The following is a 72,089-nucleotide window of genomic DNA, read 5'->3' on the forward strand; positions in this document are numbered from 1 at the left end:
GAGAGGGATTTTTCAAACATGGAGCAAAGACATTTTCAAGGATTTCCCCCTAAATAATAATCTCTCGCAATGGAAAATCTTCACTGAAAACATTTTGAGATTTGAAGAAAGAAATTTGCCATACTTCTGCGATTAAGGGAATCTCATTTTTCTTCTCCCAAGGAATGACAATAAAGCTGATGAAAGACCATGCGACGTTCAGATTTCTCCCCTTGGGTCTAGCAGTAGCCCAGGGCAATACTTTATTACAGTTCCATCCACAGAAGAATAAAAACCAACCCAAATAGTATTTAAAAAATGGTCTGTCCTTTGAATCAATAGCTTTCCAGAGACCGTATGGAGCATGACCTAGCCAAGCCAACCCCCTTTCACATAGTAGAGGTTCAATGCATTTTTGTTGAAAAGATTAAATTCAAAAATGTACTTTTACTTGCAGTTTGTTGTAGGCTATACAGAGTCGTTTCTAAAACCTATTATGCTCATCCCCCCCCATTCCTGTGCCACGGTTCCTACTTCCCCATCTTTTCCTATTTTGCGTTTGAAGAAAATACACATCACAGAAAATCATTGCACAGAAACATTTTGGGAAGGATCTCTCGTTTCTTACAGAAGACTCCTATAGCATGCCCTGTCTCTAATTTTATTAAAGTAATTCAGATATCATGTTAGTAGGGAGGCCTTTTGTGGCTGGAAAGGGCAAGTGATATTAGTAGGCAAAACACATACAAATTCCACAGCGCTGTGATTCACAGATGCATATTCTCTGATCCAACATGTCTAATACATTTAGTCATGCACAATAAAAACCAAACAAAAGAAGCAACCACCGGCCTTTCACTGCCCACTTCCCACCCCAAGCTTTAAGGAATTCCTCTAGTTATGCGTACCCACAACAAAATAATGTGTCTCCTACTTCCCCCCAAATATGTAGGAAAGCTGGGAGTCCATTCACTCGAGGCAGGAAGACAAAGGAAAGATCACTTGGTTTACCTTCTTGTGCTAAGTGCTGACAACACCCTATTCCGGAAGTGAGCTCGTGATATAAAGAGAATTCTGGTATGTACCAAGAGAGAAGTGTCAAGCTAACAATAGTAACAAAATTAAATTTCTATAGCTTCCCAAATGACTGAGATCCAGTCTATTGCCCATTTCAAGAGTCCACCCTCCGAGTTAAATTCAGCCTGATTACGATACTTTTTGGTAAAACGACACTGCCTGCCTTCCTTCTCAGTGTCTGCTTTTTACACACCGGCTTGTTCTTCATTCAGTTAAGAATGAGATCTGTTTATTAAGCAGAGGACAAAGACCAGATTTTTGATATTGACTTGTATTCTTCCAGGCCTCTCTCCTTCCTATAAACTTTCTCTTCTTCCTGCCCCACCAGAATGGCGTGGGGGATGCGGCCGGTGGGGAATTAAACTTACACCTGCTTTGTTTCTGGACCCTGGTTCTTTTTGATCCGGTCACAGAGACTCAAGTTTGTCTGTCTAATTCTATTCTCACACTTCTCTTCTGAAAGAGACATGGATGCAAGATAAAGCTATCAACTTTATAAGAGCTAAGAGAGAGAGAGAGAGAGAGAGAGAGTTTCTGTTTGGTAGGGGCGCAATGCAATCTTTGCTTTTCTTTGGGCAATTGCCATTTTAGTTTATTTTAGTTTACTTTACGTATGTATTTATTCGGGGCAATGTAGTTAAGAGCAAGCAAGAGCAACTTGTAGCTAATGCCTAGGAAGTCCAGGCAAGATCGGCAACTTGGTGGCAGAAGGGTAGGCATAGAATATCCAGCCTGGGAGGGGAATCATGCTGTTCTAGGTCAGTGGTTTTCAAATAGGGGAGATTTCGCTCACCCTAGGGAACATCTGGCAATGTCTAGAGATGTAAATTTTCACAACTAGAAGCCAGGGATGCTGCTATACATTCTATTGTGTGCAGGACAGACCCACAACAAAGAATTATCCTACCTGACATGTCAATAGTGCTGCAGTCGAGAAAGCCTGCTCTGGATCAAGTCTTACCTGGACTACTGTGTCTGATTCGGAGTCTAACATTTTAAATAAAGATCTGGCCCATTTGGAGCTTGTCCCACAAGGGTGGCCAGGAAGTGGGGGTACTGGAAATAGTATCAAATAAGATACCAGGAAAGAGACAAAAACTGTTTCATCCAGAGAAAAGGAGATTCAGGAGACACAGGAGTTTGTTCTGCTAATTCAGAGATTGAACTGAAAGTCACAGGGAGAGAGATTTCGGCTTAAGTAAGGAGGCCATTTTGTTTATTTAAGAATTTATTTATTTGAGAGAGAGAGAGAGAGAGCACGAGCAGAGAAAAAGCAGAGGGGGAGGGGCAGATAGAAGGGGAAAGAATCTCAAGCAGACTCCCTGCTGAGGGTGGAGTCCCATGCCAGGCTTGATCCCTTGATTCTGAGATCATGACCTGAGCTGAAACCAAGAGTCCAGCGCTTAATGGACTGAGCCACCCAGGGGCCCAAAGGAAGCCATTTCTAACAAAGTTACTGGGACTAGACTAGGCTTCCTTGTGAAGTAATGATTTCCCTGCTCCTGGTTAGGTTGAAGTTGATGCCATAAGAATGTAATTTCCCTGAGAGTAGCCAAAGTCTGCTTGTCTCCCCCACTGTATCCCCCCATGGACTGGCAGAAAACTCAAGATGTAGTTGGATACCTAGTGAATGGCTATTGCATGAACAGTATTTTGATTCTTTATCAAAGATTTCATGGAGGACATTTAAGATTAGAGAGACCCCAATTTTTACTATTGGTTTGACTTTATATTTCCTTAGGAACTATATTATCTGAATTTTAAGACAACAGTAAATAGAACTGAGAGATAGCAGAACTCAATGTAACAATTTGAAGCTTCACCTGGTGATTTCATTTTTGAAGAATCTGAATTCCTGTATAACCATGCATTGACACAAAAGGTGGGTCCCACTTTCAACCACTCCAATATTGTAGACACTCCATAAAATATGCATTTTAAATCTTATATTAAAGTATTACATGTGAATGGAGAAGTGTACCTGAGACATGTCTATAACCTGTTGAACTTATTTAATTTTATTTTTCCAGCTTTATTGAGATATAATAGATATAATGTGTAAATCTTTTTTTTTTTTAGTGTTTTGTTTAAAATAGGCTACATTTATTTTTTTTTTGACATTTTTTTATTGGTGTTCAATTTACTAACATACAGAATAACCCCCAGTGCCCGTCACCCATTCACTCCCACCCCCCGCCCTCCTCCCCTTCCAACACCCCTAGTTCGTTTCCCAGAGTTAGCAGTCTTTACGTTCTGTCTCCCTTTCTGATATTTCCCACACATTTCTTCCCCCTTCCCTTATATTCCCTTTCACTATTATTTATAATGTGTAAATCTAAGGTGAGGGTGATCCTTTGATACACATGGATATTACAAATTGATTGCCATTATAAGGTTAGTTAACAGGTCTTTTACCTCATATAATTACACATTTATTTTCTGTTGTAATAACATTTAAGATTTATTTTCAGGGCAGCCCGGGTGGCTTAGCAGTTTAGCTCTGCCTTCAGCCCAGGGCGTGACCCTGGAGACCCCAGATCAAGTCCCATGTCAGGCTCCCTGAATGGAGCCCGCTTCTCCCTCTCCCTGTGTCTCTGCCTCTCTCTCTCTTTCTGTTTCCCATGAATAAATAAATAAAATCTTTAAAAAAAAACACATTTAAGATTTATTTTCTAAGCAACTTTCAAGTATGTAATACAGTATTATTAACCATAGTCATCATACTGAGTATTAGATCTCAAACCTTATTCATCTTATAACTGGAGGTGTATGCCCTTTGACCATACAGTTTGTTGAGCTTTTATAGATTGAACATGCCCATGCCTCTGCTACCCACATTGAAAAACTGAACATTTCTTGCACCCTAAACTTCCATTTGTGTTTCCTTCTGGTCACCCAAAAGAAGCCACTATTCTGGTTTCTAACAGCATTGAATACTTGGACCTATTTTTGTACTTTATAGAAAAGCATCAGTGTATGTTCCCTTTGTTTCTGTCCTTTTTCATTCAACTCTAGGAGATGCATCCAAATTCTTATGTGTCCTTGTAGATTGTTCATTGTCATTACTGAATAATATTCTATTGTGTAAGTCTACTGTAAATTATTTACCTATTCATTGGTGATGGCCATTTGAGTACTTTCCAGTTTTGGACTATTATGAAGAGGGATGATATAAACATTCTAGAACAGGCTGCTATTACCATTCTAGTTACTATGTGTTGCTATGTACAAAGCCACAACAACAAACCAACAATGATGTGTTATTTCATATGATTTTGTGGGTTGGCTTGGCAGTTCCTCTGCAGGTTCGTTCTGGGCTCACCCTGCTACTGTATTCAGTTGCACTAGAAGGTTCAAGACAGCTTCCCTCTCATGTGGCAGCTGTTGTTGGCTACCAGCTGAGGCATCTTGCATCTCCTTCATATGATTCTCCACCTTGAGCAGGCTGGGCCAGCTTTTTCAAGTGACAATCTCAGAGTGATGTCCCAAGAGGGTGAAAGGAACAGCTGCATGACGTTTTGAGTTTGGAGCTATGGAACTGGCATACCGTCATGTCTACTGCATGGCCATTCCGAATTCAAGAGGTTGGGACATAGACACCACCTTTAGGAGAAGCTGCTGAATATTGTGGCCATGCTCCAAAATTGATCACAACATCTGGTGACTATGTTATACATTTCTCTTGTTGCTGAGTCATAGGTTGGTAGATGTCTTCAAAAACTTTTTTTAAGTTGCCCAATTTCTATTCCCACCAGCTTGCATGGGAGTTGAGTTTTCTTTACCTCTTTGCCAATACTTGGTGTTGTAGGAGCACATTTTATTTTATAAAGCTTCTTTTCTAATCGAGTCAATGTGAAAGAACATCTAAATTGTCGGCTACTCTCATATGCAAATTTAAACTTCATTTTCAAAATGTATTTTGGATGCAGCTAAAAATTTAAAAACCTCCCTGAAACCTTCCATCCTCTTCTGGTTAAAGCAAAGGACCCACATGTTTCTCTGTAACACTCTGTAGTGTTAAAAGACACAACCACTCACAATTTTTTTCCCCTTCTAATAATAAGCATTTTTGTCTCTTCAGTCCCTGGGAAGATTCTAGATACCTTGGGCCACTCTTTCAGCTTAGGTGTAATCTGTGAAACATTCCAAAGTCTCTATCTTTCAATCAATCAATCAATCAATCAATCAATCGGAAGGCAGGCAGGCAGGAAGGAAAAGGGCTTTCAGACTAAAGTACTTGTGGTTCATACCACCAGTCTTTGTGTGTAGCCAGGCATGAATATTAGTCCTCAACTCTGATGCATGGGAAATGTAAGGTTGTTTTTTTTTTTTTCATAATCAAACTTTTCTGCTTCTTGAACTTCTATTCTGAGAAGGAAGGTTGGTGGTGGTGGTGGGAGCTGATGGCACAGAATTTCCATCAATCCAGGGTTGGTTCTGCCTCTCCCTAAACATTTCTCGTGGAGCTGTCTGGTTTGTTGGGCCCCTACTCATGTTACAGCTCTTGTAGAGAAGGATATTGAGTCGTGGACCCTCAAAGCTCAAGTATTGGCTTCTGCTGAGATGGTCCCATCTAGCCTGAGTCATTGATCCAGGCTGCTGTGTTGCCTTTCACTTCTAGAAGCCCAGCATTTCCCGCTTTTATCTTCATGAGCTATTTCTGCAACCTATTTGGGAGCATGAACAACATTTGATTGCTCTCAGGTTCCTTTCTCCAAGGGCAACTTGCTGACTTTGTTCAAGGACTTCATGGGGTAGAAGCTTCTTTTATTCTCACATTTCTTTGTGCTGCAAGAAGCCCCACTTGGGATGCTTCTTTGTCACATAGGATACTTCTCTATTTGTTGACCACCTCTCTAGGCATCCATCTGTCCTTGAACTCACTGGATTCAGCTTTGGAAGTGGGGAAAAGCCAAGCTGAGTTTGAGGAATTACAATGGACTCTGTCTTTTCTTGCATCCTGAATTCCAAACACATTGAGAAGGATAAGCAGTTGGAGAACATCACTCATCCATTTATTCAAATAAATACTTCTTGAATGACTACTATATGCCAAGGAAAGCTGGTATTTGAGAACGTGACTTACGTCTGTGTGAACAGTGAGTTTATAACACAGTGATGGTCAGTTTTAGTATCCGCCCAGGTAGACTGTAGTACACAGTTATTCAGTCAAACACTAATCTAGGTGTTGCTGTGAAGGTGTTTTGCAGATGTGATCAACATTTACAATCAGTGGACTTTATAAAAAGGAGTTTAACCTAGGTAATCTGGGTGGGTCTGATCTGATCAATTGAAAGGACTTAAGAACAGAACTGAAGTTTCCCTGAAGAAGAAGCTATGAAGCCTGTGGACTGCAGCATCAGCTCCTGCCTGAGAGTTCCCAGGGTGACCAGCCTGCCCTATGAATGCTGGACTCTTCTAGTTAGCTCCCACAACTGCATAAGCCAATTCCTTGCAATAAATATCTGTCTGGTGGAACCCTGACTGATTCACACATGTACACTTTAGTCACAGGCAGTCCTAGCCGCTAGAGCAATGAAGAAAGATGTTTCCAGTAGGTGGCCAGCATACACAAAGGAGATAGGAAGAGTGGGAACTAGGGATTAACTACCTCTTCTTTTCCCACCTCTCCGTCCTCTGGGGCTGGTGACAGAGGGGCAGAGAGAGGCCAGGCTGTTACGCAAAGTAGATCCTTCATCTTAGAAGAAAGAGAGTCTTTTTTTTTTTTTTTTTTTTTGAAAGAGAGTCTTCTCTCAGTTTCTCAAACACTTGAGGAAAAACAAAGATGTCAGGGACTGTTAGAGAAAATTTAATTTTACATACCCAAATTATAAAAAGTTTGAATATTAGATCTGCCTTATTTTACTAGCTGAAGTACTTCTGATGAAATTATTGCCTTTGATCAAAATGCTCACTGAAAGAGCTCAAATTTCAGTCTTCTTTCCTCTGTAGCATTTTATGTAGAATGTTAGCCATAATATTACAATCTAATAAGATGCCAATTATAATCCAAACTTTCAAATAGTTGTTTAACTAAGTCCAAGACATCATACTATAAATACTTGTACAATGCATTTTAAATCAATCCAGTCAAGTCCTCATATAATGTGCTGACCAGAGGAAACTAGATTTTCAGGTCAAGAGTCACAACCATATATTTTTTTCCTTAAGTCTACTTTTTTCTTTCTTTCTTTCTTTCTTTCTTTCTTTCTTTCTTTCTTTCTTTCTTTCTTTCTTTCTTCTTTCTTCTTTCTCTTTCCTTCTTTTTCTTTCTATCTCCTTTCTTTTTTCTCCTTAAAGATTTTATTCGTTTATTTGAGAGAGAGAGAGAGAGCACAAGCAGGATGTAGGGGCAGAGGTAGAGGTAGAGGGAGAAGCAGACTCCCAGCTGAGCAAGGAGCCCAATGTAGGGATCAATTCCAGGACCATAGGATCATGACCTGAGTTGAAGGCAGACACTTAATGGACTGAGCCACCCAGGCATCCCAAGTCTACATTATTTCTGTGTGTTGCACATCTGGAGTCACACAGACCTGATTTTAAGTCCCAGTTATGTCTCCTATCAGTTCCGTGTCTTTGGGTAAATTAATCTGAGCTTTGGTTTGCATATCTTTTAAGTGGGGATGATGATTGTGTCTTACTTAAAACAGGGTTGTGAGGAGTAAGTGAATAATATATGCAAAGTGCTTAATGGGACATCTGAGTAAAGATGGTATTTGGAATTCATACATTTTACTTACCTATTTTCATTTTCTTCTTAATACCACTAAAATAATATAAAAAGTGTTTTGTTTTGAATGAATGAATGTGAGGGGAGACAGTGGCAAGAAATGTTTGGAAGCCATTAATGGAGAAATAGAATGTGGTAAGTCACTTACCATGACTTAGCATGCCTGAAAAAACAGAATCACAACCTTGTAATGTGGAAAGCTAAAAATTAACTTGATTCAAACCATAGACCCGAAGGCTTGAGATCAGGAACATAAGATGGGGTGAGGCAGAGGATCAGAATCCAGAAAGATTGATTGAAAGCCTGTATAAGAACTGTTCAAGCCTCAAATCCCCTTCCCAGTGGCATCCAGCCAGAACACTGTCCCTCTTTCATTTCAATAAAAGACCTGAAGTTTATTTTTTGGAGAGGTTAAAGCAGAAGGTCTCTGGATTGGTGGGTCTGTCATACCTGAAGATGGGGTTACCCTACTGAAAAAAACAGGGTTTAAGTGAATGAATGTATTCTGGTTGCTAAGACCCTCAACGCTCTCTTACCTCAGCTTCCATAAATGACATTCAGGCCTTTTTCCTTTCTAGGAGATGAAAGGAGTCTTTTGAAGGAAATGGACATGGTTTGTGGATGTTTTGCAAGGAAGCAGTCCAGCCAGATCACCTTAGTCTTGCTGAGAGCTAATCTGTTTTTTCTCCCCTCACTCTTTAATACAGCAGAAAACTGGACTACCAGACACAAGAGAAAACTTAAACATTGAAAGATAGCAATAAAAGTGAGCAACAACGCTAACAAAACCATCTGGTTAAAAAAATGGAAACCATGTAGGGAAAAGAAACCAAGAAAAGCATCCTTTTATTACTGTATACATAAATGAAGAACAGGATGCTTTAAAAAAGGAGCATTTAGAAAACAAAATGGAACCCTTGATAATTAAAAATGAGAGCAGAAAGAGAAAATCAATAGGAGAGCTTGAAGATGATGCTGAGGAAAATCCAAGAAAATCTCCTGGAAGGTAGAGTGAAAAGATGATAGAGAGTAAAAAAAATTTACAGAACCAGTCCAGGAAATATATATGAACAATGGGGTTCCAGGAAGAGAACATTGAGGGTTTGTTTAATTGAAGAACATTTCTTAGAAGTCAAGAGTGAATTCTCAGATAAGAGCCACTGAGTTATCAGCACAGTGGTTTGGAAATAGACCTACACCAGACCTGCCTGTCTTAGAACACCAGGGGAGAAAGAGAGAGAGAGAGACAGAGAAAGAGAGAGAGAGAGAGAGAACACATCAAGAATCAGAATGGTTTCAAGCTTCTTAGCAGTCATACTGGATGTTGGAAGACAATGGAAAAATGCCTTTAGAATTTGAAGAAACTTTGTTCCTACTTGGAATTTTACACATAGCCAATCTACTAACCAAGTATGAGAGTGGAATACAGATGTTTTTTGGTAAGCAATGTTTAAACAATTTTATCTCCCACATTTCCTTTCTCAGGAAGCTGCTGGAAGGTGTGCTCCCTGCAAAGGAGGGAATAAACCAGTAAGGAGGAAGACATGGGATTCAGGAAAGAGGTGGAAGTCCAACACACAAGAGAGGCAAAGGGAGTGCACAGGAGGATGTGGAAGGGGGATCCCAGGATAATAGCTGTGCACCAGGCCTAAAAGGAAACCAATTCTGGTGGGAACATATCAGAGGACTGCCACGAAAGATTCCTGCAAGAATGCAAATTGATAGAATATCAATCATCTAAATATTTTGAAAAGAGATTTAGACAAAAGACAGAGAGTTTGGAGTTGAATTAGTGGTAAGTTCACAGAAAAAAAAAACAAATAAGGAAACAAGACAGTTATCTGTAGGGAAACTAAAATTTGTACAGGAAAGAAACATAATTATTAGTTTGCTCATGACTCAGCTGTGAACAGCCTTTGCATAGTCGTAATGTCAACAGTGCATATTGATCTAGCAAAATTACAAAATAGTTCTATTGGGAAGTTGGGGGAATGGAAGTTGTACTGGGAAGTGTGTGGTATGGGGGGGGGGAAGTGAATAAAGGCTCAGCTGTCATCATCCAGAGGAGAAGGGAAATAGGTAATGTCAAAAACTGAAAAATAAAGATGTGATCCTGAGTATGTTGTTTAGAGATGTGAAGGTAAATCCCTAGATAATGTCTTCAGAGAGTTGAAAATGGTGGCCTCTGGGGAAGACAAGTGGGGCAAAAAATAGGGAGTTGTTGAGTTTTGCATAAACTTGTACAACTCTTGGCTCTTCCAATGTGTGCCTTTATATCTTTGATAAACATGAAATTTTAAGAAGTCTTAGCACAGTGCTGGTTGTGTAATGAGTCTTCAATAATTAGCTCTTATCATTAATTTTATTACCCCTAGTGTATCAACCCTGAGCAGATGTGAAAGGAAGCAAGGAGGAACTTCCTTGATGCAGAACAATTCAATCTCTGTGTGAGATCTCAGCAGTTTTCTTCATGCTGATCTCATTACTGAATTTCGGGGGAGCAGTGGAACCCTACGATACCTCCAAAAGTTAAAGGAAAGACATAAAACCACAGTCATTGAGTGTCAACTCTGTGCATGGGATTGTGGCCCTCATGTACATGATGTCATTTACCCTTAAGACCACCTGATAAGTATATCAAGTTATAAGTATCATCATGTCCATTTGACAGTCGAGGAAGATCAGTCCTGGAAGACTTAAGTAGAATTTGCTGCTCACCTCGTGGTTAAGATCGGAGCAGATCTGGGAGTTGAGTTGACTAAATCCATGCTGCTCCCTCATCATAGCCATTCATGGCCTCAAAAAGTATGTAGGCGAAATCTTGGGTGACAGTTTCATAAAAGATTCATGAGGGGAGTCCGGATGTTTGGAGGACAGGTGTAACTGGCAAGGTCTCACTACTTCAGCACTGTCTTGCCAAGAGCAGACCTCTAGGCGGGATGCCCTGGAAGCTGACCCAGCAGGCTGCCCTTCTGTTCTTGCAGTCTGCGGAGAGCCCAGTCCTGCCAACTCTAGACCCACAGAACCAGTCTGCTGTTTTCTTAATCTTTTACATTCCTCCTGATGGAACAACTTGGTCTCCTTCCCTCCTGAGTAGACAGGTGAAGGCTGAATGGAAACAGAGCCTTTCGTTCTCCTGTTCAGAATGTAGGTGCCATTGAAGCCAGTGGCTTGAGTTACAAGGGTGGCAGAGGGCTGACTACCTTCCAGGGGCACAGGACAGTGAAGTGAGACCCTGAACACAGGGTCCCATGTTGTCATTCCTCTGCTTGAACTACAGTCCAAGTGATCACTGCTGGTGGAATTGAAGTTTGGACTACTCAACTTAGAGTTGTACAGGGATAGATGCTTATCTTTGAAAGTACTGCATGAGTTAGAATACATGTGGGAGAGGTGGCACGCTTGCAGAGGCTCAGAGGGTGTGTTTGCTGCATGAACTTCTTACAAAAGTGTGGGCAGGATTAAGGAACCTCAACAAAGAATGTTGAAGCTCCTAGGCCGGTAACAGAAAGGAGTTTTGAAGGGGCTTTGGATGGGAGAATTCACTAGACCTAGAGAGCTATAGGTAGAGGAGACAGCTGTCCAACACATCTATGATTATAGATTGAGAGATATAATCACCTTCCAACCTGTACTGGAAAGGAGCAAGTCCTGGAAATAAATACTCCAATGTTACTCCTCCTACCCTCAGATTCCCTGCTGGTGCCTTCCCTTGATTGAATCCAATTAGAAGCCAGAGGGCAAGGAAAGGTGTTCACATGGTCCCTAAAAGTCCACCTCCTACAATCAAGCAAGGTGAAGAAGGGTGGAGAATGGGTTTGGAGGGCGCAGAAAGAGACAATCCAACAGAGGTATAAAAAATAAAACAAAGAGTCACCCATGATCCCTGCTTATATAACATCAGTGCTCGCCCTCTTAACTGTGTCTTGGTGATTGTTTTGGTTTTCCTCCCCCCTTTACGCGTCTTTGCCACACTGTAGATCCAGCGCGCCAAATGGTGCCAACTCTTCTCAAGGAGACGAGCACTCATAGCAAGTATATTTTTATTGTGAAGACATCTGCACCTTCTTGCCAGCCAAAAATAACATATGGAAACGTTTCCCACATTTTCACCAGGGGGCACTCACTCCTTTCCCATGGATGGCTAGAAATGTTTTTTTGGAAGTATTTGCTGGCCAAAATAGAATCCTTTTTGTAGCCACAGTGAATGTTGGAATCAGCTCTGTCCCGAAGTAATTTCTGGCCAAACAGTGTTTCTGTTTAAAATAATATGACTGGACTCAAAGTATGCCTTCTTGGTAAATGTTTAAAATCCAACTTGCATGTTCCATTTGGAAAATACTTTGGGTCTAAACACTGCCTTACTCTTCTGCCACTGAAATGAACAAAATGAAGAAGACTTTGGGAAGATAATCTACATGCTTCATTTGTAGGTATATTTTCAGAGCCAAAAGTTCAACCAATCAAAGCAGAAGAGCAAATTGTCTCTTTGGGGGCTGCCTTGTAACCCATCCCCATGATTCATTCTGATGGATAAATGGAGCTTCCTAGGGGAAACATGTTTTCTCAAGTATAAATTCTCCCGAACAGAAAGGCATTTGTTTGGTATCATATCAATCCTATTTAGCTATTAGGTATGAAAGTGACATACTCTGTCAAAGGAACCATGCAAACAGTTGAGTAATAAAGCAATGTATGGGGAGTGAGTGGGAGGCCTCAGATGCATATTTATAAGCCTCCTCTTAAAAGTATGGATTGTGTTTGAGATTTGAAAATAATTATAGATCTTTGATTCCTTTTACATGAGCATTATATTATAACTACAGGGAAATAGAAATACATATTAAAATATTCAAAACGCACAATGATGGGAAAAATTGGCTCCTATTACTCGATTGGAGTCTTGTTATAGAGACCAGTTGGTCTGCCAGTGAACTGATCAATCAAAGGGACAGATTCAAATTGGTTCGTCTCAATAAAAAACCTTATCCTGGAGTCTGGAGACTACATGGTGTAATGAATAAGAGCAAAAGTTTTGGCATAAGATCAATCTGGATTCGAATCCCAGCTCCATCATTTCTTATCTTTGTAACCTTGGGAACATCATTCAACACTTTGAGCCTTAGTATTCTGGCATATAAAATGGGGGAAGTTATAGCATCTACCTAAATAAAGATTGATGTCAAGATTGAGACCACCACCCAAGTGTCTGGCAAATAAAAACACTTAACACTTAATGAATATTGTCATTATTTTTATAATAAAACAATTGCATCAAAATTTATAGATAATACATTATAAAAAATCATCACATGCATTGAAATAATTCATTGCTGTTTTTTTTCCCCAATTAACTTTAGTAGCCAGCTATGGTAGTGCTAATTAGTTATTTAAAAAACAACAGCTGTTTGAGTGAATTTACTGTCATAAAACATAGGATCCCGGAGCTGGGAGGACTAACAGATTCATCTCATCCAAACTTCTTTTAAGATGAAGGGAATGCTTTTAAAAATCTTTTAAGTAAAGCTGGCTTGTCTACATAGCCACAAATTAAAAGTATGGGTAAATGATTGCAGTTCCTCATTGATTCAAAAATTATAATTTATACATTACCTCTTTTACAAATCAGTGAGTGAGAGGAAGTATGATTTCTTTTTATTTTCTGTATTTCAGATGACTGTTGCATTTACTGTCACTGCTTTCTGTAGAATTTTGAAACATGCCAGTGAGTCTCTTATTTCAGATTTTTACAGACAATTAAAAATGAAATTTGATTACAGAATTCTTTTATGACATGTGGGGCAAAGTTATCTTGTAGCGAATAAGCAAAGGAGAGCAAACAAATAAGCACCATCAGTGGTGGCTGGTCGATCAGCTTAAATAGTATTAATTAATTTTGAACATACTCTTCTACTACAGCATGGGGAGGATTGAGAAGAATGAGGTTTTTTGGGGTCTGCTCAGTTGATAGTCATATGTTTTCATGCCTCTCTATGGGGTGGGAAAGAGCACAACTAGCCCACATGGTCCCATCTTAAATAGATATGAATCCCAGTCCAGCTTATTTTTTGTATTAGTAAAAGCAAAACTACTTTTGCTAATAGACTAATAGAGTAATTAGACTTTTGTTTAATTGACTGGTGTAAGGCTGATTTTTTTTCTTTCAATATGATCTATTCTGTCCAAGGTTTCATATATTCTAGTCTTGTTTGACCTTCTAATTTGGCCACTTGGCCATTATACTTTTCAGGGAACCTATTCACAGAAAATATGTTGACTATTCCCATGCAGCATCTGTTATGCTAAACGCCAAGTAATGGACAGAGTTAAGATTGCAGCATAATGTATTTGTAATTATAATTTCTTTTTTTTTAGGATACTCTATTTTATTTTATTTTTTAAATTATAATTTCTTTTTAAAAAATATTTTATTTATTGGGGCATCTGGGTGGTTCAATGGTTGAGCATCTGCCTTTGGCTCAGGGCATGATCCCAGGGCCCTGGGATCGAGTTCTGCATCGGGGCCTCCCCCATGGGGAGTCTGCTTCTCCCTCTGCCTGTGTCTCTGCCTTTCTTTGTGTGTCTCATGAATAAATAAATAAAATCTTTGAAAAGAGAGAGAGAGAGCATGAGTGAGAGGAGTAAAGGGAGAAGGAGAGAGACAATCCCAAGCAGACTCCACAACCAACATGGAGCCTGATCCTGGGCTTGATCCTAAGACCTGAGATCGTGCCCTGAGCCAAAACCAAGAGTCGGATCCCTAACCAACTGTGCCACCCAGGCACACCTGTAATTACAATTTCTTAATAAACATCATTTTATAATGTTATGTTAATAAAATATGAATATGTTCTTGTTCTAAAACCTCAAAACTCAAAAATATGGATGTGAATGGGAAAGCAGACAGTGTCTTCCAAATCTATGACTCTTCATAGAGCAATCACTCTTAAAGTATGGGGCATATCCTTCGTGCTTTTTTCTCTGCATTCATGGTAAGGTTGCTAACTCAACTATCTCCTGGAGCCTACAGATAACACAAATGAGTGAGGGAGGCTGGATGTAAAGCAGCAGGGCAGGGTGGAGACTATGGGGAACTGGAGCTACAGGGACAACTGTTAGCAAGTCACCCCTGCTATGAGGTCCAGTGTGGCAAACACTTCTTATTTTCAAGAGATGTAGATTTTGAAATGTAGATTTTGAAGTAAAAGTTCCTAATTTTTATTCTATTTTTTTTTTAAAATTATTTATTCATGAGAGACTCGGAGAGAGAGGAAGAGACATAGGCAGTGAGGAGCCCAATGTGGGACTCGATCCCAGGACCCCTGCATCACGACCTGAGCCAAAGGCAGATGCTCAACCACTGAGCCACCCAAGTGCCCAAGTTCCTAATTTTTAAATACTGGCAGCTAATGAAAATATTTTATAGTTGTCACTGGGGTTAAACCAAACTATCTGCAAGCTTGATGTGGCTGGGTGACTGCTGATTTGTGCTCTTTGATTTACCTTCTTCTTTGCTAGTTGTGTTGTCTATACTATTGAATATACTATTTGCATTATCTTTCTAGGTGAATTGCCTTTTTTTTTTTTAAAGAGTAAGCACAGTGTGTGGAGTGCCAGGGGAGGGGCAGAGGGAGAGAATCTTAAGCAGGCTCCATCCCCAACATGGAGCTCAAGCTCAGCTCAATTTCACGACCCTGAGATCATGGCCTGAGCCAAAATCAAGAGTAGGTTGCTTAAAGGACTGAGCCATCCAGGCGTCCCTAATTACTTTTTTATTATTTTTTATTAAAAAAGATTTTATTTATTTATGAGAGACACACAGAGAGAGGCAGAGACACAGGCAGAAGGAGAAGCAGGCTCCTGACATGGGACTCGATCCCAGGTCTCCAGGATCAGGCCCTGGGCTGAAGGCGGGGCTAAACCGCTGAGCCACCCGGCCTGCCCTAATTACTTTTTAAAAGACAAGCTGTTTTCCTTTTTCATTCCATAGGATCCCAGTAGACAAATAATATACCTAATTCCAAACCTCAGTTTCCATCTACAAAATGTTCCCAAGATGATCTCAAGACAGAAACTAATGAAAAAGAGAGGAATAAAACATGAGTCCAAACAACAGGGATAAGAAAACAATAAGAATAAACAACAGCAACAAAGTCAACCTAGAGAAAAATATACTTGAGGACTTGGTGGTTAAAATCAGCCCCCAAAGATGTCACTAACAATGGCCAATGTTGGGACATTGACAGAGTTGTATTGCTCCGGTTCTTTCCCCGCCTCCATGTCCCCGTCTGGTCTATCTGATTGGCTGACAGCAGATCCCTCACTTATCACTCAACTGGCCAGTGGCTGGAACCGATGGACAGGATTGGAAAGTACACTCAATGCTTCTGTTCTGATCTCTGAGGTAAATGGAGGATTGAAAAATTGGACTGCAACAAAAATTGATTTAATTGTCCTTCTGAGATTACTTCACTTTGATATACGCAGGGCCAAGGAAAACAGAATCTGTAATTAGCTTTGAATTTCATCCAGTACATCCAGGAATGACCTTAACTCTAATTACTTAAGCTTGGAAATTGAGCTACAGAGACAAGATTTTTTTAAAAATAAACTTAACAAGTATGCTCTGAGCCCACCTTGATGCCCAACCTGCTTGAACGGTTTGCATCAGGGTGGAAGTGAGGAATTGAGGAAGGGTGGAGGGAAAATATTCAGCCCAGAAATACTTCAACAACCCCTAACTTGTCTTCCCTACTCCACTCTTGCTCCTGATTGACCAAAGGGATCCTATTTGCTGAAAATCCATCATGTCACTCCCCTGGGTAAAATCCTTCAATGGTTATCTTGCCCTCAGATTAAAGGTTTCACTGAAACCTACCCTCTCAACCTAACCTGGAAGACACTGCATTTTGGGCTCTTGTTTGCCTCTCCATTCTCCACCCTGAGCCTTCCCAAATGTCGGTCCTTCCCTCTGTTTGCCGATAACTTATTCTTATCCCACACATTTTGGTTTAAAGAATGTTTTCCCTGGGAAGTGATTCCTGACCCCCTAGCACAGCACTGTCCAATAAATATAATGTGAGCCACAGTGTATCATTTTAAATTTCCCAGTAGACATTTAAAAAGAAAAGGAGAAATTAAGTTAATTAAAGAAATATGTTTCATTGAACTCAACATGTCCAAAATATTTTCATTTCAACATGAACACAATATAAAAATTATTGAGATACTTTCTGATTATTATATATATATATAATATATATATGTTTTGGTAATAAATCTTTGAAATTTGGTGCAGATTTTGTGCTTATAGCACATGTCAGTAAGCCTAGCCACATGCCCCTGGGGACTTCTTTTTTTTAAAATAAAGATTTATTTATTCATGAGAGACACACAGAGAGAGGCAGAAACACAGCCAGAGGGAGACACAGGCTCTCCAACAGGGAGCCTGATATGGAACTCGATCCCAGGACCCCGGGATCATGATCTGAGCTGAACGCAGACACTCAGCCACTGACCCACCCAGGGGCCCCCAGTTTTCTGGTTCTGACAGCATACTATGGTTATTTATAAAATATAATCATTGGGGGAAACTGGGTGAAGGGTACATGGGAACACTCTCCTATTTTTGTGACCTCATGTGGAATTTTAAATTATTTCAAAATAAAAAGTTACTTTTAAAAAATATCTTCTCATCTTAAATAGTTGCAGGTAACCACAAAATTCCAAAGTGCTTTTGCTTAGTATTATTAAAATACTGTGTCCTAAGGGCAAAACTATCATACGAGGCAAAACATGGTAGCGAGGGAGGATGGAAATCAGTGGTTCCCAGACTTTGTGGATTCATGGCACACTTTTGAATATCAGAATTTTGGCAGACCTCTCAGAGTGTTTAGGAGACTAGAAACAACATTTAAACAAATTAGGAATAATTACAATGCAATCGTTACCACAGCGGAACAATGTCTCCCAGTGTTTACAAAGCAGTTAGTGGTCACCCTTTCGCACCAGTCCGCTACTTGAGTAGAGTAGATTGTTTACTGCCTTGACTGCACTCTCTTAAATAATCAAAAGCCCTTGCCCATTTGACCTCACACTTTAATCCTGTTCACAGCAGGTTGGACCATGTTTTATGTCTTCCTGTCTGTTCAACTAAACTGTCCATCAGGCAGATACAGCTGCAACGGGATGTATTTTCAATTGTGCACCCATTCAAAGAAAATGTCACATTGAGCAAAATTTGGCCATGCCCCTGTGCCAGGCTGATGGTTCAATAGTATGTGACAACTCTGTGGTTGAGAGCCACAGATCCAGATATTCTAGATGGAAATTCTGCTTATGTTCTTAGCCAATGCAAATTATTTTTAAAGAGCAATTAAAACCCTGTGCTTTTTTGTTCGTTTGTTTGGGGTTTTGTTTTGTTTTGCCACTTCAGACTCTGCTGAACTTTTTCCTCTTCCTTTAATTCAGTCTACACCATGTATGCTAACATGGGATTTACAAACTTGTGTATGATTTCTGATTCTTTTTAAATGTGTGTCTCTTCATTCCAGTGAGAATCTGTAAGCTCCATGAAGATAGGAGAACCATTTGCCACCTCTTCTGTTACCTCTCCCGTGGTTCTGGAGTGAGTTCTATTTCATTTTACCTGTAGATTCTAAAAATAACCATTAGGTTGATTTATCGAGATTAGATGATTTAAACAAAGACAAGGACACTTTAATCATGCCTATGTTGAAGCTGTGATTGAAAAATTTTGCCAACTGCTGTGCAAAAGATACTGTCAAATGAATAAAAAGACAAGCCACAGACTGGGAAAAAATATTTGCAAAAGACACATCTGATAAAGGACTGTTATCCAAAATGCACAGAGAACTCTTAAAACTCAACAAGAAGAAAACAAAGAACTCAACTAAAAAATGGGCAGAAGACCCTGAAAGACACCTCACCAAAGAAGATAGACAGATGGCAAATGAGTAAATGAAAAGATGCTTCACATTGTATGTCATCAGGGAAATGCAAATTAAAACAATAATGAGATACCACTACGCACCTATCAAAATGGTCAAAATCCAGAACATCCTCAACACCAAGTGCTATTGGGCATGTGGAGAAACAGGAACCCTCATTCATTGCTGCTGAGAATGCAAAATGGTGCAGTCACTTTGGAAGACAGTTTGGTGTTCTTTTTCAAAATTTAAGATACTCTTAACATACAGTCTAGCAATGATGCTTCTTGGTATGTACCCAAAGGAGTTAAAAACTTAAGTTCACATGAAAACCTACACACGGGTGTTTATAACAGCATTATTCATAATTGCCAAAACTTGGAAGCAACCAAGATGTCTTTCAGTAGGTGAATGGATGAACTGTGTATGGTACATCCAGATAATGGAGTATTTTTCAGTGCTAAAAAGCAATAAGCTATCAAATCATGAAGAGATACGGAGGAAAGTTAAATGCATGTTAAGTGAAAGAAGCTAATCCGAAAAGGACATCTACTGTATGATTCCAACTATGTGACATCCTAGAAAAGATATGGAGATAGTATAAACTGTGGAAAAAGGAGAAAGATCAGTGGTTGCCAGGGGCTAGGAAGTAGGGAGGGATGAATAATCTGAATATAGAGGATTCTTTAGGGCAGTGAAATTACTTATATGATGCTATGATAGTGGCTACATGTCATTATACATTTGTCCAAACCTTGAATGCACAACAAGAAGAGTGGCCTGGTGGATATGTTGTGAATTGGGGAGGCTCTGCCTATGTGGGGGTGGAAGGCATATGGGAAGTATCTGTACCTTATTCCAAATTTTGCTGTGAATCTAAAACTGCTCCAAAAAGTCTTAGCATGAAAAAAACCAAAAACAAACCAAACCTAAACAGCCCACCCTATATTCTTCAAAAAACCCATTCTATATTTACAGTGCTCACTTATTCATTTCAATAGCTATCTATGGTTCATGTATTATGTGCCCACCATTGGGTAGGTTCTGAGGACACGGAAGAAGCCAGACAGTGGCATCCTTGACTGCATGGAGCTTACATGGTATCCCCTCCTTAATGGTACCTTAGCACTCAACACATCTCAGTCTTGAAAATGTAAGCTGGTCATTCACAAATGGCTTTGGCACATAGAGGCTCCCAAAGGGCAACCCTCCCATGTAGACCTTGAGGTAGTAATACCTCGAGTAATAATGCCTGGGACAATAGACTATACCAAATTAAGAATCTTTAGGACATACTCTCTCGCCGGCTTATCCATCCTTCTCATTTTCCTCATTTTGGATATAGCTTCGGTTTTTCCCCCTAATACATGAGTATAAGACATCCGTTCCTTTCTATGAATATATAATAAAATAGTATTTAGTTGCACATGCTGTTTATTAACCTGCTTTTGAAAGCCTGATGTATTGTGGACCTGTTTCCAAGTCAACAGATACATGGGTTTACACACACATTGGAGTCAGAAAGCAGTGTTCAGGCCCAAAATTCATGCTGCCTAGGTTCACATCACAACTCCAGAATCACTAGATTCTGTTGATCTTGAGGAATTTGCTTACCTTCTTTGCGCTATTTATTAATTTTCCAAGTTAAGAATAATAATGACCCCCTTCATTGCATTGCTACAAGAACTAAATGAGAATGACCATAAAGCACAGTATAAGAACTCAATCATGTTAGCTACCTTTCAGTGCCAATTGTTCTCAAAGTAGTTTAAGGCAGTGCAACCCCATTAAAAAAGTATTTTGTAAAGTCCTAAGTAAAGAAACACAAACACACACACACACACACACACACGTGTGCACACATGCAGGCACAGAGTGAAGCTTCTCTAGATGAGGCTAGGGTGGGGATCCTGATTCTTTGATGTCTTACCTAGAAGACTTGATGAAAATACAGAGGTCCAGGCCCTATTCTAGCTTAGTAAGCCTGGAGCCTCCGTGTATTTCCTTAGCTCCCCAAGCGATTCTGGAGCACACAGAAAATTGACAAGCACAGCTCTGCAGTTCCTTGCAGCACTTCCAAAGCCATTGATCCACATCATACTTTTTAATGGGCACATAAACTTCATAGAGCGAATACACACTGATGCATGTAAGCACTCTGCTATTGATGCATATTTAGGTTGTTTGTTTTTTTCTTTTCCCCCAATTTCAACAGTTGCTGCAGGACATGTTCTTATGCATAAATATTCTTCTGTGGGTGTGTGAATGTCTGCAGGATAGACTTTTTAGAAATGAAATTGCTGGGGCCAAAGTATGCATGCTTTAAATTCTGATAAATATCGCCAAATTGCCCTCTGAAAGGTTATATCAATTTACTCTCCAACCAACGGTGTTGAAGAAGGGTACCTCTCTCCCCACTCTGTCATTTTTCTCTCGACTCAGGTTTTAACGCTGTTTATTTTAGGGCATTGATGAAATCCACCTCCGTGATAGATGGGTCCGTAAGCACCTAACTTATTACCTTTCAGAAACGAATTGAGCAACCCCATTGATACTTCAGGAATCATTTTCTTATCAGTGACCTCCTCTGCCACACAGCCAAGGCTGCCACTAATAGGTATGCTTATCTTTGTATCTCTGGCTTATTTAAAAAATATAAGAAATTTTGTTGCTTCTCTTGATTTCAGGCTGAGTTTTCTATTCTTTATGAAAGAGGTTATTATTTATAGTCAAGAAATTCTGAAGTCAAAAAATATAACTCTTCCATTGTTGAGTTCCTGGATGCCTTTCTCCGATCAGAGCCGTATCTCTGAGTAACACATCACGGGAGTGACAGCTCTCTGGTGATTTAGGAGCCTGCCAGATTATTAGAGCATTACCAATGTAAGGATGTATTAGTGTAACACATCATCAGCATGTTATCGCTCTGTGATGAATTGCTCCAAATCAGAACAATGGCCTACAGAAACTATGAATTCTTTTAGAGTTAGAAATGAAATCCTGTTTTTTTTTTTGAATAAGGAATAAATAAACATGAATGTTCTTTCACAGTGGAGAGAGGTTTAAATCATATATTTTTTGATCTTTTGTTTATCCTTTCGCTCTTGTCTAGTTTGAGCTAGAGATGGGGTCTTCAATCTGGATAGAATAGAGGTTTTCTAGGTAGAAAATTAATTACTCATGCCAAGGGAGGATTAGCATTCAGGAAAAAAAAGGGTCTTCTTCACTTGGATCCTGGTGCTACGTTTCCCTCGACGTCAGGGGGCATTTGTAAATGGGGGACTTTTTCATTTGTGTGTTTGTTTTGAAATGGGAACTCCTGGAGAGCAGAGACCAGCTTTTTAATAACGGTCTGTCACTGCAGTGCCTGAACCATGTGTGTTGAATTCTTGGTGATAGAGAAGACCATGTGTTTCTCCAAAGCCAGAAGTCCCCACCCTTGGAGTCATTCCTTCTCATAATGATAGTGCTTTTGGAATGGGCTCCTTAAAAGTGGAATTATGCCACCCTGAGTAGTGAGAGGTGCTGCATTAACTCCCCACCAGTGTTACGAGCGGCAAGGAACAGAATGTGGGGACCCCCATCTTAGGTTTTCCCTAACGACTGCTTAAAACTTTGGGCCATGGAATTAGGCTGACTTAGCTTTCAATTCTTGCTGTCACCTCCTAGTTCAGGCAGGTTGTGTGACTTCTCTGAGCCAGTTTCTTCATCTGTAGAAAGGGGACGCACCTAGTAACGGCTGAATGGGATTGTTCTGATGGTTAGGTGAGCTGCCTCACAGAAAAGCTTTAGTACGGTGCCTGGCACACAGTAAGTGCCTTATAAATGTTACTAATGGTGGTAGTTGTTTTAAAAAGTAAATGTTAAGATTGGCTGCCCAGAAGAGAAAAAGCCTTGATGTTTTGCTAGCTCTGGGAGTCCTTGGGGCACACTTGTATTTCTAGGCCTAGAGCATTTACATTCCATGTTTCTTTTCAGAGTGTTCTATTGTCTCTGAATTAAGATACATGGTTGTGCTCACTTTTAAAGACATACTTCCAAATAGGATTCTAAGAAACTATGGGTATCTGCAGAGAATTCTCTTATAACCAAGATCCAGACCTGATGAGACCATTTGGAACTGGCCATTGGATTAGCAATGGCAGGTGACAGTTAAAAACTTTTGTATTTATAGGAAATAACCCCCAGGAGCTTCTGCTGTGTCAGCGTGAACCAGGCACTGTGCAAAGTACATTGTATTTGATCCCCTCAACGATGGTGATGGTATGAGGTAGGTTTGAATGTCCCTACTTAGCACATGAGGAAAGCCATGGCTCAAAGAACTCAGGGTACCTGTGTAGGGACACACTGCAAGATACAAGTGGAACCAGTTGTCCATTCAAATTTTTCTGATTCTAGAATCTAAGATCTTAACCACTACACATTTCTGGAAACACATGCAGGATGGTTCTACATGTTTTTGAGTTGTGTGGCATTCCTTGAAATAGATACAAGTGGAAAAACACACCAGAGAATTAACATCAGCATCTCAGTGGACAACAAAAAATCGAGGAATCCTGGTTACCCCATGGCCTGACAATAAGCACAGGCTGAGTTCACCTAATCCAGCAGAGGCTTGCAGGGGATGCATTCCGGAGCCGGACTTGACTTCAACTCACCCTCTGCAGTTGCTTCTCATTGTCCTCAGCCCATGCAAGGATGGCATGCTTGCTGTAGATAAGTGAAGATGGGATGTAAAAACCCTCTTCCCATTTCTGCCCCCTCCCTCCTCATTCCCCCTTCAAAGCAAATTGCAAAGAACAGTTCTGTTCTGATCAGGCATTAAAATGCCATCATAGCACAGAGTTTTGATCAACTTAATCCTGCAGCTTGCTGCCGAAGGCTGTATCAGCATGTCAAACTTTGGGTTATGGGAGAACAATGATCTTCTGTGGCTACTGATTTTTTTTTTTAAAGCACATTCGAATGGAATAAACACATCAGTGCCAGAGACAATATTATAAATTATATCAGTGAACTTTTAATTTCAGTGGGTAGATGGAAAGTAAGTTTGTTGAAATGAGTTTTCCTTGGTCTGTGGGAGTCCTGTTTTCTTTGGAATGGCTTTGGGAGGCTAAGAAGGCCACTTTCCCCTTGATTTTTTTATTTTATTTTATTTTTTTGCAGTTGTTTTGGAGAACAATTTTCTCTGACATGTAGCTGGTTGTTTTATGGCTTTAAGAAATATATTGGTTTATTCATCTGTTGCAACTATAATAATATTGCCATTGGAGTCCAACTCAGTAATAAATCAGGCCATTCTTTCCCACTCTATACAAATAATTAAAATAAAAATCGACTGTGCCAGTGAATTTGTTCTACAAGCTGAATAGAATTGTGTGCTATAAGTCTAGATATTTTGGTTGACACAGGACTGTATATCTTAAAAATAAGAAACCAAAAGGTGGGAAAATAAGATCTTATTTCATTACACGCAATTTATAACATTTATCTTGAAGATAAAGTTGCCTTACTCTGCTGCCTATTAACTAGGAGCCAGAATTCGAATACTGTGGAGTATTCATGGCATTATATCCCTCCCAACCCCCTCTCATTCTCTTCCTTATTTTTCCTTTCCTCTTTTCCTTGCATCATTAAAAAGCAAGTTGAGGTTCATTATTGTAGCTCTGGAAACAAGGGCCTGTTATTTATGCATACACACTTGCATGTCATATATTTCTATTCACGTGCTACCTTTCTCCTGAAAAGAATTAAGGCAGCTTGCAAAAATACATAATTCAAAATAAAATAAAAGTGAGTCAGAAAAATTGGTGGGAAGGGGGTAGGGGAAGGGGGAGATCAGTTCCAAAGAATAAACAAGGGCATGAGATTGACCCACAAGTGAATGCTATGAGGGCTGGCAAGGGCCACGCATTTGGCTTGGAGGTTCCTTGTAGGATTAATGCCATACTTCCCAGTAGCCATTAGATTAGCGACACATTAATGACTCAGGAGAAGCCAAACTGTACTTGGTAATGACACCAGAGAGAATTTCTCCTCTGGATCCTCAGCAAGAGGATCCAATCACTGAGGGACAAAGGTCTTTGATAACTTCCTTAAGAAATGCAATCAATTAGTTGGGGTTTTCCTTATACTTGTACCCTTCTGAAGGCCAATGGCACAGCATCAAGCAGCAAAAGCATTTCTAAGGAAGCCAAACATGTATCCTAGATAGGCAGTTCTCTCTTGCCCTCGTCTAAGCCGAGCACACCCATGCACACCCATGCCGTAGTTCTTAAATTTCACCATGCATAAGATTCACCCAACAGTTTGTTGAAAGTCAAAGTTGTCAGGCCTTCCTGCTTCCATTATATATGAGGATAAGCCAGGTTATGTTGCAGAAACAAACAGCTCCAATATCTTGGGGGCTTAAAACAACAAGGATGTATTTCTTGCTCATCCTGCATAACTGTTGTGGGCCAGCTAGTGGGGGCCTCGGGATAGGGGTGTCTCTGCTCTATGGCTTGTGCACCAGGGATCCAGGCTAAGGGAGACTCCATCTTTGTGCTTCCATGATTGCCAAGGCAGATAATATATTGGGACAAACTGCATATTTGCTTCTAAAGCAAATGGAGACAGGCATGTTACTTCCAGAGCCCATTTCATTGTCAAAGCAAGTCACCTGGTCATGTTAAATTTCTAAAGGTGACAGGAAAATGCATCCCTGCCTGTGGCCTGGAAGGAGAGAATCTGTATTTTGTATGGGAACCCCAGCTACTTCCAATGCAGATGGCCTCTGGACTATATTCTGAGAAGCACTGGTTTAGAGAAAGGGCCAGATTCTGTATCCCTCAGGCAATCTTCCATAAATATTTCCCTGAACTGGGACTTAGATACATGCTGAGTGATGGTACATTTGAGGTAACAACCTGACAAAGACTTGCTTTGTAGTTGTTCTGTGGAAACAGCAAGTACTATGCCATAAAATGTATGATAGTCACATGTTCTCATGGGCAGAGCTCAGTAGTTAATATGGATATGCCTGATATTAAGATGGTGCCTGGGGACACCTGGGTGGCTCAGTGCTTGAGCATCTGCCTTTGGCTCAGGTTGTGACCCTGGCGTCCCAGGATCGAGTCCTGAATTGGGCTCCCTACATGGAGCCTGCTTCTCCCTCTGCCTATGTGCCTATGTCTCTGCTTCTCTCTCTGTGTCTCTCACGAATAAATAAATAAAATCTTAAAAAAAAAAGATGGCACCTGTTCCAAGGGAAAGTGAATGTCTTACCTATTGGATACCTATAGGATATCTATAGTTGGTCCAAGATTTTTCTCAATAAATCGTTTGGTTCTTATAACACTTGCCATGAGGTCCCAGAGTTCTACACCAGAAATCCTATGACCTGAAATTCTTAGCTAGATGTGAGAGACAGAATCTCTATGAGTCTTTGGGGAAAAAATAACATGCTTAACACATCTAGGCTGGTTCTGGGGCTTAAACATTTTTACTAAACTCCACAGGTAGTTCTGAAGCATCCTCCTGGATAAGAAGCACAGACACTAAATTGAAAAAAAAAAAAGAAGCAGCAGCAGCAGCAGCAGCCGCCGCAGCAATTGGAAATAACTCCATCTCTAAAACATCTCAATGAAGTCTCCCTCGAATGATTAATTATTACTTTGCTGTCTCCTAAATTTTAAAAAATTAGTGATGAATGAACATAGTTAAAGATAATATAGATTGTACCGAAAAGGCTTAACAAAAAAATTGTCATCCTTGCTTCTAGAGGCACTCATATGTGACTGTTTCAACCATTTCTTCTGGTATTTGCCACCATATCTGTAAAGTACTCATACTATTATTTATTTGCCATGCATAGAGGTGACCTAGATCAGTGCTAGCCAATAGAAATAAAATGAAGCCTATGTATGTAATTTAACTTTTCTAGTAGCCATATTTTTAAAAAGTAAAAAGAAACAGGTGAAATTGATATATTTGACATATTTTAATAGTATCTTTTGTTTAACCCAATGTATCCCAAATAATATCATTTCAACATGTAATCAATTTCCAAATTATTAATGAGACATTTTTACGTTCTCTGTACTCAGTCTTTGAAATCTCTTGTGTGTCTTACACCTAGAGCATTTCTCAATCCTCCTGGCCACATTTCAAGTACTTCACAGCTGCATGTGGCTGGTGGCCACTCTGAAAGCACTGATTCAGAGGCTTCCTATTATGGCGGATGGAGGTTTATCTTTTATGCAGGTTAAGAACAGGATAACCTGGGGCACCTGGTGGCTCAGTTGGTTGAGCAGTCAGCTCTTTATTTTGGCTCAGATCATGGTCTTAGACTTGTAAGATTGAGCCCTGTGTCGGGGACTTTGATGGAGATTCTCTCTCTCCCTCTACCTCTGCCCTTCCCCCTGTTATCTCTCTCTCTTAAATAAATAAATCTTTAAAAAAAAAAGAGAGAGAGAATACGATTACCTGTTATTCTGAATAGTTTTCACAACGCAGTGCTAAAATGTATAATAGTAAATGACAGGGAAATCACTGTGGTGAAATCAGACACTCTTCATGGTAGATTACAGGACTGGGACCCTTAGGCTTGGGATTTGTCAAGAAGGAAATGGGTATATATTTGGCTTTCTGAGACTGATTATTCTTTTGTTTTGGGAAATAAGGCCTAACATTTAGAAGAAAAATATGAGGTCGATGGCATGCTGCTATCCTTTTTTTAAATTTTTTTTAAAAAATTTTTTTTATTTATTTATGATAGTCACAGAGAGAGAGAGAGAGGCAGAGACACAGGCAGAGGGAGAAGCAGGCTCCATGCACTGGGAGCCTGATGTGGGATTCGATCCCGGGTCTCCAGGATCACGCCCTGGGCCAAAGGCAGGCGCCAAACCGCTGTGCCACCCAGGGATCCCGCTGCTATCCTTTTTGATAAGACTCTAGTCACAGAAATGACAAAGAGCAACAAATTGCAAGTATCAAGTTCTGAAGACTTTGCCTCTTCCTCAGATTCTGTGTTACATGAGGATTTTTTAATCAAACTGTTAATGTGAGGGGACATTACCCCAACCAGTCAGAAAGATACTTACATCTTAGAAATCTAAGAGAATTAATCCTTGTACTGGGGACTTGTCAGTTCAGCCTCCCAACATTCATTTTTCCCTTCTAGTAAAAGTACTCCCAAATTCCCCCTGTGCTTTGGGAAATATTCATTCTATGCTGAATCTCAATGGTAGGATGCTTGACTCGGCCTTGCCACTCAGAGAATTTTGGTCCTCCGGCCACAATGATTGGGTTGGGGGTGGGGAAGTGGGCACACATAAACCAAGCTAATTGGGCTCAACCAGAGACATCTTGGGGTTTTTGCTTATGGAAGTGAGAGGAGGCACTCATTTCCCTGGTCTTGAACCTGGAAGAAGGATGTGGCTCTAGAGCAGCTAGTGCCACCCTGTGAAGCTTGGGAGTGCCCACATGGTGGTTGGAGATGTGCAGACATGAAAGGAACTGAATCTTAATCACTGTGTTTCTGCTCCAGAACTCAGCTGTGCTTGAAACCAGAGATCCACTCCCGACAAGAGTAGACCTCCTGAGTTTCTCTTTTTTGGCACAACCGGTTTGTGTTGATAAGATTACAGCATTCCCTCCCATTTTGATGCATTCATCTTTCTCTATAACAATATTTTCCAGTGTGCATTTCTCAGGTTCATAGTCCCATAAGATTGCTTTGAAGAAAAAAGTGTTTCTGTGGTCAAATGAATTTGCTAAATTCTGTGGACTATCTTCTTCCACTTGGTGATTCTCAATGCATTTTAGCACATTAAAATCTCTCACGATTTCTGAAGTTAAGCAATTTGACTAGCTTTGCTTTTCTAACACTTACTTGTCCATGGTTTTTTGGTTAACACCTGTTAGTCTAGTAGGAACATACTTTGCCAGCTTCTGCTCTAGGAAGGAAGCAACGCTCTCATGTTTCAGGTGATCAGACTGGGGCCACCTCCAATCATGGTACCTCTGGAGATGTTTATGAACTACCATATTGTAAAGGACCATCCATGGGGAGCCATCTGTGAAATAGACATTATGTATCTGGCAGGAAAAATGTAAGTATTTTAGACACACATTTAGATTGCTAGGCAACCAAATTAAGATAAACCTGATATTTAAACCAGGCAGATTGGTTTAACTATCTATTCATGCATTCCATTATTTATTCATGAGCTCAACAAATGTTTATTGAGTCGCTACTTTGTGATTAACTCCTAACCTTATGGAGATAAAAATACAGAGATCATCATATGTGAATCCAACTTGCAATACTGTGATGATTGCTCTTCTGGCTTTTTCCTAACCCTACCGACCATTTATGCTGATCTGGCTTGGGCTGACATTCATGCACCCTCAGAGCTAATCATGAAAGGTAGATAGCATGATCATAGGATCTTACACTGACACAGCATTTGAAGGCTTGACTCCTTTCAAAGATACCATCTTACTTAACTCTAGCAAAAACTGTAGGAGAGAAATAGAAGAGCGATTTTTACCCAGGGAGTACCAGGGGTCTAGAGAAGTTAAATGTCCTGCCCAAGACTATACAATTTTGAACATTCAAAATCAGACTTGGGGCATGGTCTCCTTTTTTTCCTTTTGCCTAAATAGCCAGTGCTATTTATCACTTGCTCAAATTACTCCAATACCTAGGATGTGAAAGGTAGGCTAGAGACTTGTGTTGTCAATCCACAGTAGTCACTAGCCACACATGGCTATTCAACACCGAAATGTGATTACAGCAGCTAAGGAACTGAAATCACAATTTATTTAATTTTAATTAATTTAAGAAAAATTTTAATACTCATTTTAAGTATTGGAACTCTTAAGCATGTTTGAAATAACATGGGTATATGAAACTGCTTTTTCCAACTTTAAAATTTATGATACTAAATATAGATCATGTATGTTTTGATGAAATCTTACTGTCTGAATTGAGATGAGCTCTAAGAGTAAAATACTCATCTGATTTAGAAGATGTGGCATGACAAAAGAATATAAGGTATCTCTGTAATATTTTCATATTAGGTATGTGCCGAACCCATAATATGGATATAGCGGCTTAAGTAAAACTATATTATTAAAATTAATTTCACCTATCTTCTCTTTTCTGGATGGAGCTACATAGAAAATGCAAAATCACAGGGCACCTGGGTGGCTCAGTCAGTTAAGCATCTGGCTCTTGATTTTGGCTCAAGTCATGATCTTATGGGTCATGGGATGGAGCCCGGAGTTGGGCTCCACGCTTCAGCAGGGAGTCTGCTTGACGTTCTCTCTCTTCTTCTCCCTCTGCCCCTCACCTTTCCCCCTCTCTCAAATAAATAAATAAATCTTAAAAAAAAACCCCACCAAAGTCACAATATATGGTTTGCACTATATTTCTATTGGAGAGCACTGATATAGACTGTGTTGGTGTGGACTGAATGTCTAGCTGCAAAATTTGAAACCTAAGCAAAATGGATGATGGGAAAGCATAGAACCAGACAGAATTCAGAGTATGGCCTCAGGAGTTGCTCGGTTTGGCTGTGTATTCTGGCTCTAGTACCTTCTAACTGAGCAATTTACTTGACCCCTTGAAGGCTATCTCGTTACCTGTAGATTAGGGATAATGTTGATGTTCATTTCATTGAATTTCTCGAGGGCTCAACAAGCTAATGCACACATAACACGTAGACTAGTATTAGGTAATGTTTAAGTGCTCATTACTTTGTTAGTAATAACACTAATTATAATAATACTCTTGGTACAAAATGCAAATAGAATCCCCAGCCTTAGGAAATGATGGTATTTTTTTCCCCCGAACTTCATTTTTTTTTTTTTTTTGAGGTGTCATCCTCTGTTGCAATTCATTGCACTGGACTGCATTAATCATACCCTGTTTTGTTCTTCCTGACAGTAATGAATAGTAACTGATACAAACCAGCCTGCTAGGTCACTGATGAGGTGGCTACAAATGCTCTTTTCCGAGGCAGTTCTTAATTACCTTTTGTGTGTGAAATGCCATATGCTAGAGTTCCTCTGGCTGGAAAGCTGCTCTGGGTTATGATACCATGTTGGTTTTTAAACAATGTCTCTGGTTGATTTGTCTTCTAAATCTCTGGGAGAAGTTTTATTTAGTTGTTGTTCCTTATAATTTTATGTTTTTAATTGGGTGACTTCCTGATTCTTTCTTCCCACATCATTTCTCCATTGATATTTAAGTCCATGAGCCCAGATATGCTTTGAAGGTCTAGTTCCCTGAAGGAATCAGAACCCTGAATGGCAGTGATGTTTATATACCCAGATCGAAGCCTATAGATAGAGCTCTACTATATACAAATGCTGTTTTTAGGACATTGTAAACAACCATCCTACATAATGGCATATATACATAAACATAAAAGTTTTATAACTTTTAAAAGTCTAGGAACTGCTACTGTATTTGAAGATCAGGTATTTCGCCTCCTCAACTACCCAGGGCACATCTGGAAACATGGTTGTAAGTGAAAACGATCTTTCAGCTGCTAAGAACACAGTTGTTGGCAGGCACGGCATTTTATCGAGAAGGAGAGGGTGAGATTTTTCCGAACACACTGATTTATCCATGAATCTAAAACAAGGACTGGCAAGCTTTTTTTTTTTTTTCTTCTTTTTTTCCAAAGAGCAGATCATAAATATTTTAGGCTTTACAGGCTATGTGGTCTCAAATCACAACTACTTAATTTGGCCTGTTGTAGACTGAAAGCAGCCATAGACCATGCAGAAAGGAATGAGCATGGCTGTCTTCCAGCAAAACTTTATTTACAAAACAAGTGCTTAGGATTTGGCCCATGGGCTGTAGTCGCCCCTGGCCCCACACACCCTCCAGTCTAAAATATAGCAGCAGATTACAAGTAGCAGGACAGAAGGAGGATAGCAGGAAGAAATAGCTTTTGAACAGAAACAAGGATAAAACGATATCTTCAAGGCAGACAGAACCTTATAGAAAGTACATCCATCCAGGGCCCTTCCATGTGGGTGAAAGGAGTCTGTGAGCATAATAACATGATTGATGATGTGATTTCAGATGTGATAACCAAGGTTCACAGTGAAGACCCAACATCCTCCAGGAATGATTACACCATGTTCTGTATATTTTGATTACAAAGACAGAGAATTAGAGAACATATTTGAGAGAGCTACCTCAAATAGATGAAAATAAAAAAGGAATTTTGGTACTTGAAGTGGCAAGTATCAGTGATCTGAAAAACTCTTATATTATTCTCCATTTTCCGAAATCTGTGGCTCTTGAGGTGCTACCATAGTTCCCCCCTCCACCTCCAGTTTTATTGAGAAATCATTGACATACAGCATTGTATAGGCTGAAGGCATGCAGCATGATAGCTTGATGTACACACACTGGGCAATGATGAACACAGTAGGTTCAGCTCACATCCATCTTCTCACATAGATACAATGGAAAGAAAAGGAAAAAAAAAAGGAAAATGATTTTTTCTTTGTAATGAGATCTCTTAGGATCAGCGCCCTTAACAACTTTCCTGTGTATCATACATCGGTGTTAGCTACGGTCATCATGCTGTACCTTATATCATTAGTACTTATTTATTGTATATCTGGAAATTTGTACTTGTGACCACCTTCCTCCACTCTCTCTTCTTCCCACCTTCTGCCTCTGGTTACTATGAGTCTGACCTCTTTTCCTGAGTTTTTTATTTGCTTGTTTTATTTTAGATTTCACATAGAAGTGAGATCATACAGTATTTATCTTCTCTGACTTATTTCACTTAGCATAATGCCTGTAAGTTTCATTCATGTGGTCACAATTGGTAGGATATCTTCATTCATCATGGCTGAATAATATTCCATCATATATATGGAAGATACATATATATATAATATATACATATATTATATATATCACAACTTTTTATTAATTCATTCATCGATGGGCTCTTAGGTTATTTCCATGTCTTGGCTCTGCTATGAACATGGATGGAAGTGCAGATATCTTTTTGAGTTATTGTTTTCATTTTCCTTGGATACAGTCCCAAAGGTAGAATTGCTGGATCATATGGTAGTTCCAAACCTGATAGTGGGCTAATATCCAAAATCTACAAATAACTCCTACAACTCAATAGCAGTAAAACAAATAACCCAATTTTAAAAAATGGTCAAAGGAACCGAATAGACATTTCTCCAAAGAAGATACACCAAAGGCCACCGGGTATAGGAAAAGATGCTCAACACCACTAGTCATTAGGGAAATGCAAATGAAAGCCACATGCCCATTAGAATGGTTGTCATCAGAAAGCTAAGAGATGACAAATACTTGTGGGGATGTGGAGAAAAGGCAACTCTTCTGCACAGTTGCTGGGATTATAAATTGGTCCAGCCACTATGGAAGATGTATGAAGGATCTTCAAAAATTTTAAAATAATGCGGCTATATTTTTTTTATATTTTGCTCTTTAAACTTGAGACTAGCTAACAAAACCAACTTTCTACATGGATCTTTGAACAGAGTCTCTGTGGGGCTTATGAGAACATTTAAAATCTACATAACCGTCCTTTTTAAAGCAATCTATGTGGAATGATAAGATGTACTTTATGTACTCACAATTCATGCTGATGGCTGAAAACAGTGTTCTCCTAGGAAAAAAAAGAATATCTTGGACCACTATTGCTAAACTTAGGGGGAAATTGGTTGTTTCCAGCTTGGGACCCTGAGACTACATCACTCTCAGCAGTCAGGCTGCTGCTGCTGAGTTGATGTTTTTGAAGGATTTTTTCCAATACATTCTCTGGGACCTTTTTAAAGGAAGGAAATTCTATGACTCACCATTCAACAGATTCTAGCTCTTTCTCCCCTTTGCTCTGAATCATTCTATATTTATCATTATTGATAAGGAACATCAATAATGACTGGGATTTATTCTATTTTTCCCTCAGATATAGTTTGTGTTCACATCATAAAATATGAATTTATACAGACAGCTTTGAAAATTTCCCAGGTTATTTATAAACCCTCTCAGGTTTTGACCATTAGGGGTTGACCATCAAGGAATAGTAAGGATAAAAAATGATTTTGAAAATATCCTGGCTTTACCCTTTGCAAAAGCATTTCTTCCTATCTATGAGTGTTTTAAAAAAATAACTTTGCAATAATAGTGCAAAGTATTGCATGAAGTTAATACTGGGAGTCTCAGAGCCAGACTCCATAGGCGCAAATCCTGGTTTCATAACTCATGGCTGTGTGATATTGGGCAAATAACTTAACTCTTGTAGACCTGTTTCTTTGAGAGATGGAATCAGTAATTCTATATTTTTCTGAGTCTTTGTGGGGGGTTAAATGAGATAATACACATGGAGTGCTTAGCACAGTGTCGCAGGCTGCCAAGTACAGCCATGCAGATTGTGAACCCTACAACTCTCTGGGCAGGGGTGGGGGTGCCGGTCACATAGACTATAATGCAATGTGGCAGCTCTGGCACAAAGTCAGTGAGTGATAGATGAAGCTATTGTTATATTATTTTTATTATTGATGGGAGACCCAAGGCACACAAATGCTATGAAGCCTGTCTATGATTATATACTTTCTGCGAAAAACCCATCATCATGTGGCAACAACTAGTAGGCAACCATTGTTATCAGCAATTCTGGTGTACTTGTTAGATTCCAATTATTGGAGTAAGATAACCACTAATTGCCCAGTAAAAACTTGGGCTGGATTTTTGTTTTTCTGTGGATTTGATTCACCTGTAACCTCATTCTAGAATTTTCTTTGAGATGACTCTAACCAGGTTATCCGCTGCCTAGTGCCATATTATTCCAAGGAAAATGAAGTCTGCCCATTCATCCATCCATTCATTCATTCACTCATTCGTTTAGAAAATGCTATCAAGTACCAACTTGTAAGTGACACTGTTCCAGGCACGGAGCTTTGAAATGACTAACATGGTTTCTCAAGGGGCTCACAGACCCTTGGGGGGCAGGTGGCTGGCAGGTAAGCAGTTCCTCAGAGCAGGATGAAAATGCCCTGACAGAGTGAGTCGTTAATTCCTTGATTCATTGAATGTTCAATAAGGAATAGATGTATAATAGTGATTAGGAACAAGGCACTGAGGTTGTGGTAGTACCAGGATACTAAAAGTGGTAAGACTTGGTATCTTCCCTAAAAAAGCAACTCCAGGGCAGGCTTCCTGGAGCTGATGAGGCTGGAGTTGATGAGGCTGTCTTGCAGGACAAATAGGAGGAGGGTGCTGGGCGAACAAGAAGGGGAATGGTGTTGCAGTCAATCTGAGGAAAATCCAAGTGCACTGGGTGGGGCTGAGAACTTGCTGTTAGCCCCAGTTGGTGATGCTGTCCAAACATACCATTTTATAACCCCTGTAATCTTTCTGCCTCCGAATTTCAACTTCCTCAAATTCCTAACTGAGAAAAATAACTTCTCATTAACAACCCTGAAAATTTTGGAGAGATCCAAATGAGATGAGTTTGTAGTATTCCTTTGGAAATTGGAAGGAGCTAAGTATTATATAAAATAGGAGAGGTGATCATTTTAAGTCTTGTAGGTAAACCGCAGTGTATGATGCCTAAATTAGGTTAGTGTGGAAGACTGAGATAAAGCTCTGGGAACATGTTCTCCAAGGAAGGTTGGGGTAGGGCAACAAAGAAGGAAGGAAGTCAACATATGTGTCATTGAGGTTGCTGCTTGGCCAACGGAGGTTGGCTTCCACCAGGATCTTCCAGAATAGACAAAGGATGAGAGGTGAGTGGTGTTTTTCCATGGATTCCTATCATTCTACTGAAGGGTTGGATTACAATGGTCAAAAGACACAGTTACCTAGGGAATGCCCACAGTGTTCAGATATCTGGTTCTGGTCCCAGTTTTTAGCTCTAATATGCCTGATAGTTATAGGGACATAGTCTCCTTTCTCATTTTTTTCCTCCTCTAACTCTTATTAATAGAATACGTGCTGGGTAAGATCCACACAAATTAGTGCTACAAATTTGTTAAAAGTGCTACGAATTTGTTAAAAGGCTTCTTCCCCCCCTCCGAGTTTTGATGTTGCTTCTTTTGAGATAATCTTTCTCATCCCCGAACATTCCCACAGAGCGTTGATCTGGCCAAGAAGTACATCCATAATCAAAATTGAATCTTCTGTAACCAAACTATGATTAGATATCCAAACAATTTTTTGAGTTCAAGTAATTCCCTTATTAAAGAGGAAACAATATGATGGCTTTAGGTGGACTGTACCTGGAATTCTCAATTCTGAAAGTCCTTTGAGGGTTTGATAAATGTGCACTTTTTCATAGTAAAACATGCTAAAAGTAATATAGAATTTTATAAATATATATATATATATATATATATATACCTCCTACTGGGCCTTGAACATCCAGCAAGCCTAACCTATCAAAAGGATGCTAAAAATAATCTCATCCACAAAGAGGTTCTGAAGTGTGACTTCTGATAAAACCACTGTTATAACACCCCACTGTAATTTGGTATCTTCCATATCAATGAAATCTCATTTTTCAAAATCTCTGATTAAGTCTGTCTCTGTAGCATAAGGACAATATGTTTGCATTTTCAGGATTTAAATGAGAATGCTTCCATTCACAGTTCTGTGTGAGACACCTTTTTATAAACCAAGGTCCTGCTATCCACGAATTTTGTAGCTTTGAAGGTGAATAGAGGAAGATAGGAAATTTAGGCCAAACGTGTGACCTAATTATTTGAGTTTCTGGATGTGGCAGCTGTTCATGACTTTAGCAGTTTCAACTGAAACAATTAGCCACAAGTCCTCATTCCTTGCTCTTCGGCATCCCTGAGTAGCTGCTATCCCCACTAATTAGCTGAGTGATCTTCAGCAAACTACTTTATAGATGGAAAATTGAAGGTCAGAGTGGAAAAAGTCGAAAGCAATGCTGCAAAGCACCTAGCATGGTGCTTTGCATGTAGTGTGCGCTCAATCAGGAAGTATTTTTGAGCATCTGCTTTGTGCCTGGCACTGTTCCAGAGGTCAAGGTCACTGGTGCCCTGGCAGACAAAGCTTATGTTCTGAATGTTGGAAGGCAGACAAAAGCAAGTAAAGAAAGAAGGATTTCAGGCAGTGGAGACTACTGGGTATGACTTCTGAAACTGATGCTCCAGGAATGTCTCTCTGAAAAGAGGACATTGGCATGGAGGTCTGAATGACAAAGGGTCTGTCCTGGAAATATCTGTGGGCAGAAGGAATGCTGACCCAAGATCCTCAGTTACACATGAGCTTGGCATCTCTGGAAGAGGGCAAGGAGCCCGGGTGTGTACTGAGCAAGGGAGTGGAAAGCAGTGAATTATGGCAGGGTCTGGATGTGAAGGGTCTGGATGATGGGAAAACCATCTTACTATTCAAACCATCTTGAGATCAGACACCATCATAACATCTTAAGCAAGGGAGTGGCTGGATCTGACCTAAGGTTTTATAAGACCACTGTGGATGCTTTGTGGAGGATAGAACACGGGTGAGGAGTAGAAGCGGGGAGGCCAGAGAGAAGGCTGTTACCATAGGTATTACCATAGGTGATGGGTGGTAAGACTAGAGAAGGAAACAGAAAGAACAGGGAGTGTATTTCAGAGGTAGATGGAAAGATAGGGCTGGAGGTGAAAGTGGAATAGAAAGGGGAGGAGCAAGGATAGTGCCTGATTTTTTGTTTGAGAAACAGGGTAAATGGTGGTGACGTTTTCTGAGATGAGCAAAATGTGGAGAGAGGAGTTACACTGGGAGAGTTGCATATATAAATGTGTAGAGATGTGATACTAGTTTGAGTTTCCCCAGAAGCAGCTCTGAGCTAAGGATTGGGGCACCATTGGATTATCCTGGAGGTGATCCCAGGAAACACTAGTGCAAGAGGAGGAGAAGTGAGGTAGGAGAAGAAGGCAGCCAATCGGGGACACATGATCAAGCAAGTTACCAGCGTGGCAAGTCCCCTTGGAGAACTCTGGGGGTCAGTGTAGAACCTTGTACCTCAATGTTATTCCACCCAAGTGGTGACGAAGCTGGGTTTCTTAATCCCATTGGCTGAAGGCTGTTCCTGATGGAGAGTTTCCTGGCACCTCCGCCCCGCCCCCCCCCTCCCCCACTGTGTGTGCAGATGGAGAGGCCCCCAGCCATTGGAGAGAGCCCTGAGGTCAAGAGATGCAGGTGCTGGCAGCTAGCACAGGGTCATGACAGGGATGCGAGCAGCACCTGCCACAATACCAAATGGGCAGATGGACCCACATCTGTAGCTCAGGTGAGACGACCTCTACATGGAGAGAGTATTTAAAGCCATGGGACTGGGGGCAGGTAGAGAATCACCTATGGAGAGTTTATGGGTGTAGAACAGAAAGCCTCAGAGCTTAAAGTCCACAAGGCACCCATGAGACCTTGAGGAAGAATGGAAAAGAGTAGCCATTAAGATTGGAGGCAAATTAACCAGAGGTGGTGCCTTCAGAGCCCAGAAAAGTTTTCCACCACAGTGGGTATGATTCACTGTGTCAGATGCCTCTGAGGGTAGAGAAGCTTGGAGAGAGAGAGAGAGAGAGAGAGAGAGAGAGAGAGAGAGAGAGAACAAACATTGGATCTCACAACTCCCTGATGTTACTTCCAGCACTCAATACTTAAGGTTATTATTATGATTATTAGATTCTCCAAGACCACATTGAGATTCTTTTCATTTGAGCTGCCTTTTGGAACCTTATGAAGCAGGATTCCACATGTGTCCCCGGAAACCGTAAAATTCATTCTCTTGAATTCTTAGTTAGGGGCTTGGTAAATCTTGGTTGAATGTATTTTGATGAATCTTTCCTTCAGAATTAGGACTTTAAGGAAATTCGTGGACAGTGGGAAGACAGAAGATCTCAGTCAAACACCTACTTTCTATCTTTGAAATTCTAGCAACAGCTTAGTCCTGAAAAACATATCTTCCTGTGTAATACTTGTAACAGTGGCTCTTCTCGAATATGTTTTATTAAGTTAGTTCTTATGTAAAAGTTTCCCAGAGAGTAAAGTGACTTGAGTTTCTTAAACAGCACTCTTCTATCAAGGCAATGCTCCTCCCAGGAACTTCTATACTCTTAGGTTTGAAAAGCACGAAGTCAGAAATATCAGGCATTTGAAACTCTGCAGTATCTAGGAATAGACACTAGCTTGACTTCTTTTAGATATTTACCTGTGAAATAATATCTGAGGAAGGACTTCTTTTTCCAAGCCTGAGGGTTTGTTGGGGTCATGTAGAAAAATGTTAATACTGTACAAGTGGAGGGATTCATTGAATAGAACCCATCCCCAGCCCCTCTCAAATTAGCCACTTCGGCTGTACAGTAAATCCATATGACTTCCCCTTAGCCTTAGAGAATGTTCCAGGCAGACCATCTGAGCTATTTTAATGTCTTCTCTTTATTGTAGTCTTTCAAGAAATGTCATCATCACATTCCTGTCTTAAGATGAGGAAATGGAGCCAAATGGAAAGCTGACTGTTAAGACCAGTTTGTCACTTTTGGGAAACACTTGGCGAGGTAGCCAGTGAGTTACTAAACAATTATTTAATGTGAAGCACTGAAATCCCCCAACACTGTCCAGGATTTAATTTTTATCAGTTCAGATGAGATGAATGTTTCAAATCATCTCTAAGCAGTGAGTTCTGATCGATGCTTTTGTGGTTTCTTTCAGCTTTTGTATTTCCCCAGAATCCAATATCATATCTCGTGTTTCCATATCGAGACTCTGCCCTTACCTTTATTGTAATAAAGATTTGGTAGGAAGACAGGTGTGTGTGTGGGGTGTGTGTGTGTGTGTGCATGTGTGTGCATTGTGCACTTGCATGTATGTTACATGAATTTTTATATATTGGCCTACATACTATTTTTGTCTGTTTAAAAAATTGTGTTGCAGTTTGATTAAAAAATTTCAAGAGCCACAGATCATTTTCAATATTTTGAGTAGTGTATGAAGCGAAAATTACTCTCTCCCTAACACCTTCCATGGCTTCCAGCCCTCTTTGTTCTTCATACCTGTTTCTATTCTATTCTGGTGAAGACATCTGTCATGCCATGCTATATGTTGGTTTTCCATGTCTCTGGATGGATGGGGAGGGGGAAGGTGACAAAGACAAGTTTTAAGCTCTAGTTTAGGAGTTGGGTGGAAAAAATGGGTGATTGCTTTTCTATCTGTTCAACCCTTGGACTTATGCAGTTGGGCTATAGGTAGTGAAGGAGAAATCATCTTTCATAGCTTCTTTGGAGCCAAAGAATCAATCTCTTTTGACTCAGAAAGTATGTATGTATTTCTGAATCAGTAACACTAAATGATACAGCACAAGTCAATTCCCTCTGTCTTTGGGTCTTTGGTCTTCCTGTCCCCCAATCTTTGGTTTCCAATGTTATGGACACTCTAGGCCTTTTGTGTACCTTGATGGGCATTCTACTGGGAGGTTTGGAGTATGAATTTTGATCAACCCCCATGGCAACTTGGAAGTCCATGGAAGAAAGGTAAAACCTTCCAAGAGTGTGTACATGATGTTCCATTCTATCTCAGATGCCGCTGCAGGGAAAACTGTACTGGGAAATTGAAATTGAAATGAAATAAATATTGCATTCATCCTACTTAGTGAGAAACTTTGCACGCTGAGACAAAGAACAGCTTTCTTCTTGTAGTTCAACATTGTGTTAACTAAAAGGTTGAATTATAAATATCTGTAACTTCTTTCAGATGTCTCTGATTTTTAAGGACTCTCCTGATTGTTCATTCAGGTTTTTTTTCTCTTTTGTATCTTTCTATCTGCAGTGTTCCTCATTAAAAATCAGGATATGAGAAATGATAGGAGAGCTTAAAAGTTTAAAGCACATTCAAAAGTGCTCAAATATTTCACATTCTGAGTATTTCTCCCCATTTCTAAAGGTGCCTCTCTAATTGTGGTCCTTTTTCCCCCTGTGTTTTTTGTTCAAGGAATACCCCCCATATGCCAAGCCCTTGAGGCCTGCCCCTGGCTTGCACTGAAGAGGCTCTCCCATGCTGGCGATCTGCAGGCGCTCCAGGGGGAATGTACGACACGAAATGATCAATCATGAAACCATTTTACTGTCATTAAAACCTCTTTGTGAGTGATCACTGTTCTTTCTTCATATGAGATAAAAATTAAAGACAAGTTGAATAAAAAATAATTGCTCTCTATTTCCAAAGGGGAAATGTCTCTGAGGAAAAAGGAAGAAAACTTTCTCAAAAAAATTCAACCTTTCATGGAACAGCATTTCAATTTTCCTCAGCTATCCCAATATGTTATTCCCCCCACAGGATAGGATGAGTTGCAGCAAGCACAGAATTTAGAGTGTTTTACTGGAGGCCCTGTTTTCCAGATACGGCAGGCCATTCTGTGTTTTAACATATGCCTGCAACATCTATACCACACACAGGCCACGTCACAATGAGATGTGGCAAAGGCAGATTCCAGAGTTTTCTCAGCCAGACTGGGATACAAGTGCTCACACACCATCACACAGCTCCTATACTCAGGAGTGGGCCTCAAAATAAAAGGGCTTTGGAGGCCATGTTAGTTCTCTTATAAATGAAGAATTAGGAAACTTCATCTCCTTAAGGCTAATCTAGCCACTGAGTTTGAGATTCTCTGGGAAACAAATAGCAAGATATAGTGAAAAAATTGATTATGTCTGATGAAGCAAAGTCTAGATTTTAATTTTCTTCCTTTGAGAGTTTTGCAGATTTCTTTCACAAGTGAGGATTTGCCTTGAAAGGAATAATCTGGTTGAGAGGTGAGGGAGCCCAAGGAAGAAGTGTCTTTCTTGGTCTCAGGTAAAGAACTTCAGGATCTGTTTGTCTACCTGTGAAGTGGAAGGGTTGGAGCACGTGACCCTTACTTTGGCCAGTGTTGATGCTAAATATGATTTTTCAACATAATGTTATACAAAGCACAATATCCATAAGGAAGGGAGGCTTCAATGAGGTACAAGATTAAAATTTCCTCATTTTATGAATTTAAATAGATGCATTTGTAAATAAGACTGGAAAATAGAAAAAAGAAAGTATGTGAGCACACCTAAGCAATTTCACCACCAGAGAACAACTACTGGTGGCATTGTAATGTATTTCTACAGGTGCTTTTCCTATATTTCAGATATTTTATATAGTTGCATGCTCTTGTGTCTAGCTTATTTTATATCTCGGATTTCTCTTAGCATTGTAATGATTTTCCTTATTTGTATTTGTGTATTTCCTTCCCCATCCCCCTCTTAAGAGTGAGCAAATATATTTAATTATTTCCCCATTGCTGGGAAATTCCTTCCAATTTTTACTCTTGCAAATAATATTACGATAAACACCTTCATTCCTGTGAAAGCTGGTCTCCCTCCAAACCCATCTCACTTTGGAAAAAAAATCATAAAGTTGTTTGCTTGGCTCATCACACAGAACTTTGGCTGATCCCATGGTATACAACTCCACCATCAACTCCAAATTAGATCTGCCGGTCACTTTAAAAAGCTGCATAGGTACATTTTGATTAGAAAGGTTTGTAGTAGAATCATGTTTGAAAAGTGGAACGTGGAATACATTGTGTGCCATAACCTTCATGTTGTAGAGAGGAAGACTGTTTTTCCCGGGGAGGTATGGCACCCGCTTTCTCTCCTTACTGCTCCCCTCAGTGGCAATCTGGTCATCACCCCCTAGGATGTGGGTACCTAACTAGTGGTAGAGGAGATAACAAATGACCAGTCCAACAGCACTATCTTTCATGCTTTTCTCTAGCCTGCAACAGTTACTTGCCAATAATATAACCACTGAAGAGTGTTAAATTTCTTAGTGCTGTGAAAATTGGTATTAAAAGAAGTACTTTAAAAAAGAAATGGGAGCTTAAGAGCTATAATAAAAGAATAACCCTTAAAGCAAGTCAATTGGAAAGCATAATGAAGTTGATAGTGGTCTTTTTAGTTTAGTCATGAATTTGTTAGAGAAAAAATGACTTTTCTGAAAACCACCATCTGGGCCATAAGTAGATCCATTAACGCTGCTAAAGACACCAAGAAGGTTATGCTTTCTGCCACGGCAGGTCACCCCCATTGCATTTTAATTTTACTGCATTCACTGCTCAGATTTTCCCAAGTCTCGTCCACTTGGCCGTGCCAGAAGGCTCTCGTTACTCCCTAATGGATTGTAATCTTCAGGGTGAACTTGGCCTCTTGAAACAAGAGTCCCCTGTGTTACTCAGACCTCTAGTGTTGACAGGCCTGGGGAGGGGCTTGAGGCTTTAACAATTTCATTTGCTTAATGCTGCTGCATGTCAACTTCTATCACACTGGCATCTAAGGGGCAGAGCGAAGTTTTCAGGTGGAGTTACGTTCTAATGTGTCAAGTTCAGGTTTATCCTCAGTTAGCGTTGACATGATCTTCTTTATTACAAAGAAAAGAATTATTTTTAAACACATATGATTCTGTCTTTTTTCTTAAGTTAGGAATATTCTTGTTCGAAACTCAATCATCCAGTGATTGATTCATTGGAGCAACATCTGCAGAATTGAAACCTATGTTAATCTTCTACATATTAGAAATTCATAATAGTTGCAAAATAAATATTCATCTCCTTTTTATCATTTTGAATTTTTAAGGCTTTAGTCTATATAACAGTATGGACATGTGTGTTATCCCTTATTCAATCAACAAATATTTATTAAGCCCTTACTTTATAGGTGACACCTGCTCGGTGCTAGGTATGTGATTATAGCCCTCTTAGACATATTCTCTAGGGATTTTAGAATTACCTTCTCAATCAAATTTCAAGCTTCTTGAAAGACCATGTTTTGACTTCCTTTTTAGCCCTTGAAGAATATAAAATCTGTGCAAGAAGTACTTAGCAGGTGCTAAATGAAAGAATGAAAAAAATAATACAATCAGATTCAATTTATATTGCTTAACGAAATTGGCTTATCATATGGGATTTGGAATTCTTTTGATGAAGGCTATTGGGATGAAATGAGATGTTTCTGTTCTTTCATTTGCTCAAAGTCTTTTCAGCCCAATGGCTGAAACCAGTACTAGTGGATGACAGGGAATAAGGACTAAGGCCTGTTTACTTGAGATGCAGGAAAAACTATTTCTACATAGGCTCTGGTTCAACCTCTGCTGCAGATGTGATACATGAAGCTGGGTAAGCTCAGGGGACTTGTTCCAACTTGCCCAGTGTCTTAGTGGCAGTGGCAATGCTGGGAATAGAAACCTGGTTTTGGAATTCTCATTTTTTTTCTGCTGTGTCTTACTTTTTATTCAACACTGGCAATCCTACTTCTGCCTTGGCTGGGGTTTTTAGGTTATAAGCAACAGAACTTGGTTCTGACCAAATCTAAGCAAAAAAGGAATATCTTGGAAGGATGTGGGGTGATTCACAAAAATAAAGGAAGATTTGAAGAGCCAGACTTCTGGAAAGGCTGGCCTTACAGTTGCTTCTTGCCTTTAGAGAGCAGAAATGAATAGGAAGTCCCTTCTGGAAGCTACTATCAGAATGAGTCATCCCCAAGAGTGTTCAGGTGTTGCATTACTGAACTCATGATTCAGAGTCTAGAGAGGACCTCTGATTGGTCTAGCTTAGGTCATCTGCCCATGCCTTAATGTGGGGGGGGGGGGGAAGGTGAGTCACTTTGATTGACAGTCCCAATAAGACTGTTATCCATTGAGGGTTCCAAATCAAAACCAGATACTATTATCAGATGAGGGAGAAAGGATGCATGTTAGGAAAAACCCACAGAGCTCTAGGACACAAATGACTATTTGCTCATGAAAGCAAGTCTCATAAGTACACAGGCATTGCCTTCTCCAAATATTTACCACTCAATTCATACCTGTAATTTTATCTCTGAGCCCTGTACTCCCAGCATACTTCTACTTTACAGGGAGAATGAAGATCTCTAAAGGGAAATCCTTTATGACTCCTCTGCTTTTGTTGAAAATTTCTCCTCCCTTTCAAGTGCCTTTCTCCTCTAAGACTATAACTCTTCATATACACTTGAGGTCTTACCATCATCCACCTCCTCTGGAAGTCTTGTGGCAAAAATTCTTTCTTTATCTACCCTACATCTCCATGACTCTGTGGTTTGGGTGGTGGTTGGTTTTTGCCTCTGGAGTAGAGCATGAGACTCTTAGATCTCTCCTCAATTCTAGTGTGTATTTCTAGCATTGATCCAGGGATTTCTCTCTCAAAAAAAGAAGAATCCAAAAAAAAAAAAAGAATAATAATAATAATAATAATAATAATAATAATAATCCAGGGATAACTGAGACCTGTGAGAAAAACCAAAAGATGAGCATGAGATGGTCAATAGGAAAGCCAAGCAAGGGGGCATTGAAATTACCGACCAGGGAAAGAAATGTAGAGCGATGTCATATATCATGGAAAAAATTAGTATGGGACTAATTTGGGGAACTTTTGAAGAATCCTTACCAGATTGGTTTGGGTTTATTAGATGTGGTGGCTTATGCCCTATGGTGATTAATGTTGCCCCTCAGGGTCTGATGCTTCCACATAGATGACCCACTTTAAATTCAGCATGACTAAATATCATCTTCCCTAGTTGCCTCATACTTACATCAAACCTTTTTCTCATTCAATTTCTCATCATTGCTCATCCAACTACAACCAATGGACCTTTCTTTCTTTGGAAAGCTCAGCAAGGCCACAAAAGGAACAAAGGAGAGTAATTAAAAAGAGTTGACCATGAGCAACTCATGGACCTTTTATTCTGTTTTGAATATTTACTCTTGAGCACCTTGACAATAGTTCTTCCATCCTAACTCATGCCCCAGATGAACTACTTCCTCTTGAGCTACGTGATTCAGTTACTGGGAGTAGCTTATGACCTTTTATTTCCCCTTCATCTTGCTTTGGCTTGTCAGCATATTAGTAGTTCCCACTTGCTTAAAGGAAAATTTTGAATGAAACATCCAATCAACAGGTGGCCAATGACCTAGGTACTGGGTCCATAGCTCTTTCCTAGAAAAATTGGAATTTACCAGATATGAGACCTCTGTGGAATCACCATCATTCCAGTCATTATGATGAAGAATGTATCGATCAGAGGGTATTTGGTTGTAAGTAACAGACACCCGGTAAATTGGCCAAGTAACGGCTTTATTGTAAAGAAGCACAGAAGTCTTAAAGAAACAAGTAATTGTGGTTCTTGGGAACTACTAGGTCTTCAGGTAACCTTCTCTCTGTCTGCTTTTTCCTTTCTGGTTGCATGCTCTCTCATTGTTGAGGAGTGTCTGCTTCATTGTTCTCTTTATACCTTTCCTAACAGCAAGCTTGTGTATGGTTTGGAGCTGTTATGGCCTTAGAGACTCAGCCCTGATTCTATCTGAATTTTATATCTCCAACTTGACATCTCTCCTTCAAATACTTGAATGAAACAACTGGTGATCTCAGGGTCATTTGATACAACTGTGGTCCCATAGACCCTCCTTGTCTATAGGACTAGTTGGTGGGGGTGATGAGGGCATCTAAAGGGAGGATTGGGTCAGGTATGCTCCAAACATGTGTACTCAAATCCTCCCTCATCAGGAAATCCCTCTTCCTTTATCCCATATCTTGCCTCTGGTTACCCAGTACTGCACTCTAACAATTTAACTGTGATACACAAAATCTAGACTGTATGCCTCCATTGGGCCTAACGCACTTGGCCTTGTAGAGATGGAAGACTTAACATATACAAACAAAGGGGAAGGGACTCTCAGAAGTCTGTGTCTGTCTCTATGAGAAATAGTATTGGAAACTGATGAAGATCCATTGCTGAAACCGACAGCAAGATACTTAACATAGTTACTAGCTGTGCTAACTGATTTAATGAACAGGCAACATAACAAATGAGCATGTTTACCAAGTTAACTTGTGAAAATGAATATCTGTAATTAAAGCGGCTCACAACTGACAGGCAAACAGGAAATTATTGTTATTATTATACACAAATCATCTTAAAATACCAGAACTTAATAAATGGGGGGGAAAACAAACAATGGCTAAAACTGTCTGCTAAATAAAAAGTAATGACGAACACCTGTGGTCTTTTTATAGGACTCCAGTGGAGATCTTTTTTTTGAAGACCTAATTATGTTTTTGTAATGGTACCATTTCATTATTTCTCTGTAGCATTATTAAAAGAAAATGTCCATATTTTCTCTGTGTAAAAGGTCTGGCACATAGATTCAGGCGTGGAGTTTTCTTAATGTTGCAGACACTGACAGTTCTAGCTACTTATCGGCAAAGGAGATAGGCCTTGGCAAGGCTGGATTTTTCTCTTTGGTAATATTGGAACCTGGCCCAGGGATAATGGTGATGTAGACCCCTCCAGACAGAGTCTGTCAGCAACTAACTGAGAACCAGTATAGCCAAGTAGGTAAGAGAGCCCGCTCTCCAGGTAAGAGAGCCTCTGTAGTCTTGAATCCCAGCTTTGTCTCTTCCAAGCTGTGTATCCTGTGGCAAGTTACTAAACCACTCTGTGCCTTAATTCTCCCACTTGTAAAATGAGGATAATCATTATACACATCCAATAAGATTATTGCTTGAACTAATACCTGAAAAGAGCTTATTGTGCTTGGCACCTTAGCTACTATTATTGCAAATTACCATTCTATGTGTTCTTTAACCAAGCAACTTCTAGGAATCCAGCACCAGGATGCCTCAGCCATGTAGTTGGGGAGGAGTCAATGGCAACATGAGTGGTCCAGATCAATAGAGTTGGGAGTTTACTTTCTTTATTTCATGGAACGCCATTTGAAATTATCTTGCTTGCTTATTGTCTGCCTCCTGTCACTAGAATGTGAGCTCAGAGGAGGGAGAATACTCCAGGACTGACATGTCACACAGTTTCAGCAGGTGTTGTTCCAATTGCCATGTTATGCTTCTGTGCTCCAGGCCTGTGATCCATACCCAGTGTGCATGGCACCCCTGAAGTTGTGCAACATGGAGGTCTTGGATGTCCCAAAGGGGCCTCAAACTGATTTCAAAATTAGCCTCCCTCCCTTCCAAACCTTCTCTCCACTATGATTGGTCATTCTGTTGGTAGCAGCACCATATGTCCCATCATCTCAAATAGGAACCTTGCTTGGGGAGCCGATGGTTGACTGTATCAAGTATCTCAACTTCCTTCTTCTACTCTCGTTCCCTTGTGACCCTCTCTCCATATAGAAGCCAGAGTGCTCTTTTAAACTTGAATCAGGTCACTGAACTCCACTGCTAATGTCCTCCACTGACTTCCCACTGCACATATCATAACATTCAAACTCTTTATCATGACCTAAAAGGCCTCATCCTATGCCATGCTTCCTTGATCACACAGGTACACTAGTTTCAAAAGTGTAGTCCTTGCACTATTAGGATCATTGAGGGCATATTAGAGATGCAATTCTTGGGCTCATGGCAGATCAATCAAACAAGAAACTCTGAGGGTGAGACCCAGAAATCTGTTTTAACAAGTCTTCTAGGTGATTTTGACATGAGACTGGCATTTGGCTCTTCCTCAGACACAATTAACATCCTTTCAGCTGAAACACTCTTAGCCTGATCTTCATGTAATTTGTAGGACCAGCTCTGCTTCATTATTCATCTCAGTTCAAAAGTTATTTCTTCAGAAAGGCCATTCCCAACCACTCCACCAAAGGTGACCACTCCCCTTGTTGTCACTGTTGCTGACATTACCCTATCTTATGTCTAGGTTTTATTCTCTTTAGAGTCCTGAGCACAATTTAAAATGGTCTTTCTTGTCTATTTGTCTCTGTTCTTCCATCAAAATTTTAGCTCTGTACAGATAGGGATCTTCTCTGATTTTGCTTCCTACTATATCTGCAGAGCTTAGAGGAGTGCCTGGTGGACATTGTAGGTGCTCAGTAAGAAATGACCAAGTCAATGGCTCTATGCACATTTTAATAGGTATGCGTGACAGATTGAGTCATTGACCTCAAATCTTCCCCTATCCCCGAGTCTACATTCTTTGCCATTGACTCTACAGCTCTTTCCACTAGAGAGCTTACTTCTGTGGAACCACTCCAGGCAGTGCTTACATGGAGCAGATCTGGATTCAACATGCAGTGTGCTGCTAAACCCCTCCCAGGTCAGCACCCAGCCAACTACCTAATTTGTGAGCAAGAAAAATAATTGCTGTTTGAAGTTGCAGAGTTTTAGGTTGGACATTAAATATATTGTTGTGCCAATAGCTAACAGTGTGTATGTATTTTGTATGTGTTGCTCGCCGTTAGAATCTAAAAGAAGTGGTAATAAATTTTGTTTGCAAGATAAGGGTAAGAAAAAGTTTGAGAGGAAGTAATTACTGAGCAAGTCTTTTTGAAAATGAAATAAAAGATTGGCTGATAGGTAATACGTAAGATAGGGAAGAGTATTTAGGCCAAAGGAATTATATGAGCAAAGGCCTTAGTTAAAGTGCATGAAGCTTCTGGAAAGGGGCAACTACATCACTGGGCAGAAAGTATGCAGGAGAGCAATTTGAAATGAGTTTTTTAAAAATAGTAATTATAAATTACATTTGCATAGAACACTGTAGCTTATTGAACATTTTCTTTTTTTTTATAGAGTTAATGACCCTTCATTTTTTTTTTAAGATTTTACTTATTTATTCATGAGGGACACACACAGAGAGAGGCACAGACAAAGACAGAGGGAGAATCAGGCTCCATGCAGGGAGCCCAACGTGGGACTCGATCCTGGGTCTCCAGGATCACACCCTGGGCTGAAGGTGGCACTAAACCGCTGAGCCACGCGGGCTGCCCAACATTTTCACATATATTCTCTTACTTCATGCTCATGATGCCACTGAGATAGTGTTCTGTAGAGTCTTAGATAACCTTGTTTAGAATACTAGCATCATAGCCTGGGAAGGGTACTTTGAACATCTCTCAGCCTCTGCTTCGTCATCCATAAAGTGTCATTACTCTCGGGATGGAAAGAGATGAAGTACGTACAGTGCCTGATGTGCATTGGGTACTCAAAGTCTCTCCCTTCTTCCACCCCATTTTATTTTATTTTATTTTATTTTTTAATTTTTATTTATTTATGATAGTTACAGAGAGAGAGAGAGAGGCAGAGACACAGGCAGAGGGAGAAGCAGGCTCCATGCACCGGGAGCCCGATGTGGGATTCGATCCCGGGTCTCCAGGATCGCGCCCTGGGCCAAAGGCAGGCGCCAAACCGCTGCGCCACCCAGGGATCCCCCCCATTTTACATCTAGAGAAATGAAGGCTCAGGTTAAGCAACTTGTCCATAGGTCACATTGTTAAGAAGTGGCAAATTTGGGGCCACAATCCCCATGTTGGGGCTTTCCCCTTGATGCTATGGCTTCATTTGGAAACAGCTGAGAGATGATCCAGACTTGGAGGTGGGGAGGTAGAAAGATGAAGAAACCATGCTTTTGTTGTTTTTTTGTTCCTCATTAGCCACCCTGGAAGCAGTGTCCCAGGAAAATGCAAAATCTAAACCACGTGGACCATAAACATTAGCTAATTATCCAAAGGGTGATAATAGGAAAGAAATATATGAGTTGATGAAGCCAAAAAACAAGATGTCACTCTCCGTTTTTCCCCTATACCACCTCCCTCCATCTCTCTCTCTTTCTCTCTCTCTCTGTCTTATGAGTGGATCTATCTTGGATCTATATGCTTTTCTCCAGCAGACCCCATGCTACTTATCACCATCTTGGCCTGCAAAACCCCCTGCATGGTCTGGCTTTGACAACTTCTGCAGTCTCCTCTTTACCATTCTGCCTTTTGGGAAGGTTTTGGCTACATGGCTTCTTTTCTGACCCTTGGGTACAGCCTTCGTTTCCTCCTTGAGTGCTTTTCCACTTGCTCTCTGACTGGAATGCTATTCCCAAGTTCTTCATTTGCTATTAAAGGAACAAATAGGACAAATGACAATGGTCACAATCTTGAGTCATCTTTTGTTTACTTGTCTGTTTTTCTCCAGAGGAATATAAACGCCACCACCTTATCTGCCATATCCCTTCTACACCTCCAAAGTCTGGCATCTGATAGGTGTTCAAGAAATCCTTGTAGACTTATTATATTGAGGAACAAGACCTAGGACAGATACTGCTAGGCTCTGCCAAGAAAGCAGGTGTGAGGCAAAACAAGGAAAGGTTCTGAGGAACAGGCAGTCATGATGGATTTTTATGGGTCACCTGTGGCTGTGGGCTGGGCTGGGTCAGAATGATTAGACTCATCCAGGAAGAAGATTCTAGTCTGGCTAGCCTGGTGTGGGTGGCACACCGTGTGCAATCTACTTTTGTACTCAGCTTATATCAAATACTGTTTCATCTTCTATTTCATCCTCTTGGTCCTGTTCTTGTTTTTTTATATAAGATTGAAACAAAAGTGGCAGTAAGGAATGGTGGGAGTATAAACTGTTATGACCACTTTGGAAAATAATTTGGGACTGTTTTATAGAATTGAACATTTGCATGTTCTATGATTTAGCATTTCACTCCTTGGTATGTGTCTGAGAAATATCCTTGGACGTTTTTACCAGGAGATGTGTAAAAGAATGTTTGAGAACAATCTAAATTGGAAACAGTCCAAATATTCATCACATGAGAATGGGTAAATCAATTAGGGTGTTGTTTCAAAATGGAATATTATACAGCAAAGACAATAAATGAGTCACAGGTATGTAGATCAACTATGAATCTTATAAAATTTATTGAAAAGGCAGGTCATTGGAGACATCATATAGTATTTTTATAAAGTTCAAAGACTAGCAAAATTAAGCAATATGTTTAGGAAGACACACACGTAAAAACCAAACAGGAAAAAAAAAAACAACTATGAAAAATCTTGCCTTTAGAAATGGCAGTGAGCTTGGATAGGGAAGAAGGCCACAAGGAGACACGACAAGAGTGGTTGGCATACACTGGATAATGAGCTCACAAGTTTTCATTTTATTATATACCTCATGATTTACATCCAAAATAGTACCTGTAAAATATATTAAATATTACATAATAGATTAATAGAAGTTTCCTGGACTGAGAGTCAGGAGGATTATTTGTTTAATTTTTAAATTGCCATGGATTCTAACATGTATCATCTATTTAATAAAAAGCTTTTTGGGAGAGAGGGAGAAGAAATGCTGTTTAGAATCAAGAAATTTGATTTAATGGATCTCTTTCTAGAGGTTAAACTCTCAACCTTTGCTAACTTGATACGAACCTAAGAGTAATGCTGCAGTTGGGCCACATGGGATAGCTTTCAGGACAGATGATTCCTTGGGTATGTTTTATATCACCACAGTCCTTTGTCCTGGAAAGTGAATATAAATTTTGGGGAAAAAAGAATTATAGAAAATACAAAATATTCTTTTAAGTTCTAAGAGTAGAGATGAGTGAGATCAAAGACTAGAAGTTTGGACACTCTTATGAAGATTTCTTCCTTTTTTTTTTTTTTAAGAAGGAACTCAAGTTTCCATTTCTCCTATGACTTTATTTTACTTCTGGGTCTGATCTTGGAGCTCAGCTCAATTATATATAATGCTTATCTAAGAGATAAGTGAGGGAAAATAGGACGCTAGAATTTAAAAGAATTGATTTAGGCTGTTGAAACAGTTGTTCAAAAAAATTTCGTGCCTTACTAAAATGGATCATGGGAAGGTTGCTCTTCTTACTAATTTCCGTTGGACCCCTTAAAGGCAAAGAATTTAAAGAAGTTCACATGCTGTAAAGAGTTCTACACACTCCTTGAGCTATTGTCCTTGAAGAAAAGGGTCAACTAGAAACCATTTCTTCATGTTCTGTGATTCCCTATGGGCTTTGGTCACATAGCACAAAAGAGAAATTGAAATTGGGATGAACAAAAGAGAAGAAGCCAGCAAGAAGTGGCAGGAGACAGTCTGCTGAGTAGCCAGCCTTGGTGACTTTTAAGCAGCTCTTGCTCTCTAAATTAAAGGAGAAATTGAAGACGTGGTCATAAATATAAGGCAAAAGTCAATGACAATGCAATGAAAATCTTACCATTGTGCTCGAAGAAGTAGCCCCCTGGGGCCTGAGTTAAATAAAAGAAGTCAGTATATAACTATTGTGTACATACAATTGTGAGAGTTCTCCAAGATCAGACTGTACAGCAGAAGGGGTAAACCCACATTGCATATGGAAAACAGAGTGCTGAAAAGGGCAGGGTTCACCCAATGGGACTCCATTGCCTTGAGCCTCAATGAAAGGCAAGGGCACGTTGGACTAAGGAATTTTGCAGCCAAGGCCATTGAGGGGGCATTTTTGCATTTATAGGATTATAGGGGGCATTTATTTGCATTTATTCTGGTGAAAAGAGGTACTCTTTGACCATGAAGAATTGAAAAAGAATGTTCTAGAATTCTTGAGTTAACCCAAGAGAGAAAGATGCCAGCAGTGTGACTAGGAAGAAATTACTGAATACTCTTAGAAGGCAGCCACCTGGTTTGAACCAACAGCTTTGAAGTCAGACGGAAGTTTGAGTTTCCTCTCTGAAATGTAATATCTGTGTAAAGTTAGTGAAACTACTTACACAACATAAACCACAGTTTTCCTCTTCCTGCAACGAAGATAGTAGTCTTCACCTTATAGAATTGTTGGTCGGATTAAATAAGATAATAAAGAGAAAACAGCATGTTGATCACTCAGTATATGGGGCTGGCACTATGCACACATTGAGAAATGGTAGAGGTGGTAAGAAATCATATTGATAGAGATGACACAGGGTCTCCAGGCAACTTAGCCTCTCAGTCCTTCTCCAGTCAAATAGGAGGCTTTCTGTCCTAATTTATTCTGACCCAAAGAATTACACCCTTTTATGTAGACAAAGTGTTATTTAGAGATTTCCAATATGCCACCTTGATTTTACTGTGTACATAGATGAAAAGTGGCTTTCGTAGATTTTCTTTTTGATATACTATGATCTCTCAACATTTAATAAAAAAGACTTATTTTGACCGAGACAGCTTGTCAATTCACTCAAACATCTAATTCGGCAGATTCTCTCCTCCCTCGACCAGAGTGACAGGCTGTTTGCCAACTTGATCTAATCTGCTAAATGTTTAGGTGCTTCCTTGATACAGACTCAGTGATTTTTTTCTTGTCTTTGTTATTTGCATGGACAAAGGTACTGCATTGGAAGAAAATAGGTGATCCTAGCAAATTTAAACCATTTGTGTTTGCTTCCTAACGTGGTCCTTTGAGGGCTTACAAATGGATAGGGAGGACCTAGAAGAAGAGACTGGAGAAAGAATCCAGAATGGATACTAGGTAATTAATGACCAGGCTTAGGGTTTGAGGGTTTTTTAATGGAAAGTGTGGGCAGCTTAAGCATAATAACATAGAGCTTGGTCCTGAGGACCCCTCCCCAGGGTATGGGACAACTGGCCATGATAGTAAAGAAGCCCTGTTTGTCTCCAATTTCTGTACCCACTGGTACAGTGGACTTCTTCCACTGGTATAGTGGAAATTGATTTCTTTCCCCTCCCATCTTTTATTCCTAATTTTCTTTAAGAAGTAATTCCATAATTTCCTTTTGGGGAATTATCTGTCTCCAGCCAAGTATGAGCTTGCTTTGTTACACCTAAATCAGGTTAGCCCTCTCTCTTCTTCCTAGGACAAAAGCTAGGTCCCTGCTCTCCTGGGGCTCAGAATTGTTGGGATTTCAATGGCAGAAAATGTATTAGAAGCGCATTCATTGGAATGGGGAAGCTACGAGAAGATTATGTCATTCCTGCTATCCAGATCCTCAGTCTGCCCTGCTTTTTGTATTTTCCTGAGCTTGGTTCTCTATCCTTCTCACCAATTCCCCAATCCTAACCCCTTCTTCATATTCTAAGGCTTCCCTTCTGACAAAGTCAGAATCTATTTCTGTGACTTGCAAACGAAAATGGCCTTGTGGGACGCTTGGGTAGCGCAGTGGTTGAGCGTCTGCCTTTGGCTCAGGGGGTGATCCACGGTCCTGGGATCGAATCCCATATCGGTCTCCCTACAGGGAGCCTGCTTCTCCTTCTACCTGTGTCTCCGTCTCTGTCTGTCTCCCATGAATGAATAAAATCTTTTTTTTTTTTTTTTTAAAGATGGCCTTGCCATCACTGGCTGCCTAGCCAACAGACATTCTCCTCTCCATAGTGTATGCTCATAGGTCTGCCTCACACAACAGAGGCTGATTATCCGCTCACTTTTGTGGCATCTCTTGAAGTTAGGTACAGGTGGCTGTATTCGTTAGCTACGGCTGCTGTAACAAAGTACAAAAACCTGGGTGGCCTAAACCACGGGAATTTATTATCTCAGTTTGGAGGCTGGAAATCCAAGATCAATGTGTCAGCAGGATTGATTCCTTCTGAGGGCTGTGAGGGAAGGATTTGTTCCAGACTTCTCTCAACTTACAGATGGCCGTCTTCCTTCTCCCTGTGTCTTCACATCATCTTCCCTCTGTGTCCAAGGACACAGGTGGCTTATAAGGACACAGGTGGCTAAGACCCCCTTAAAGACTTCACTTTAACTTGCTTACCTCTGTAAACACTATGTCTTCAAATAAGGTCACACTCTGAGGTACTGGGAGTTACGGCTTCAACACATAAATTTTGGGGAAGCACAATTTGACCCTTATAAATGGCTAAGTGACCCCATTTCTAACCAAAGAGGCTTAAGGGGACTATTTCTGGGAGGGGTTTTCCTGCATGATGACAGAGAGAGATGTATAAAGAAGGGGCTTGTTCTCTCTCTCTTCTTGCTTTGGATGCTATGGTGTTATGATATAATATCCAGGGTTAAGGCAGCTATCTTGTAATCATGAGGTAATAAGCTGGAGGCTGAATATCTACATGTAGATGATGATGGAATAAAAGAATGGAAGATAGAAAACAATATGGATCCTGGATGCAATGCTGAACCAACGCAGGAACACCTAGCTTCAAACTTAAATATAGAGATAATTGAATGCCTTTTTAGAACTATTGTCACTTGCTATCATTTCTCCTTGAAATAGAACCCTCCCCAGATCCAGTAAAATCCTCAGTGGCTTATGGCCTCACACCTTCTCTCACTTCCTTTGTATTCATAGATTATTACCTATTATACCAGAGTGTAAATATCTGATATCACATCTGATCATAAAATTTCAAGGTCATCCAACTGGGTCACTTCTTTTACCTTATCTGATGCACAGATTTCTCCTGACACCTGGATCAGTGACAGAAGAAGCTCCCGACTAAATCTCCATTGCATTAGATCCACCTTACTCTTGGAAGTACTAGCCATTTCTTTGTCATTTTTTCCTCACTGTTTACTGGAGGCATGGTAGATAATGACATAAGGTCCTTAGGAGTATGGGGATAAGAGTGGCTCACAGAGCAGCTAGTTTTAAATGATGAGGATTTCTTTTCCTCATGTGTTTTATTTGATTTTAATTATTTATTTATTCGAATCACTTTCCTACAGGGAAGGCCAGATCAAAGTCTGTAGCTGTGTGGAGGAGAGAATCAAATCTTTCTGGAGAGAGTGAAATACCTCCCAGGGTTGTTAGGAATTAATACTAGATATAAAGGATATAATACGGTGCCAGGCTGGGAAAGAATTTCTATGTAAGTATTACCAACTAATGTACAGTTTATCAATTTATCATGCTGCTGATTGCCTATAAGGGCACAGGTGGGAAGGCCAAGACATTTCTGTAGAATCTGCAATAGCCTGGGGTAGTGGTTCCTAGATTGGGCCATTTTTTTTTTCATATATTTTTTTTTTATTGGTGTTCAATTTACTAACATACAGAATAACACCCAGTGCCCGTCACCCATCCACCCCCACCCCCCGCCCTCCTCCCCTTCTACCACCCCTAGTTCGTTTCCCAGAGTTAGCAGTCTTTATGTTCTGTCTCCCTTTCTGATATTTCCCACACATTTCTTCTCCCTTCCCTTATTTTCCCTTTCACTATTATTTATATTCCCCAAATGAATGAGAACATATAATGTTTGTCCTTCTCCGACTGACTTACTTCACTCAGCATAATTTACCCCAAAGATACAAATGCAATGAAACGCCGGGACACCTGCACCCCGATGTTTCTAGCAGCAATGGCCACGATAGCCAAACTGTGGAAGGAGCCTCGGTGTCCAAAGAAAGATAGATTGGGCCATTTGTTAAAATCAGCACTAGCCAAGGTGATGCCCAGCTCCACCAAATCAGAACTCTGGAGTTGAGGCTCCAGAAATCTGCATTTTCAGGCAGTTACCCACATGGTTCCGATGAAGCCAGCCTCACACTATATGTATGTGGAAATTATTGCTAGTCCAAAGGCAATGGCTACTTTTTGCTTATCAGAACTTAGCTATGGTGGCAATAGGCCAGGTGTCATGGAAAAAACCTGTAAAAATCACTTAATCTAGCCCCTCATCTTGTCGATGGGCGGTTGAAGGCCAGAGTGGTGGATGGTTCCTGAAGCCACACAGATAGCTAGTGGAAGAAATGGGGCCCAACCTCCCACCTGGAACCTTTCCTTTGAGCTTCTTTCCTACCCTCTCATCCTCTGCAAAGCTATATGCTCACAAATGGCAGAATGGGGCTATCTTTTTTTGTTTGTTTGTTTGTTTTTCTGCTATCATGGTGTCTAGAGCAGAATAGGACTCTAACATATATGGTTCACAGTGAACTAATTATACTGAAATCATATTCTTCTACTTCTCTGACTAATGTGCCCAGAAGAGTTCAGTTTTACAGCAAGTGGGGAGTTATGAGCTCTGCACAGATGGAGCTCAGTCAGACAGAGAAGAGGAGTGTCCTCTGTTACATGCAGACTGATTCCTCAGGGCTTTTGGGATTCTCCTGGATAGAAGTTTTTCCTTGATACCTCCTAATAGTAAGACCTCTACCTAGAACTTCAACTTGGCCAAGGTACCTTTGGTTCAAGGTTAAAGAAACCAACTTGAGATTACTTAAGTAGGAGGGGGGACTTATTGAAAGGATACTGGCTTATCCCATGGAACCCATGGGCCTCAGGGTAGACATGTTCAGGGAGTTAAAAACCGCTAGGGACTCAGGCTGCCATGTCTTCTACTCTTTCATCTCTACTCTTCTGTCCCTGCAAATATGCCTTCTCTGCTTCTCCAACTGCAAGGTCCAGGAGGATCAGGACATAGTTTCTAGGATTTTCCCCTCTTTCTAAATCTTCCCTGTTATTTATAGACCTAGACAAAGCTCTCTAGCTGCCTCCAGGTCACAATTCCAAATTTCTTGGCAAAAGCCTATAATTGCCCACATGGGGCCAAGTGTCCATTTGTGGTTGGATTAACTATGGTTAAGACCCCTTGGGTTCCTAGCATTAGTATGATAGAATACTAAATGAGTGTCAGAGTGATTGTAGGCCAAGTGTAGGTAGTCTGGAGGCAGGTGTGTGCCTGTGTGTGTAGGCTGACAGACTCTCTAAACAGTATCTATGAGAGGTGTGTTTGTCAACTTTACTATGAAAACAAACAACCCCCAAATCTCAATGACTTATGACAATAAACGTTTATATCTCACTTTATATGTGCTGTCACTCTGTGCCATGTGTCTACTCAGCCAGGACTCAGGTGGAAGGAGCAGGCCTTACCTGGGAAGTGTCTTTCTTGGCACAAAGAGAAAAGAACAAGAGGCTGAGCCAAACTACGCACCTGCTCCAAAAGCTTCCCCTTGGAAGTGGCTTGGCTGGAGTCTGCTTGTAGTCCATTGGCCAAAAAAAAGTCCCAGGGCCAAGCCTAACAATGAGGCAGGGAACACGCAGCACCTCCAGGAAGGCTCTGCAGGTCACTTGTCAATGGGTAGGTAGTGGGATCCTCTACCAGGGTAGGGTACCACTAAGTGTGAACAGTAATAGTTGGCCACAGCAGGTTTTAATAACGGCAACAATAATTGACCTTTACCAAGTGTTTAAAATGAGCTAGACACTCTGCTAAACGGTTTATGCAAATTGCCTTATTTAATTATCCCAATAACTTTATGAAGTAACCACTCTTGCCCTTACTTTATTGACTAGAAAATGCCAGCTTACAACTTGTCTCCTGCTACAGCCCATACGTGAGACTGCCTAGATCCAACTGATGCATTCCCAAGGAATGCAACCTATACCTGTTTCCTGTGGCTGCTGTAACAGATTGCCACAAACTTGGTGGCTTAAAACCACACGCATCTAGCTCTTTTCCAGTTATTGTGACATGCAGCACCATGAACAGCAAAATCTCCCGTGACACTCTGTATGAGGTGGTGCAGGAAGTCCTGCAAGGGCACCAGAGTAAGTGGCCACAGTTTTTGGAGACAGTGAAGCTGCAGATTGGCTTGGAGAATTCGGATTCTCAGAAGGATAAATGCTTCCCAGGCACCGTCAGGCTTAAGACCACTCCCTGCCCCAAGTTCTGCATATGTGTTTTGGAGGACCAGCAGCTCTGTGATGAGGCCAAGGCTGTGGCTATCCCCGCTATGGATGTTGAGGCACTGAAGAAACTCAACAAGAATAAAAAAATTAGTCAAGAAGCTGGCCAAGAAGAATGATGTCTTTTTGGCTTCAGAATCTCTGATCTAGCAAATCCTATGAATTCTGAGCCCAAGCCTGATTAAAGCTGACAAGTTCCCTCCCTTGCTGACCCACAATGAGAGCATGGTGGCCAAAGTGGATGAAGTGAAGTCCATGATCAAATGCCGGATGAAGAAGGTGCTGTTTCTGGCCTTGGCCATTGGCCACGTAAAGATGACAGATGATGAGCTCGTGTACAACATCCACTTAGCTGTTAATTTCCTGGGGTCATAGCTCAAGAATTGGCAGAACGGCTGAGCTTATACATCAAGAGCTCCATGGGCAAGCCCCAGCACCTGTGCTAAGGCACAGCTTAATAAACATTAGTGCTGCATACATACATAAATAAATAAAGCAAAACAAAAACAAAAATACAAAACTTAACCAAACCCACATCTGTTATCGTATAGTTCTAAAGCCCGATCTGGGTCTCACTAGGCCAAAATCAGGGCTGCATTCATTTTCGGAGGTTCTAGGGAAGAATCCATTTCCTTCCATTTTCCAACTTCTAGAAGCTGCCCCCATTTGTTGATGTGTGTCCCCTTCTTCCACCTCCAAGATCCACAGTAGGGGGTTGAGTCCTTCTCACAGATTTTTTCAACAGATGCTTCTATTGTCATATCTACTTTCCTGACTTTCTCCTGTGCCTCTCTTCCACTTTTAAGGACATTTGCAATTACATAGAGCCCACTTAGATCATCCAGGATTATCTCTCCATCTCTAGGTCCTTAATCACATCCACAAAGTCTCTTTTGCCAGGTACAATGACATAGTCAAGGGTTCTAGAGATTAGGATGTGGACATCTTTGGGAGTCTGTTATTCATCCTGCCACACACACCCTCCTTTGGTGGTATCTGTGGCTTCCAAGAAACCCCTGACAAAAAGGACAAAGATAACCATCCCTCCTGCTCTCATTTGCATTGAGTTTTTCCATAAATCAAGAGCAATGGTGCTTATGCACAAATAGAGAGAAAGAATAATTCAGGGAACCAGTGTAGAGCTCAAAGCTGACCATCTATTTGTTAGTTGTGTAGGAGAGAGAGCCTATTGCTGGCTCTTGAAGTAGAAAAAACAACTTATTTCATTACTAGTGTTCCTGGCATGATGCCATAATTAATATATGGTAACAATATTACTAAGAACGAAAACATACAATTACGCCCTTAAAAATGTCAACATGAAAAGTAAACTTAATAAAAGATAGGCACAGAAACATATATAACAGAGATTATCTTTAATAATGAAATTATTTATGATCAAACATTTATACTTAATTTCAGTTCAATTCTAAAATAGTCACAGTAATGTCATGATTAAATATTAATGCTAGCAGAAACAACCTAATTGGGAGGTTATTAAAGCTTCAAATTAAGTTTCTTTTTCTTTTCCTAACCAAAAAGTTCTGCCTAGAAGGGCATCAGGGGATTTCCAGCACATGTGTTTTATTCGCATTGATTTGTTGGGCTGAGAGAGGGACTGCGTCAGGAGAGGTTAAGCCCAAAGTCCCAGGCAATATAATGAGACATTTTCTGTTTCTCCTTTGAGTAACCAGAGGAGTGGTTACTACTCCTGCCTTTCTTGATGCAGAGCTGACCAGTGCTTTGGGTATAACAAGTTATTGATTGCTGCCTAATAAACCACCCCAAAACTTAAAACCACCACTTTTATTACACACAATTCTGTGGGTCAGAAATTTGGGCTTTGTTGTTTAGCCCGTTTCATCTGGGGTCACTTCTGGTTGCTTGTCTGGAGCTGGGTATCTATGATGGCCTAACTCACATTTCTGGGTATTGGTGCTTGGCTGTCTATGGGATCACATGTCTTCACAATGCTAGCCTAGGCTTCTTTATATGGTGGCTGATTCTAAAAGCAGAGAGAGAGAGAGAGAGAAAGAGAAAGAGAGAGAGAGAACTCTAATCCACAAGTATGTTTTGAGCCTCTGCCCAGGACATGTTTGCTGACCATCCTATTGGCCAAAGAAAGTCACATGACCAAGACAACAGTCCAACTGGGATGACCTACATATGGGCATAGATAGAAGGAGGCATGATTCATGGAACCATGAATGTATCCATCTACCACATGGGGATTTATCTAGCATGTATATAGCATTCTCTAGAGATAAATGACAGAAAAGTGAGTATGAATGTTTATGCCCTCTGTGTCCTATTAGGGTTGTTGTCCCCCCAAAAGAGGCCATATATATTTCAGTCATTGAAGGACAAGCCCCCCATACAGGTTCCTCTTAGCTTCTTAATGCTTTGGGCAGAGGTAGAGAGCTCATGATCAAAGACTCATGAATTGTTTAAATCTCATCATCATAGAAGCATGTGACACCGATTTCCCTTGACAGGACTCTAGACTGAGCAGCACCTCATGAGTTCATGCCATTACTTTCCATTGGCAAAGCCCAGATTCAAACTGTGCTTCTCCAAAGAGTTATTTACATGCATTGCTGTGCATTTGGATGTACTCTCACAGATTTTCTCCCTACTTCCTCCACTGATTACTGAGAGGGGATTGTTGACATCTTCAACCATAACTGCGGGTTTGTCTGTTATTCTTTTTAGTCTGTTGGGTTTTGCTTCAAATATTTTGAAGCTCTGTTATTAGGCATATCTGTTTAGGATTGTTAGATCTTCTTGATGAGTTACCTTTCATATTTAGGCATTAGATACTATAATACTGTAATGTCAGTAATGTCATTAAAAGATTCTGGGTAACATCCTTGCTCTGAAGTCTACTTTGTCTAATATTAGTAAAGTCACTTCAGCTTCCACTTAATTAGCATTTGTATGATGTATTTTTCCTATTCTTTTATTTTTAACCTACCTATATTTCTTTTCTCTGGCTGCTTTTGGGATTTTTTTTTTTTAATCATTGGTTTTCAGCAATTCCATGATACGATTTCGGTGCAGTTCTCTTTAAGTGCATTCTGCTTCTGGATCATTGAGCTTCTTGAGTCTGCCGGCTTATGGACCTCTACATGAATTTTCTTTCTTTGTCAATCTTTTTAGTTTTTGTTGTTGTTGTTGTTGTTGATTATTGACAGGCAAATGAGAAACCAATTTTGAATTTGCCAAGACAGAAAAAAGACAGAATATTGACTTACTAATTGTGGTTGAAACAACTAGTTTGATTTTTAAAAACCAGGAGGAATCAATTCATCTAGGGATCAAAATTGTATATCAGGAGTCAGGATAGCTGGCTCTTGTCTATACCTGCCGGTTAATATTGGCAGGTATAGACATTATATTATATATATATATAATATATCATATATTATTATAACTCTTATAATATTATAACTATTATAATATAATAATAATATGATTATCTGCTGTGTAATCTTGGGCAAGTCACTTTTCCTTCAGTACCTAGCTTTTTATGTCTTGAAAATGAGAGATTTGGGTCTTCTGAAGCCCCTGCCAACCCCTACTGTTCAGTATTCCCTGAGTTAAGGCAACTGTTTCAAAGCACACTTCAGAAAACGTGAATCTCATGTGATGATTTAGGGAAAAAGGGCCTCCCCATTCAGAGGCATCTGGGAAACTTTACATACTGTTGTATTCCATAGAATCTAAAATGCCATTAAATAAAGACATATCATTACTTTATGCTCAACCAAGAAAGAAAAACTGCCACCAACTAAACCATGAAATAACTTTTTCATAGAACTTAGAATTTTTATTTTCTACTTATTGAAAGAGTTCTATAATATTTATGTAGATATATGTATTTTATCATAATCACTCTTGGGTATTAAAGAAGAACATTGAAACAAATTAAGTTACTTAGGCTTCCTTCATGTTGAACTGGACCCTTCTAATCATTTGTTTGACTCCAAGTCATTGAAGTTTGTGCATTTTTTTCCCCAAAGTATCTTCTTCTCTGTCACAAGAGTTTGGATGCTGCAACATTTCTTAAAAACATGCTCTACTATTGTTTCTGGGATTTTCTTCCAAGCCACTGACAGCCATTCTGCAAATTTTAATGCATATGTTCGGGCACAGCTGTTTTCTGGCTGACTACAACTGTAAGATGCATTTTGATTTCAGAAATGTTAAAATGTGGGAAAAAAAGTGCATTTTGGAATGAAGGAAATATGGTATAATCCCTTCCAGGATATGAATAATGCATGATGCATATTTAAGGCTCTGAGATACCCTGCACTTAAAAAAAAAAGAGTCTGTTTAACTATTTATCCCAGTGTTTCACAAACTTAACTGACCCTGGAATCTGGGCCCAATCCTAATATTTTCAGGGCCTTGAAAGAGTGTAAATGGAAGCCTATATACCAACATCTAAACATTGAAAGTTATAAATTAAGCTAACAAAATGTTATGTGATATATACTATATCCTTCTGTCTTGACAAATATACCTTACTAATTACCTGTAAATCCAGGTTTGGATTCAGAATTCTTGGCCACCTTGAACTTCTGTATTGGAAGAACTTGGCTTCCAGCTCATAGTCTCTTCTGTCTTCCAAACCTGCCCATGGTTGTTTACCAGGCTACAAGAAGTCCTTGATACATGTGTGAACACTCCAGTTGTGCATCCACAGCCAAGTTTCTTCCCCTAGGAGCTTGGAAGCTATCTGGGTATGCAGGTGTGGGCTAGAAGGAGCAATGTGGGTTCTGTGTAGATATGTCCCCTTGGACCTGTGGACTCCTTGTCCAGAGGAGCACAGGTTGGGGAGGGCCAGAGTAGGCCTCTGTACCTTAAGACCTGAAGATAGGATTGCTGGAATGTTTTTAAGACACTAACAACCCACCAACATCCCATAGAATAGGCAACCTTTTCCAAGAGCTCCCTTGAGGGTGATTCTATTGATGAATATGCTTATATTTTCTTTCCCTGTCTCTCTCCTCTTCCTTCCTCCATTGTTTTTTAAAAATAGTTATTTATTTACTTTAGGGAGATAGAGAAAGAGAGAGAGAGCAAGCAGAGGCACGGAGGGGTAGATGGAGAGAGAGGATCTCAAACAGACTCCCCACTGAGCATGGAGCCTGAGGCAGGGGTTTGATCTCATGACCCTGAGATCATGACCAAAACTAAGTGTAGGACACTCAACCAACTGAGCCACCCAAGGTGCCCCATCACTGTTTGTTTTAAACCACTTCTCTAGGTGATTAATAGCATTCAATTTTTGTATAAGACTTTTGCCCCCTTCTAAAGGCCTTCATATCCTTTCTTCTCTATCACATCCCTAGGAAGACCTGGGGGCTTTAATTAGTACCCACTTTTGGCAGGTGAAGAAGCAGGGGCATAGAGCGGTAAAATGAGTGGTCCATGCCACTGAGAGCAGTAACTGTGTTAAGCTCCACCTCCTGACTCTGCTTTATCACTGCCCAAGAGAAGAAATTAGTGATACCTTACCTGTTGAGAGTGTGATCCGTGCATTCATGGATGTCTATGACAAGTCCCTAATTGTAATGTCTGTTCAGGGAGATATGTATAGAGGACTTAAGCCAAATAAGAGCAGGGATCTGGAAATAAGATATGCAGATAAACAAAATCCCCTAACTCAGTCACCTCTGTGTCCAAATCTATTGCACAAAAATCTTGATACCTATTCAAGTTAAATGAAGGGAATTTATTTTACCATCTGGAACAGTGTCTTGGCCCTCTGAGATGTGTGAAAAGAGGAACTCTACCAATGGAATGGAGACAAAAATCCTTTAAAGTTAGGCCATTACTCTGTAGAGAGTGGTTGAGAACAGGTGTGTGTGTGTGTCTTTCACAAATATGAATAAGCACCTATTTACAGGTACAACTCCCACCCACACCGCAAGGCAAGCTCTTAATACTATAAACAAAAGGAGAGATACTTCTCTTCCTCTTTTCTAGAAGTCTGTCCTCTAGAAGTCTTATCTTCTAGATGAGTAGAAGCTGGCCTTTGGAATTCCTTGTAACTGTCTGTTTAGTGTTTGATCACAGAGGTGAACATTCCCAGTTGAAGCGCCCCGCACTCTTCAACCCAACTGCACAAGTTCATCCAGATTGACAACACTGGTAAGATCCTTCCATTTTTCAAAAGGTTTGGAAAGCAAGACTCCCCTTTCAGGGGCTTTATGTACCTCCAACCACAGTTCTGCAGTGTCGGCCAGCTCCTTACACCCTCATTACAACAGGAGATTGAAGAATGCTAATTTCTTTTCTGTGTGGTACTTAAAATTCTAACTCCGAGCCAGTTCACACCACAACCAGACTAGTTATTAGGCTAGTGTCAGTAACACCTCAGGTCCCATCGTGTCTCTATGAACTGTAGTATATTAATTGGGGTCTGTAACGCTGTTGTTGTGAGAATTCTAAAGCACAATTAGGATTAATAGCCGCTATAATTGACAAGAACACTTTTGTTGCTTCTCTAAAATGCTTTGTCCCTTCCATTGAAAGCCACAACACATGTATGTGTAATCAGGAAACCTGTGGAGGACAGAGGACTAGTGTAATTAGAGTGACAGGTGACAGATTTAGCCTTTCAAATTAAGACTTAGAGTTAACACTGCTTTTATCTCCCGGTCCCTAATCTAGCAGTATTATTTGCATGACTATAACCCTCTCCAATATTATGCAGATATCCTATATGGCCGATATTTACTTTAAATATATGTCAAATATCAAAGAGCTGAAAGAGAAATTCAAATGCAATTTGTTCTTATCAAGAGGTGGGTGGTTAAGGCCAAAGATACTATTTATCTTTTGATTTCTGCCCTCGTCTTTATGAATAAATAAGAATATGACTTTATGGGAAAATACTATCCATAGGGGAAGAGTCAATAGCAAACGTGTATTTGATGCTGTAGGAAACCCTGTTTTTTCCTTGCAACTTCTGAAGGAATGGTTTTCTTGTGTGACCCAGCTGCACTCAAATGCTCCTTGAAATGGTGTCGTATCTTAAAGGAATTATTCTCACTAATTTTTAAGGCTAAATTCCCCATTTCCTTGCTCTATGATCTATGTAATAATGCTCTTGAGTTAAATGTTATGTCCCACCTGAATTAAAAAAATCAATTCCTGGAATAGAAGGAAGATAGAGAAGTTTGGGGAAATGGAAAAGAATTCAAATCAAGAGTAGAGACTGTAAGGCAAGAATTCTGGAAAGGTGATTGCCCACAAAGTGGGATGGAGGACAAAAAGATAACTGGAAGGAACAACACTTTATTTTGGGCACTAATGCTTTTCTATGACCACACAGTAAGACTAAAGCATCCAAGAAATATTCCAGGCCATGACCCCCAGGGTTTTACATTTGCTTGCTTATTTGTTTGTTGACCTGATTATTTTGATAAAAACTCTATCCGAGGTGTTTTTTGTTTGTTTGTTTGTTTGTTTGCTCTTCTAGCAATGAATTCACAGGACCTGGTCAAATAGATTGCTTTGTGATTTTTAAGAGACTTAGAGAAGATAGCAGAAGTGAGAGCCATGTCTTAGATGGATAGAGCAGTCCTTACTAAATATTTCCAACTCCCTGTCTTGCAGGCACATGATAAGATTATACTTCCTGTTCCTCTAATGGTTGGATGGAGCTGTGTACCAGCCCAGGTCAATGAGGTGTAAGTGAAAATAATGTTTGTCTTTTCTAGGGTGGAATGTCTCATTCCTGGTGCAAGACTGTTCAGAGCTTCCTTTTGCCCTGGCACAGTGGCCAGCAAGATGTGGAGGAAGTAGGAGTGGCTGTTCCATCTGCCTACATCCCTGAATGACTACAGTGACAAATGACATGAGCTCCTCTACTGATCTAGGTTGGGTATGTATTGTATGTATTGACCACTGTGGCTCTAAGTCCTAGAGCTTTTGGAACTGCTTGCTACTAGAGCATATTCTAGCCTATTCTGATGTATGTAGTCAGTTTGAGACCTAGTTCGATGCACAAACTGCAAAGATTGTTTTAGCTCCAGAAGTGTGTCTTAGTTGGGGTTTTCCAGAGAAATTGGCTCACTTGATTATGAAGGCTTAGAAGTCCCAAAAATCTACAGCCAGCAAGCTGGAGACCCAGGAGGTCCAGAGAAAGAGTTCCAGTTTGAGTCTAAAAGCCCAAGAATCAGGAATTCCGATGGTGTAAATTCTGATCTAAAAGCCAGCAGGCTTGAGACCCAAGAAGAGCCAATATTTCAGTTCGAGTCTAAGGACAGGAAAAGACATGTCCCAGCTCAAGCTCTCAGACAGGAGAAAGTCCCCCTTTTCCAAGTCTTTTGCTCTCTTCAGGCCTTCAACTGATGGGGTGAGGCCCATCTGCATGAGGGAAGGCAATCTGCTTTATCCCGTCTACCAATTCAAATGCTAACCTCACCCTAAAACATTCTTATAGACACACTCAAAATAATGTTTCACCAAATATCTGGGCATCCTATGGTCCAAGTGAGTTGAGACATCAGATTGTCATGAGATGTATTTGAGGAATGGTGGGAAACAACCTCATTCTATGGGCAACAAATATAGGAGATAATAGATAATGGGATCTGGTATTTTCAGATCAGTCCATTTGGCCAACGAGACTTCAAGGACCATTTCAGCGCAGAAGGGACAAATGCCTGTGGCTTATATGTACAAGCCTCACTACATAACTCCCCTTATTCAGGTGCCTGTGTGTGTTTCCAGCTTGTGTCTTTCCAGGGTTCACAGGGTTTATATAGCTCTGATCTTGGATTTGGTCTCTTGTGCTCTTTTTTAAGGATGGGAGAAGGTCTTTATCTCCCTCTTAGAAAGCCTGGTTATTTGGGTCTTAAAGCTGACTTTTTGGCAAAATGTTGCCAAGAGGATGATTCCCTGGGAAAGCAAAACAAACTCACTGTAAATTGGAGAGTACCTTACAGATCACTACACCCACTAGCTGTGATTATTCTGACTTTCCTTACACACAATCCCACTAGTCTCCACAGAGAGGCTGGCTTTCTGTGGACTTGAGGAAAATGTCAAAAGAAAGCTTATCTCTTAAGACTCAGGCTGGGTTCTAAAGGTAGAAGGCAAAAAGTGTGTATAATAAAAAATTTCATAGAGAAATATATTTTAAATAGTTTTAATTTTTTAAAAGATTTTATTTATTCATGAGAGAGAGAGAGAGAGAGAGAGAGAGAGACAGAGGCAGAGATATAGGCAGAGGGAGAAGCAGGGTCCCTGCAGGAAACTCAATGTGGGACTTGATCCCAGGACCCTGAGCTGAAGGCAGACACAAAACCACTGAGCCACCCACGTGCCTCAAGTAGTTGTTTTTTTTTTTTTTTTTTAAGATTTTATTTGTTTATTTGAGAGAGATAGAGAGATAGAGATAGACAATTCCCCATTGAGCGGGAAGCCTGATGCAAGACTTGATCCAAGGACCTCGGGATCATGACCTGAGCTGAAGGCAGATACTTAACCAACTGAGCCACTCAGGCACCCCATCATTAAAAAATATTTTAAACTCACTCGGACATATAGCAAATCTGATTTGGGGCATACAGTATCAGACCCTAATAAGTCCAGAATTGCCATATTCTTCTTGAAGTGTTGGACTCATGGTTTCTTGAGTTGAATAGATCTTGAGTTTCTTAAGAAAGAAAGAATAGTTGGCTTATGCGTAGGGACCATATTCTAATAAAAATTTTTTTTTCTCCCTGAGCACATTCAGCTGACTTTGTGGAAACTGCATGTTGTATGTAGAGATTCCACTGGGTTGCCTGCAGTGTATGCCCGACATTAGTATAAAAGAAGCTCAATTTAGAACCTGGTGTGGACTAGCATATGAAGTTGCAAAATTCTTAGCATTCTTTGGTAGACTTCTGCCCATCTTAGATCTCCTTAAATGTCACCAGAGCAACAACCCCAAGGAACCGCTCTAGTGGCAGATTTTCAACAATTAGCTTTGAGCTCAACTTCTTGTTAAGTGAAAGTGATTAAAAAGGATTTCAAGCATGCAGCCCATGACGGCTGAAAGTGGCAGATGGTGTGAGCTAGTACATTATGTCAAGGAATCCATGTACATTTTTGCAACCATTTACAGTTCTTGGTACATATTAATACTCCCAGAACGCTGTCATCACAGGAGCCTGGCCAGCTGACCCTTGTCAAATGTGCCATTTCATTTTCATTTCCAAGAGGCTTCATTTCAGTTGTATTTTTCTATCCTTTCCTAGGAGAATCTTATTTGGAGGGTTATTTTTTGTTGTTGTTGTTTTTCTTTTCTTTCTTTTTCTTTCTTTCTTTCTTTCTTTCTTTCTTTTTTTTTTTAAAGAATTCAAGGCATTCAGAATTACTCCTTAAGAGTCTTGTTTTATCTACGTCTCATTTGTCTGGGCTAGATGTTGGGGGCTGGGGAGCTTTTGTTCCCTGGCTGCTCTATTTGAAGTGACTTCCGTCTCCATGAAATAAGACCTCAGGGAAGACAGAGGCTATGTCGGTTTACAAATTCCAGTATATCAACCCTATAGCCACTGTAGTAATGGGAGGCACACATTTTGGTAGACCAGGTGGTCCAAATCAAGCTGCTTAATCCCAGCGGGTCCAGTCCTCAGGTGATGTTGCATTAGCAGAAGAAAAGGTCTAAAGCCTGAGCTTGCTTTGACCCAGTAAAAGGCACAAGCCACTGCTTACTCACACTGTTGTGTTGTTTTGTTTTGTTTTGGTGGGGGAAGGAGGAACAGCCTTCATTTGCAAAATGTCTGGGAATATTGTAAAAATGTCCTAGCCTTTGTCTAACAGGTAGCTCATCTCTTATTTCACACAAAGCTGCAGTTTGGGGCAATTTTCCCAAAGGACTTCTTTGAGTGTGACCACCCTTTCTCATACTTGACCAACTATAGAAGCCTGATCCAGTCAGCAGATCCTGTTCCCAATCCATGGTTGGGGTACAAGCAGGGCACTGGAGATTATAGGCAAGTTCCAGGGAATTCCTTGGATTTCTTGAGCTGTTTGGGTTCTAGCTGTAGGGCTACTTTGGCCATGGTAGGGAGAAGTGCTCCTGGGCAACCAAGAGCAGATGAGGTTGTCATGCTTTCAGGGTTACACTCGAAAGTCACTCTCTGTAGGAAGGTGGCAATGGGTGACATCAAGGGAGCTGATTCTCTGATTAGATAAGCAGACTTGAGGATCTCTCATAATATTTACTGGGAAAAAAACCCAGGGAAAGGTTGGACTTTAGATACCCTGAGCATATGGGGGTTTGGGTTCACTGTAGTTTGAATACTAAAAGAAAAGTAATTTGGTTCATACCAGGTCCTTCTACTTTTCCCCCCAGCTTCTATCTTTGTCCAGAGATCATTCTCATATCTTCTATCCTCAAGCTCATCTCATTTTAACAACAGTCATCTATATAGTCTCTGGAAGGGTCTACATAGCATAACAAATTAGTCATGAATAAGACCGGACAGCCCAGACCTTGTGAAGTGAACTAATGGCTGGCTCTTTTGTGGCGGTCTTTGAGACCTGGGTAACAAGATGACACCCAGTGGGTGGAAAGAATGTTCTTCTCTGAAGGAAATGGATGTTCCCACTGTCAATTATCCAGGGAAGTGATTAATCTCAGGCAAAAAGTGAGAAAGCTTTGTATGCCAAGGCAGTAATGAAGGTTGTAGAGTTACAGTGCTCATTGTGGGCATTAATGTTCTAGCTGGGTTACCTGGGCAGGTCCCATGGGAAATGGATCAAGGTGGTCAAATTCAACTGGTGCATTGTGAGAGAGTGGAAGTGGAGGTGAATCATGAGCCCTCAGGGTGAATCCAAGATAGAAAAGAAAGACTTGGCTAACATACAGGACAGTCTACTCCATTTTGCTGCCAGCCAGCCCTGACAATGAGCAGATAAACACTTGAGTACCTATTCAGTAGATACCTGTTGGATTATTTGTTCCTAACTCACACTTCCATCAGGTATTTCTAAACACCAGAGAACCTGGCAGAGCTCCTTATCTGGTTTCACTTGGGAAGCAAAGGGAGCTTGTTTGAAAACAGGTCACCTTTCTTCCTCCACTCTCTAGGGAATCCAGACCCCACTCTTCAGTGTCCAGAGCCTGCATTCCTCATAGATGAGTAAGGTGACTTCATGCCTATGCATGAAGATTTCAGCCTTATCAGAAAGCCCTACACTATGCAAAAATATCCTCCTTCTGTTACTAGTAGCCTAGAACCCCCATGTTATTTCTATGGGTTAAGCATGATGTTTCCAAGAGTTCCCCTATAAATATACAAATATCTACAAATAGGTAGGACACTCAGGTATTGTCAGCTGTTAATGCAGTGCTGGGAATAAGTTTAACCCCAAATTTTCCTGTGTGGGTCCTGGTGGTGCCAAAGTTGATTGTGGGTGGTATCCACACAGTCTAATCCAGTGTCCTTTTTTATTTTATATTTTTATTTGTGCAGTCACTTTCCGTTTAAGGCAAGAGGGCCTATTGACTAGTGGTAAAAATACAACATTCATGTTAGATAAACTTACTGAACTTTTAGGAAGGCAACTTAAAGAAAACAATTAAGTACGTTCGTTGTAAATAGGTGTACATGGGCATGGAAAGTAGCCTGAATGATTTGGCGTTTGGGGAAACACTGTGTAACCCCCATCTTACATCCATAGATACAAAGGCCCTGTAATGGGGGCATGTGAGGCAGAAGTAGGGTTGTGAGTTTTTGGCATGGACAAATTGAATCACTGAGCGATGATGGGTGCTGGGAATGACTGGAGGGGGTGTATGAAAGGGACCAATTTATCATGGGGCCAGGTGGGTTTGTGGATGAGACCCCAGTTCTTGCTATGGCTTTGCCAAGAGTGACAAGCAGCTGACAAG

At 40.3% G+C, this 72,089-nt stretch overlaps 3 long non-coding RNA genes and 1 pseudogene across 3 annotated transcripts; all 4 read left to right on the forward strand.

The window, feature by feature from the left end:
* The first annotated feature begins 4,267 nt into the window (after nucleotides 1-4,267).
* LOC112660510 (uncharacterized) lies at nucleotides 4,268-11,684 on the forward strand. The gene is made up of 3 exons (XR_003136988.1): nucleotides 4,268-4,716; nucleotides 8,494-9,225; nucleotides 10,162-11,684. It is a non-coding gene; the product is annotated as an uncharacterized LOC112660510 (long non-coding RNA).
* Nucleotides 11,685-18,337: 6,653 nt separating this feature from the next.
* On the forward strand, nucleotides 18,338-26,984 carry LOC118354046 (uncharacterized). Its single transcript, XR_004813958.2, has 4 exons — nucleotides 18,338-18,413; nucleotides 21,264-21,352; nucleotides 22,910-23,005; nucleotides 26,235-26,984. It is a non-coding gene; the product is annotated as an uncharacterized LOC118354046 (long non-coding RNA).
* An 11,535-nt stretch (nucleotides 26,985-38,519) lies between these two features.
* On the forward strand, nucleotides 38,520-40,920 carry LOC112660437 (uncharacterized). Its single transcript, XR_003136931.2, has 3 exons — nucleotides 38,520-38,754; nucleotides 39,188-39,297; nucleotides 40,727-40,920. It is a non-coding gene; the product is annotated as an uncharacterized LOC112660437 (long non-coding RNA).
* A 15,343-nt stretch (nucleotides 40,921-56,263) lies between these two features.
* Nucleotides 56,264-59,854, forward strand: LOC112660408 (60S ribosomal protein L10a-like; annotated as a pseudogene).
* The last annotated feature ends 12,235 nt before the right edge of the window (nucleotides 59,855-72,089 follow it).

The sequence above is a fragment of the Canis lupus genome, chromosome 2 (genome assembly GCF_003254725.2).
Source record: "Canis lupus dingo isolate Sandy chromosome 2, ASM325472v2, whole genome shotgun sequence".
Lineage (NCBI taxonomy): Eukaryota > Metazoa > Chordata > Mammalia > Carnivora > Canidae > Canis > Canis lupus.